The sequence below is a fragment of the Rhipicephalus sanguineus genome, chromosome 7, assembly GCF_013339695.2.
Source record: "Rhipicephalus sanguineus isolate Rsan-2018 chromosome 7, BIME_Rsan_1.4, whole genome shotgun sequence".
Classification (NCBI taxonomy): domain Eukaryota; kingdom Metazoa; phylum Arthropoda; class Arachnida; order Ixodida; family Ixodidae; genus Rhipicephalus; species Rhipicephalus sanguineus.
Window position 1 is genome coordinate 69,752,751 of NC_051182.1, and position 72,089 is coordinate 69,824,839.

Here is a 72,089-nt window from a genome sequence, read left to right on the forward strand (position 1 = left end):
CAACCAACCAATCATATCACAAACGACTGATCGCCTACAAGTCTACAATCTAGAGCATTCGTTAACATTTCGCTGCATTTTAAAAATTCTTACGCGCTCAATGTTAATCCCGAATCCGCCGCTACGCCCTATCTAATAAAACGCGTTGCACGTCTAGTTGGTGGACGTATAATTTCTAGCAAAGCGGAGCAACAAAGGACAAAGACGAGAGGTGAGGCAACAAGGAAAAGCGCACCTGCGCTCTTGTACTTGTTGCGTATCTGCTTCATAGTCGCGTCGACATTCTGTCATGTAAAAAAGTAATGCATCTTTCAAGATGGCAAAGATTTGCGCCTTAGGCATGCTTTATGACACTTAATTTTGGGGAAATCCAAATAAGGCAGAAGTTCAGGGAACAAGATAGCTTGAAACGACGAAAAATGTCTTGAACAGAGAATGTCGTTTGTTTAATAATTAATAATTAGGTTATTAATAATTATGTAATATGGTTAATAATTATTTTAACTCCTGCTACGCTCGGCCACGCTTTCTTGTGTAAGAAGCACCCCAACGATAGCGACGAGAGGATAGTCTTGACGAATGATCTATTTCTGGCCTAAGTCGGCTGGAGCGAGCTACAATACCGATACTTAAATACTCGATCAGCGCCACCCGTGGCTTTCCCTGTTCATACTCATTTTTCATATAATTTTTAGAGTAACTTTGAGTAACCGAAGAAAACAGGGCTTGCATGTACACGACCATTCTGACAGGACCGCGCGAACACAGGCCAGAAGAAAGAAGAGTGTGGAAATTCACCAGCAGTGACTCATCTGTAAATTCCTTTGTGCGAAACATGTCGTAGATATGGACACTTTAGCAACAGCCCTAATGATTTATTTCATTTCAAATCCGCCATGGTGGTCTAGCGGTCACGGTGCTCGACTGCAGACCCGAAGGTCGCGGGATCGAATCCCGGCCGCGGGGGCCGCATTTTCGATGGAGGCGAAAGTGCTTGAGACCCGTGTACTTAGATACAGGTTTACGTTAAAAAGCCCAAGTGGTCGAACTTTCCGTAGCCCTCCACTACGGCGTCCTTCATAATTGTGTCGTGATTTTGGGACGTTAAACCCCAACAATTATTATTGATCGTTTCATTTCAGAAAATCTGTTGAGTTTATGGATTTCGTCTTGCACAGCTTCCACAGAGCTGCGGAGTAACATTATGAAAGGCTTTTCTTTGCGCGATAGACCACACGAGTAGTACCATATCGCCTACGTGAGGTCACCGGAAACATTTGATATAATGAATTCCTGTCTACAATGCCCATTGTCATTCACACGTGTATCAATCAAGAGGAGCCGTTTCCGCTCGCAACAGTTCCAGAACAGATAGCGTCGAATTGAAAAGACAACATATTCATCTGCCGCGTGTGGAAGTGTTATCTCGTCAATGTGATGTGATACGAAGACGCTGACTATTTAAGGGCCGGTGAAGTCGCTCATTCTAGCCGACTCCGCCAGGAAGCCACTATGAAGGCCTTCTATGTCATCGCCATCGCTCTGGCGCTTGTCGCCCAGAGCAGCGTCGCCGAACGCGGTGAGTGTTTAATACCTCGCAGCTTACTGTCTACACTTAGCACGTGTATGATATAAACGATGGACAGTTAGCGAGGCCGAATCGGTACCAAATGTTGGGATACGCAGCTTAGGACGGCAGAAAGTTAGGTGGAATGATAAAATTAAGAAACTGGCAAGCATACAGCGAAACAAACTGGTGCAAGAGAGGGTAAATTAAAAATAATTAGGACAGAATTTCGTCCTCGGGTCGATATGAAGCAGAGAGACACAGAAAAGGAATATAGGAAAGGCAGAGAGCTTAACTAGACTACATCCAGTTTGCTACCCTACACATGGGGAGGAGAATAAGGGAGTATAAGAGAGATAAAGAGAAGAGAGCAGCAGAATGATCATGATAAATTGCATCTGGATAACGAAAAAGATATTGCCTTCGATACTCCATTACTATGTCAAAGCCTGGAGCGACAAAAATTTAACATCGAATTATTAGAAGTGTCGCGTGAAAATAGGTTAGAAAAACCTTTAAGAAGCCCGCCAAGCTCACCCACTTTCATGAGGTCACTAGCAAGCCCTTTATATGTTATAGTATATTCCGGGCGTATTATGATGCTCCTCCAGCACCTCCCCATTCGGTCATAAAAGCACCGCGACACCTTGTGAGCGCTGTCGCTGTGATAGCTATTGAATACACATCGTAATACAAACTGCAAATGTTTGATAAATCTGACGAAGCACTGTAAAATGTGTCGTAGAAGCTTCTTTAATAAGACAAATATATTTTAAACGTTTGTGATGGAGGGTAGTTTTCTAATACAAGTATAAAATTATTGAAATTGAATACTGTATGTGTGACCCAGTATATTTATTTGATGATTTGCACATTTCCAAACTCACTTTTCAGGCAAACTTTTCACTTATTCATAAATGAGGGGAACTGCGGGAATGAGACAGTTTTGCACGTGGTCCATCGAATGTACCTGTAGAACACACCTCTGAAAAAAGAAAACAAAAATGCAAACCGACGCAGTGCAAAAAAAAATATTTTACTTTTCAATGACGTCATATGCATACATTAAGAATATACTTCCGTGTACACTAAACCCCACGTTCCATTTTCATATAGAGCTGGGAAATTTCCATCTTTCGTGAAATTTCAATGTGCACATGTACACTCTCGCAGTTATAGAGCGGTCACGAATACAACATGTCAGGAGGAACTCCTTCGAGCAAATAAGTAATTTTATATCAATTTGGAAGTAAAGAGGGATTCGCTGAATGCAGCACCGCAACATGGTAAGATATTGATAGTACACTATTTTAACCCATGCACGGCAATGCATGCCGCGAAACTATTCTTGTTAGTAATGCACGAAAAAGGCATCAAATTTTAGAATGCAGGTTGAAGAATATGCTACATTGTGTTGAAATATCAACAACGTCGGCAAAAGTATTTTACAGAAATATGCATTGTATTCTGAAGAGACGGTTGAAGAGGCTGCGTCGGTAATCTACTTTCCACAGTTAGTGAAATCTTGAGTGATAATGTGGTGCAATCAAATGAAAGTTCTGGTATCTTGAAAGCGGACATGTTTTACTCTGAAATAATGCTTCTACGGTTCGATCCAAGGAGGAGGGTTATTATATTCCCGCTATTAAACGTTGGTTGCCTTGTAAGTGTAGAAATTTGTTGGTTTCGAAATTGCAGCAGACGAGCCTGTTGAAGAAACCAACCTACTTCATGCTTTTCCTCGGCCGTGGCCCAGGCCATGGCCCTCTCCCGGACCCTGGCCTCTGCCTGAGCCAATTGATTACTCACTACAAGGTACGTCCAACATCACGATGAGGCCTATTATATTCACGCTGTTAAACGTTGGTTGCCTTCTAAATTTAGAAATGTGTCGGTTCTCAAATCGCAGAACACGAGCCTGTTGAAAACACCAACCTACTTCGTGCAATTCCTCGGCCGTGGCCCCGGCCATGGCCTTCTCCCGGACCCTGGCCTCTGCCTGAGCCAATTGATTACTCACTACAAGGTACGTCCAACATCACGACGAGGCCTATAATATTCACGCTGTTAAACGGTAGTTGCCTCCTAAATGTAGGAATGTGTCTGTTCCCAAATCGTAGCAGACGAGCCTGTAGAAAACAGCAACCTACTTCGTGCAATTCCTCGGCCGTGGCCTCGGCCATGGCCTTCTCCCGGACCCTGGCCTCTGCCTGAGCCAATTGATTACTCACTACAAGGTACGTCCAACATCCCGACGAGGCCTATAATATTCACGCTGTTAAACTTTGGTTGCATTATTAGAGTAGACATACTTTGGTTCCCCATTCGCAGCACACGAGCATGTTGAAAACGCCAACGTACTCAATGTACTTCCCCCTAAACCAGAAATTCCTCAGCCATGGCCCTGTCCCGTACCCTGGCATCATCCCTCGCCACTTCCTTTGCTAATTTAATAATAAGATCACAGCATATCCACGGAGTGAATGATGATGAGTGGGCGAAGCTGCGGAGGTTCATCGGTAAACCGTGAATCTTCCGTGAATTCTGCCCAGTACATCATCACCGACGTGAGATCGGGCGCGTTTATACTAAAGGTTCGATGAGTTATGACGACTTGCAGCTCACTTTAATTTTACATGTACGCTGTGAATTTTGATTGTTTAGAAAACCATTGCTTTAGAAAACATCTGGCGTCTTTCGTTAAGCAGCTGGCGTCTTTTCGTTTTGCTTTAGAAACATGTGGCGTTCTTTCGTTTTGCTTTTAGAAAACATCTGGCGTCTTTCGTTGGTTTATTTCATGAATCAACGGCGTTTTGAACAAAATTTTTATTGTTTAATCACGCACAGGAGAAATCTCACCAGGCACTACCTTGGAGGTAAACAATGGCTGCTAATGGGAATGAGAGACAGAAGAAGTCGGCTTTTAGCTAACACTTACACTTCTACTTCTACTAACGTTTCCGACTGGAACATGCCAATGGCTGCTAATGGGGAATGAGAGACAGAAGAATTCGGCTTTTAGTTAACGCGCACGCTGCGAATTTTTTATTGTTCAACAACGCACAGGAAAAATTTCCCACCGGCACCACCTTGGAGGTCAAAGCGTAAGACTGGTTACACACTACGACTACTATGACTACGACTACGAGGGACGAACGGGTGCCGCCTTAAGGAGCTTCGCCCCTAATATGTGGGGTTTAACGTCCCAATACCACGATATGATTATGAGGGACGCCGTAGTGGAGGTCTCCGGAAATTTGGTTCACACGGGGTTCTTTACGTGCACTTAAATCTAAGTACACGGGCCTCAAACATTTTCGCCTCCGTTGCCTCTACCAATTGTTCAAGCACCACGAGGTTAGCAGGATTGCAAATGTGCAATGTAAAACACGTTTTTCTGATGCCGATATGTTTAATGATTGTTGCATTAAATTGAATGATTTTAATAATGATGATAGTATTATTACATTCTGAAACGAGTAACTTGTGCTTGTAACAAAACGCTTTTCATGTGAAGCATTAACTATTTTCTTGCTCGTTTGCATAAAATTGATGCTTTGCGGTGTGTTTAAACATAATTGTGTAGCGATTAGCCGTGATATTTTTTTCTGACCTGTCTGCACTAGTTTGTGTTATTAGTAGCGATTCCAATAAACTGATACTTCGGCACAAGTAGGTAAATGCTCCTTGACAAGGGCAATTATATCCTCTCTTTGCTTTGCCTTGAGGACAATCGTTTTATTCGCCTTTCTCAACAAAAAAGTGGATCTTATGCGTACAAGGTTCGGTGCACTGAATTGTTTGACAAGAAAGTCATCGAGCACCATATAGCCGAAATTAGCCCTTAAATTTTTAACAATAATTCTTGGCATTTTACGGCGCAAAGCCGCCATATGAATATGAGGGACGCCGTAGCGGAGAGCTCCGGAAACTTTGACCTCCTGGGTTTCTTCAACGTGCACCTAGATCTAAGTACATGGGCCTCAAGCACTTTCGCCTCCATCGAAAATGTGGCCGCTACGATCGGGATTCGGTCCCGCAACCTTCCTTAGACCTTTGAAAACCGGTCTGTCCATTTTATTCTACCGCTTTATCTGCTGGTGCGATGTCAGTAGGCTCCAAGCACCAATCGATATTTGCCAGTTTTTTTTTCATGCAACGACACACTTGCTGAAATATTCACCTTACGCATTTCCCATTTGCTCCTTTCTGTTAAACGCCTGTATAGCATATATGTTGCGTTTAGTTCTCATTTTTCGGGGACTAACCTCAGCAGATAGCTTAAATTCTTAGGCTATCTGCGACGAACTAACTCAGTTCAAGTAATGCGCAGTACAAGCTAGCCGCACTTCCTTTCGGTTGCAACGACCTTTTTATTCATTCATGTGCGCCAAAGATATTTCTAGATTCGAATGACCTAATCACCTCCGCTGCGGCTATATACAGAAAAAAGTTACTCTACTCCGCCCTATCTGACCACTTTGGGAAATACTGTTGCGGTTACAGCTAAAGTGAACTGCTCAACGCAGGTGTTAGGCACACCTATTTAGAACGAGAATATGATGATCGACCTTCTTTTTTGATCGCAGTACCCTTTTGTACAGCTGCAGTGAATATTTACTGTAGCTGTATAAAAGGGTACACACAAAAGCGCGCACACAAGTTTCCGTAGGCGCCAATTTTCTTAAAGTTGTTAAGAAATTATTTTCAAAAATTAGTGCAGCTTCCACTAACTCGTGCAAGGCAGAGCTGGTGGGCACCTAGTTGGCCCTGGCTTGGCTAGGCTTTTACCCTCTTACCTCTCTCTTCCCCACTCCTTGCTATACTATACAATACATTACTATGCTTGCTCTCTTTCCTTGCATTCTTTTAGTCTGTGTCTTTCTAGCTCTTTCTCTCTATGTCTTTGTTTTTCTGTCTTTCTCTCTTTTTCTCTCCTTCCTTCCTTCCTTTCTTTCTTTCTTTCTTTCTTTCTTCTTTCTACGTCTCTCTCTCTCTACTCCTTCTCTATCGTTCTATGTTTTTCACTCCTCGACCTTAGCAGCTCTCTTGTAAAGCTTCTACAGTGCGTATGTGCCACAGAAATTGGGCAAACTCCACAACTCCCCACACTGGTCCACTCAAAATAACAGGGGAACACGTGGGCTGTAAACACCGATTAGGGGCCGCACGTTTTAGCTGCTCTTGTTAACCATCTGTACAGTGTGCTTGGGCGATGACTGAGGGCTTGCCTGTTCATGATGATGATAATTTTTTTACTACGACACACGGCAAACATCTACCATAAAGCTCTGCTATAATAAAAAGAATATCGTGTCTTAAACGGTTCGTGTACGGTTCATGAGCACCTTATAGACTTCTAAGCCAATCAGTATAAGTCAACCTAAGTATAGAACATATGTTACGCTATGCACTAAACGACATCAAATGAAGTCTCTACGGGGTTGTCATACGCCTGCGCAGATCTGCCACAAACTGTGATCTCTGCAGAGGAGGAAACAAAGACAAGGCAACGCCGCGCTGCTTCTCCCTGGCCTGTCAGGCCCTGGCCTCACCCCTGGCCGCAGCCCTGGCCCCAACCGTGGCCACAACCTTGGCCTTATCCCCAGCCTCGACCATGGCCTCAACCCTGGCCTCTACCTGAGCCAATGGCTTATACACTGAAAGGTCAGTAGAAGGAATTGTTATGTTAACGTGCGTTATGTTAGGTGCCCAGAAACATTCGATCGAGACGATGAGTTGTCAATTATGGGAAAAGTGACTCGTTTATTTTATCCAACGTCTGCCTGGGCTAGAGTGACGATGGCGCTCGATTCATGGGCCTACTCAACATAATCGCATTTTACCAATTTTCTTTACCTTTATGAACCAGTTTTTACAGAAATTCACCGTATTGTCGTACTTTTGTTCTTTTTTGTTTAACGGCTATATAAAGGGTCACTTTTAATGAGATCTAAGAGACAATCAATCGAAGGAATGTATAGGTTACGTTACTTGTAGTAGTTAAGATAAAAATGTGAAGAAAATAAAGTGGACAAACAGACAACTTGCCGCCGGCATGAACCGAACATGCAATCTTCGAATAACGCGTTCGATGGTCTACCACAGATATACCGGATAAAGTGTACTGGAGGGCGACCGTCACCATAGCTCAACTGGTAGAGCATTGCCCGCGTTATTTTCAGGTTTCAGGTTCGGTCCTTGCCGGAGGCAAGTTGCCTTGTCATCCACTTAAATTTCTTCATATTTATATCATATTTACTTCAAGTAATATACCCTTTAATTTCCTAGGGTCGCTTGTCTGTTGACCCTCAATAAGATCGTGTCTAAAAAAGAAAAACGGGCACTCAAGTTCCACTCCTTTTATTCATATAAATTAGTAGTCCTTATTTTCTGCTGCAGCGAGACATTCATTCTTAAGAGTGGAGGGGTTCAGCCGGACCTTTCCACTTGAGAGAGAGAGAAGGAAAGGTAGGGAGGTTAACTAGACTATACGTCCAGTTTGCTACCCTACACATGGGGATGAGAATAAGGGAGTAAAAGAGAAAGAGAGGAGAGACATTTCACATCACACACACAGTGCCGAGTTTCACAGGCGGTCGCTCAATGAAGTTGCTTTCGATTACTGCAGAAGGGCTCGTGTGACTTTCTGGGCTGATGTGCTGCGCGATCAGGCTCCCAAGATCTTTCCTTCATTAAAGGGCCAGTCTACTCAAGGCACACTGGAGAGTCCGGCGATCTTGATCAAATTGGGGACAGTGGCACAAGAGATGTTCAATAGTCTCTACACGGTTGCAGCTTTCGCACATAGATGAATCTGCCATGCCAATGTAATGGCTGAATGAATTGGTAAACGCTACACCGATCCCCAACCGGTACAGCATTGTGGCGTCACGTCGAGAAATCTTGGATGGCAGTTGTAGCTGGAGTAACGATTCAAGGTTTTGTAGGCGACGATTGGAGTTAAGCGGATAATTAAAATGCGTAATCGTGGCATTATGCGCGATGTGACGAAGTTCTCTAGCAGCGTCTACTCTTGACAAAGGTATGAACAGTGTGGGCGCTCAATCGTCGAGCAGCGTCGTCGGCGAGGTGGTTACCAGTGATGCCGCAGTGACCCGGCAGCCATTGCAAAACAATGTCGTGTCCTTGATTAGCGGCGCGATGACAAATTTTCTTGATATGAGACACCAACTGGTGGCAGTTTGCACGCCGTAGACTTCGCACGCATTGAAGGGCTGCCTTAGAGGCATGAGGCGTTCGCAAGTACTCGGCGGGTATGCGAGATTGAAAATGAATATGTGCCAAGCAGCTCCAAGCATACAATAGTTATGCATAGTACAGTATAACAAGAGGTGGGAAAAGAGCGTAAGGGTGAGGAGGAGAGAAATGAGGAGCAGATAGGGTGAAGCGTGCTATAGCCATGTATAATAGAGTATAGCAACAGGTAGGAAGAGGAGATGAGGGAGATGAGGAGTGATGTGAAGGTGGGGAAGAGAGAAAGAAGGAGGGGAGAGGTTAAAGCATGGCCTAGTCTTGTATAGCATATAAGTATAGGATGCAAAAGGGAAGTGAGGAGAAGGAAACGGAGGAGGTGAACGCCACCAGCTCCGCTGTTTGCTGTCTTCGTACCACTAGGGCGTAGCTGCCCCAATTTTGTAGACATCCATTTTCAGGAAAGACAAGTGGAGAGTAGGGTATTCTTATCTAACTGTTTTCATAAATAGTGGGACGTTAATCTACTCGGCAGTCTATGAACACATTACAAAGTGCAATTTAAACGCAGAAACCTGGAGACATGGGCATATTCATAAAATTGATATTTTGTGATCAACCTGTGCCACAGACCACTATGTAATTGAGGGTATTTATGTCTTTTGTAATTAATTCGATTTTTAAAAGGGTTCTCGACTCGGCACCTGCGTAATATTCACCAATCCTCTAAGGGTATCTCGAATAATGCTTAATGGTCACTAGTCATCGAAGGGCGCAGAAACTATCGCACATCTTTCGCGTATCGTCCGTGTGACTTCATTTATTTACAAGCCATTCAGAATCAGTGCGACCCTTAAAGCTTTAACTATTTGTATTACACTTGTTCTTTACTATACCATGTGAAGTCTTCAAATGAAGGCCAATCTTCTTTATGCGCAGATATGCCAATGTCGAAAATTTCTGCCGAGCAGCAACCCAAACAAAGGCAGCGCCGTGCTTCTTCTATTATCAGACCTCGGCCTCAACCCTGGCCTCAACCTTTGCCTCAACCCTGGCCTCAACCCCAGCCCTGGCCTCGTCCGCTCCCAATTCCTTTGCCTCACCCCTGGCCCATTGATTACCCAAGAATGTTTCCCTGACCAGCGCCTCGGTAAACTAAAATAAAATGCCCACTACCACACTAAGTCTTCTTTGTGTCATATTTTGCCTTCTCTTGTTTTCTTTTTTTTTTTGCTCGGCAACACTTTCGAGCAGTCATAAAACAGAGATTACTAAAAGTAGAATTAACTGTTTTCGAATGTTTTCCATGAAACTCTTTGGGTGAACTGCGGAAAAGCGCCAATAAGCTTGTGAATAGTGGCAGATATTCAGAAAGAACCCTGCTGAAGCAAGATTTTCGTGCGCTTCCTTCGGTACTGGGCGCTTCGGCACTCACAGCTGGGCATAGACAACTTTTACTGCCCTCTGAGGGCCGTTGCACTATGACCCTTGTAGCGCTCTGGCGGCAGTAGTGCCTCCGGGTTCAAGGCAATGCTGACGGAAATGCCGTGAATAATGATTCCCACTGGCAACTCGAAGTCAGGTTAAACTAAAGGAAATAGGTCTCACGAACCCCACTCCCATTGCGGTGTTCTCGTACCTCTCTGGGCCTTCATATCACGAAACCAATGTCAGTAAGCCATAATGGAAATGGGACATATGCCACAACATACTTTCATGGCATTCAACTAAGAGCTCCTTCAACCGTGGTGGTGTGGAGAAACTCGCGGTGTCTTCAAGTCCATTCGGCAGAGTCATACAATTGTCTTCATGCAATTTTTCCTATATTTACTACGATCACTGGATTGTATATTTCACTGCCCGTCGCATGTCGTCGCAGGATTGTCTTATCGTTGTCTGTAACGAAAAGCAACTAATATAAAAATTGGAGGGATCTTAAGTCGTCATTCAGAGTGGCAGCTAGTAGTCCACAACATGCACTAAAACGAATAATGACGCTGCGACGTTTACCTAGAAAAAAAAAAAACTCAGCTATGCATAGCCTCTCCTCCGTGCTACAATATTTTGGGACGCCCTCCATACTCCATTTCACGTAAACTTTCTGATTTTCCCAGGAACCACGCATCTGTAGAAGCATCAACATAATGAGTTTCTGCGGCCTGAAGCCCGTGTTTTTTATGAAATGAAAACCTTCGTTGATTTCCCTAAAGCACCTAAATTAGTCCCTATTACCTCATTGCACGCATATACAGATTATTAAAAATGAAGTCAGGAGCACAAATACGCAAAAAAAAAAAATATTAACATCAGTTATTGTGAGAAACCAAACTAGGACGAGTTGACATATTCCTGGCGGAATAGTTCTCACTCAGACGTAAAAGCAGCGAAAACGCACGCAAGCGCTGCTCACGAACGCTGTGGTATTGAGCGACTTGGTTTGATGCATCTTGACGTCGTTAGTTCTTATACGTTTGTCGCAAAAAAGGTTGGGAATGCAAGCGTCCTTGAAGATACATTCTAAAGATATAACCAAAATTTGCCGACGAATTCAGAGGATTCAACCGCATCATTCGTAATAAACATGCACAACCTCGGCGGATTCCCACTTAAGCAGAAAGACACTTATTTTCTGCAAGAACTCTTCCGAACAAACTGTCACTAGCATTAACGTCCGTTAGATAATACAAGCAAAGGGGACATTCTGTTTGCAGTCTTACTTTTCCTCCATTGTTTATAAGGGCAAATTATCTCCCCTGTTTCTGGACAATGCGTTCGCATGTGTGTGTTGTACACTCCCGCCGTCTTATGGCCAGTGGTTTTTTAGACAACAGCTGTGCTATCGTATTAATCGAAAAGTGCGGCATGATAACACAACAAGCGCAGAAAGTAACCAATGTATCGAAATGGAAATAAAGAGTGAGTGAAGTATCGACAAAGTAGCTCATCCAGTGTTTTTCACAACTCTTCATTTTCGCGTAGTTTGTTAGTTCTAATACTCCCCGCTACTGTATTGAAACTTTGCTCTGAATTTCGTTCTTTGCCACAGCTGTTAATAAGCGAAGACATACATATGCGATTTTGTCACGGGCAGGTATGGCTTAAACACCGTAAATGAGATCTGAACATTCATGAAATGGTACTATACTACTGTTGCGCATTTTCAGTCATAATCATCATCATCAGCCTGTCTACGCCCATTGCAGGGCAAAGGCCTCTCCTATGTTCCGCCAATCAACCCGGTCCTGTGCTGTCCGCTGCCACGGTATACCTACAAACATGTTAATCTCATCTGCATTTTCAGTACGTAAAAGTAAACAACTACCATGACGTTCCGGTGCACTTTTTGAAGAACCTTAAGCTGCGGCAATGAAAGCATAATGAAAAGTTAAATGGATAGGGAACCATCTAACGCCTAGTAATGAAATTCTTTAATACAATTTGCCCGCAAACCTTCCCACTCTAAAGTAACCCATCAGCGCGTCTCGTACAACCCTATACACAGGAAATGGAAACGAGGGGTACGCTCACAGGATGGTGGAGCGTTCCGTTGATGAACGCCCGTCAAACAAGGTTGCACTTCGTCGAAACGTTGGCTCTAGCGAATTTGGTGTCTTCCTGACAGGTGGTGAATCAGTGTCCGGAAAGTAGGGTCGGGGTATACTGGCCACAAGGGGCTAGAGGTGTAACACTCGGTTGAATCGGCTGTAAAAGAAGTAAAAATAAAGTGTTTGTTCTATGCAAATTTCCTCACGTGATTAACGCAATTATTGTAGATGGGTTCTGCTAGACATATCACGTGCAAACGTAAATGCCCTAATTGTCAAATCACCGTCGTGGAGTGTGAAGATGGTGGTGATTATCTGGTGAACTTGCAATTTGTAGCGGGTGAACACATCGCGTGCATTCTGTTCTAGGCCAGGTACGGAAAAATGTACGAAAAGAAGGATGAGAAGCACAATGTAGGGTACACTTCTGGCAACAGTTCCACCACTATTTGAGTCTACCTTTTGTGTTTGCAACGGCTTTTGCATTCCTGTCCGCCAGGGCTGGCCCACGGGGTACGAGTTTCTGGTATCGCAGCACCAACTGCTCCACTGTCTCTTGGTCTGCTCTGCACCCTATCTATAACGTTGAGTGCATGCTCTAGTCGAAGCGGCTGCGATATGACAACGTGCGAAGCGCTCCCGCGCGCACGTCGAAGAGTAGCTCACTGCCGCCACTATTGTCGTACAAAGATTTGTACAGCTGAAGTGTATTCGTTCGTTGCGGCGCCATCTTCCATTGCACGTTCTTCAGTACGCGTACCTGGCTCTGAACTGCCGCGGTAAACTTACGCTCAGTGTTCGCGATTGTTGGGTGAGCAAATATTCCGTACTAACGCCGTAGGAAGCGAACCCAGTTTAACCATTGCGTTCTGAGTCCTACGAAGTGCAAGTAGCGGAACATGCGATGGGCCTCATCGACGATCATTCATGAAGCGTAGGCGTCGTTCATAAGTGTTCTTGATTCCGGTCTCTCTTGCCTCATGCCAACCTGCATCTCGCTGAATGGCTTGCAATGCAACCCTTCCATGGCATCACAATGCCAAGCGGCCCAACTCTCTTTGGCTATGCTGAAGCCACTCACGGGTCTGGCATGATAGGCATATAATGGCTTTCGCAAATGTCGGACATGGGACATGCACTGATTTCCCCAGATCTCGCACCAATAGATATCTGTTGAATCCCTACAGGCTTCGCCGGCGTAGAATACAATACAGCTCGCGCGCTGGGAGGTCTGTCTCAATCCATCCTCGTGCCTCAGGAATTTCCCTTTTCCCATGCTGATAGTCGCACTCAGATATCGGTATTATGTTGCAAAATGTAGTTGGTCTCCATTCGGAAGCTCCACTGGAGAGTTAATATCCACTTCCCCGGCATAGTGGACAACAGCCGAGTGCTGAGGGTTGAACCGAAGGCCAAGGCCTGCCAAATGGTGCGCCGATATTGTCGCCAACTTCTGGAGCTGGCGTTGGCCTTCTCCCAGGAGAACGATGTCGTCTGCACACACCAACCCCGGGAGTGTTCATTCTTTCGGCTGGCAGGAAGTGCATCTTGAACCGAATGTCTGACTTGATGAGGGCACTTTCTTAACCTGATGTATACAGTATGTATAACAGCGGCGAAAGTGGGCACCCATATTTGAGTTACTCAGAAGACGTGTCCGTTAAACCTGCTACTACTGGGCTATCGGCGTAGAGTCGACGAAAGAGGTCGGCCCATTCTTGGGGCATACCTATATCGGTAACGAACCACGGAATTAGGTCGTGTTGAACGTTGTCGAATGCCTCTGCAACACCCAGGAAGCAGGCTAGCAGACAGCGGGATTCTTTACGCGCCACCTCAATGCATTGGGTAATCAGGAAGAGATTATCTTCAAGGCGTCGGTGTGGGCGGAAGCCATCTTGAAGTTCAGTCAAGTGCCCGCTGCTTTCGGCCCATGTGCACATCCACGCTTGTGCAAATAACCTGCATATCACACTGGTCACGGTCACGCTAGCTGGTCACGCTACCTGCTCAGTGGATGGATGGATGGATGTTATGAGCGTCCCCTTTATAACGGGGCGGTGACAAGTCTGCGAACTGGCTCGACAAAAAAAAATATCTTTCCTGTTTTCATTTCTCTATGTTAGTCTGATGGCTCTACTTCGATAAAATCTATCTTACTACAGGAAAAAAAAAACGTAAATTCTCAGCCCACTTCTCTGCCCTTTAAGGGAGACTGTCCCTATTTTTTCCCAATGTTTATTTTTTTCCTTTCTCTCTAATTTTCTGCCACCAATACTCTAACCGTCTCTTACTTATTTCTATCGCGGGCGTGTTCAGCTTTCCATTGCTGTCCCTAAAGCCCAAGGCTTCATGTAGGCTCGTGCCCAAACGTGCACCTGGGTGGATATCTTCACATTCAATCAGAACATGCTCCGCCGTTTCCATATCTTCCCCGCAGCATGTGCATTGTTCTTCTTCTTTACTGAATCTCGATTTATCACTACGTGTTGTAAGGCAACCCGATCCCACTTCAGACGGTACAGCGCTTCCCCTTGAATTATCGTAAAATTCCTCCCTCATTATTTCATTTTTGCCCTTACGGTAGTTACTCAAAACCGGTTTTTTTCTCCGTAGCTGCCGTCCAGTAAATCTTCTCCGCCTCTCTGACTTTTTGCTTAACGCTCTTTGTTGACATATCGCTTACACTACCAGCCGTATATTTACTAGTGAGCCTACTAGTTCTTTTTCTCCACTGCGTGTCTACACTCTTCCTATAGAAATAACGGAGCACCTTCTCTGCCCATCTACACTCCTTCATATTTCTTAGCTTTTCTTCGAAACTTATTTTGCTCTGAGGTTCCCTCGCCTCAAAACCTGCCCATCCCACATCGCCCGTTACAGCCTCATTTGTCGTCTTCCCGTGAGCATCCAACGCCAGGCGTCCCACAGTCCTTTGATTTACTTCCATTCCCGATTGCACCTCTGCCCTCATGCACATTACTGAGTTCCCAAAAGTAAGCCCCAGAACCATTACACCTTTCCACAGACCTCGAAGCACCTCGTACCTATTGAATCCCAACAACGCTCTGTGCTTCATTATAGCAGCATTCCTCTTCCTTTTTGCTGCCGAGGCTTTGTCCTGTACCTCCATGTATCTACCGCTCTCATTTACCCATACTCCAAGGTACTTGTATTCGCTTACCCTCGGCATTTCTTGGCCTTGTATTGACACCGTCTGATCACAGGGATCATTGAATACCATCAACCTACACTTCATTACACTAAATCCTAGTCGAAGAGCTTCACCTTGCCTTCCGCATATATCCGCCAGCCGCTGTATATCATTTCGACTGTCGGCAAATAAGACGACATCGTCTGCATAAAATAAACCGGGAAGCTTCTGCTCAATCATCACACCGCCCTGTTTGTGTGACAGATTAAAACCAATGTTGCTACCTCCAAGCGCTTTTTCCATACTCACCATGTACCATGCACCATGCATGAATAACAGCGGGAACAAAGAACATCCCTGCCGCAGTCCCTTGCTAATCTCAACGTTCTCTTTGCTACTGATTCCTTCCCATTCTATGCAAGCTGTATTTTCTCGGTATATCTCCCTGAAAAGTTGTATACAGTCGTCCCCTATGCCCATTCCTTTCAATAGATCCCACAAAATATCCTGATTAATGTGCTCGTATGCCCAAGTGATGTCCAGAACAGCGATGTACAAGGGCCTATTTTCTATTTTAGATATTTCTATACACTGAGTGAGAACAAACAGGTTATCGCCTAACCGCCTGTCGACTCGAAATCCGTAGTGAAGTTCTCCCAAAATATAGTTATGTTATGCCCATGTTTCTATTTTCATTTGTACTGCTTGCATCGCCGACCTGTATAGTACCTATGTAATGGTTAGTGGTCTATACGAGCGAATCTTAACCTTTTCTCTCTTGCCTTTATAGATTAAGTTCATTCTACTTTTTCGCCAACTGTCCGGTATGTGTGCACTTTGGAATAGATAGCAGTGCACTTTGGAATTTTTCCTTCGGCCTTTTTCTAGTTTAAATTCTCAGGTACTAGCTCTTCCTCGGATGCTCTCTCCGCCACACTTTTACTCATCGGGGAAATCCCCTGGACGTTCTTTTTAAACGAATCGGCTGTTACCTCTCGGATGTAACCTGGCGCTTCCTACCCTTCCAACTGATTTCCTCCTTCATCTACAATACATTGTTGCATTGTGACAGACTTCCTACCTAGCGCCGTTATGTGGTTCCAAAATATCCAAGGCGCGGCCTCCTTTTTTTCGTGAATCTCTGTCCCCCAGCGTTCACTTTCACCTTTAATTTTTGCCTCGACCAATTTCTGTACAGCGGATGTTTTTCTCTAAATATATTTCCCATATTTTCTTGACTTTGTCCTGCGGCCGCTTCTCCTTTTTTACCTTTCTATGCTCCCGTGATGCTTCGCGTTGCTTTTCGATCGCTTCCAGGATTTCCTTGTTCCACCAACGTATTGGCTTCCTCTTTCCTTTCCAGCAAACAGCTTTCTTCTCTTTCCCTACCTCCTTCGTCATTAGATGTAACAGCTCGCAATACTCCCAGTCCTTGCCTGTTGTTTTGCCTAGTTCTTCCTCGACTCTTGTGGCTATATTTAGTATTTGTTTGTCATTTAAATACGACCTGCCAGAATTTGATTCCATGCTCCTATTTCCAGATTTGTATCCCATTTGTAATGTTATTCGTTTATGATCACTACCCAAGCTTTTAATGCCTTCCTCGTCTATTCTCATTTCTCTCAGTTTGTGGTAAATTTATTCAGTCATGAGACAATAATCAGTACTTGATTGCTTGTTTCCGACTTCCCACGTGATCTGGCCGTCACATTTAGGCCCCGATCTCCAGACTATGTTGCTCGCAGAGATCTAGTAATAACTTCCCATTGGTGTCTGAATATCCGTCAAGATCATGCATGTGGGCATTCATGTTCCCTAGAAGGATGATTTCGGCCCCATTACCAAATTCCTTAATATCCGCACTCATGCAATCAACTATCTCCTGATTCTTTTCTGTGCATTTATTCCCCGTCCACAAGTAGGCTACCCCTAGTCACGTTTCCTTTCCACCTACTGTGACCAAAACCAGAGGTGCTCTGAAAACGTCTGTTCCACTCTAACCCATTTGGCGTCGCGGTGAATTAGCATTCCTACACCCCCACGTTTCCTTTCTAATATGATCCTGTTACACCCTTCCCAAACATAATTTTCAATATGTGGTGGCTCTTCCATGTCTCTAAGGTGTGTTTCTGCAACCGCATAAACGCCTATCTGTTCTTTGTTTAACTCCTCCTCAATCTGTAATTATTTTGCGCTTTTTCTGCCACCCTGCATGTTTATGTAACTAATTGCAACACGTGACTTATCCCTTTTTTCTTTTACTTTTTTCTGGTTTTTCGCAATACTATCTGTCAAAGCGTCATCCTGGTTGTTTTCCCTGTTACTACTGGCTACCCCGGACTCCGAAGGGTCCGTGTGCCCCCCAAGAAAGCTACTGCGCGTCCTGCCAGTCGCCAGCCACCTCATGACCAAGCCTCTTATCGAAGTGAATTCTGTCATTGGAAACCACACCGCCTGTGCACCTCCCTGTTTATATCTACTACCTCGAAACTCTTCTCTCGACTAATTCGCCATATCTGTTTGTTTGTGTCGACAACCGCTCTGTGGAAGTTGCCGTTGCGCAATGGTACTTCCGGTACTGTGCATATTACAATTTGCACCTGGGGGGACACGGCGCGCATGTCCTCGGCCCCTTTCACCAAGGTCGTCGCTAGTCCTGACGATTATTTGTTTAAGACGTCATTGAGCCCTCCCGCAATTACCACGAGGTTACGTCTGTTAGCTTTACCTGCAAGTTTTTCACTCGCTTGCCTCGACTGACCGCAGCGTATGTCCTGGGAACGTCCCTATTGAAACTCTATTATCCCCTTTGACACTCTGCTTGATTGCCTCTGCGCATCGGACTAAATTTGAGTCACCCGCGATAATGACCTGCTCAGACATTTCTTCTGAAACCTGCACCTGACTGCCGACTAGGTGACTAGCGTAAGTCACGGCTGCTGCTTTGTCCCCTCCCTCCCTCAAAACTACTTCCCACTGGCTGGGCCCTGTGACCACTGTATCTGCCTTTGTCGTGCCTGTTGTTCCCTTCGCCTCTCCCCTACGGGGTTCGTCGCCATAATGCTTCCGCCGTCACCTGCGTCTTCTTTGCTCACATTGACGACTTTCGATAGGCCCTCCTCGGCTGAGCTGAGTTTTTCTCCCATGGCCGTCGTTTTCTCTCGCTCTGTCGCCAATGCATTCTCCAGCTCTGCGGTTTTCGCCATGAGCCCACTCTGGACCGCCATCATGTTTTCCATTGTCTCCTCGAACTCGCATTGTCTACACTTGGCGTCACCTTCTTCTGCTTTCTCATCCGCACAAACTTCCATCTTCCAACCTACCCCGCACCCTGAACACATTACGGTCTTTCTGACCAAGGCTAGATCGGCAAATGTGAGTAACCGCGCTCCGTCGTCGATTCGTTTGCCCGTCGCGTGAGGCATCGTGCATCCGTCGGTGCGGAAACCCTTCTCTTCTCTGTGCCGTTTATTGGCCCCTTTGGGTCTGGCGTGCATGGTGGAGAACAGGCGCACGACCCTCCAACGGCGGCGCCTGCCTCGGAGCCGCTGCACACAACTGCGGCACGGCTTCAGGCAAAACATTGCCTTCCATCTCGCGCTGGGAGATTCGCGCGCGCCGACAGCGCTTTGTGCATCTCCATCGTCTTTCGCTGCCCGTGATTCTCGGTCGCGTCTTTCTCGCGCGCACGGGTGTCGTGAATGACTTCCCAAGCGGTGGCTACGGGGTCGTCCCTTTCGGCGCCCTACAACCACTTGCAACCCTCGTAGTGGCTACCGCTGCCTTTTATGTTCGGGACGCCACTCGAGATTTCGCTCGCCGGAAGCTTGTCTGCTATGTCAATGGAGTGCCATTGGTGGAGGAAACGAACCCCATGGCGCTAGTCTGGCTTAAGCGCTTACGCGAGCCCTCGGGCCGCCTCGCGCGCTAGGCATTGACTTTGCAGCGGTACAACTTCGTTGTGCGCTACCGGAAAGGGAGTTCAAACGTCGTGGCTCACGCCTTGCCGCTTTCCCCCGTTTCGGTGTGACACTTGTGTTCGCCACTCCCGAGAGCAATCGCATCGAGTAGACTCCGGGGCCTCTGGCTCCAATGGGTCGAAAGGAGCGAACCCCGACGGCGAATTGACTTTTGAGTCGATCGCCTCGGGTGAGCACGTCGCTTCAGCCGGTATCCTGTTAAGCAGAGAAGAGACACCAAAGGCACAGCAGTGCGATCCGATTTGGGCTCCAAGAGCCGTGCTCCTCAGGAGCGGGCGCGTATTGACAGTCTGGTATTGCTGTCGGCGCCGTGTGCCGTTTACGCAGTCTGGTATTGCTGCGGGCACGTTGGATTCGCATCTGTTTGTCGCCGGCGGAGTTCTCCTGCGCTCCACATCCCACCGAAAGGAGCTCCCAAGGAGTATATCAAGGTGGGGGTACCCCGCAGTCTCGAGAAAGCCACCCTCGGCTATTTCCACGACTCGCGGTTGGCCGGACATGCGAGTGGCCGTAAGACTTTCTAAAAGTCGTGCCGCTCTGCTACCTGGCTAGGCATAAACTTGACGCTCTTCACTCCTCGTGTGACAATGCGTGCAGTCTCGTGCGGGCAAGCCCCCCGGGCTCATGCAGCCGCCCCCAAACCCTTTCTTTGCCCGCAGCAGCGACTAGGGAGAGGGGGAGGCGGTCACACAACCACAGGAAAACCGTAGAGCTGGCCCCAAGTCACACCACCGGTACAACCTGCGGAAACGCACCTAAGCAGCCTTTCTCCCACTGACAGGTAGCTGGACTTTATTCCATACCATGGTAGTAAATGGAGAATAACCGCTAAGGCGCCCAGACACACGCCCGGGAGTGGTAGAAGGCCCTCTTGGCCGAAAATACCCTCTGACGTGTTGTCCAAGCCATAACCTGGCAAGCGCCCCCTTTGTTGGGCAGCACTGTCAGGCAGGCACCCTTTGTGGCGAGCCGGCTATGCCGGGGGCATTTCTGTCCACTCCTGCATCGTCCAGTCGTCTCCCTTCGCCTGGCTCAACCGGGCCGCCAGCCTGTTGCTGAACCTGTGGCCTGCTGTTCTCTGGCCGTACCTGCGGGGGCCTGGTTCCTGCCTTCTGCCCTGCAGCCACCTCCACCCTGCCTTTCCCACCTAGCAGCTTCGGCAGCCACCCTCGGCGGTTGGTCCGCCCACTCAAGCTTTGGTCCAGGCCCGAGCGTGGTCGCTTCGGCTTCCGTTCCTGGCTGCCTGCTGTTCCGGCTTGCCATTCCTGCGTGGTCCCCGTCCCAGGGACTTTCGGCGGTTGGCTGCCGCACGCAACTGGCAGCCACGCCTCGTACGTTCCCGGCTGCCAACCTCTCCAGTCCGGCGAACTTCAAGCGGGCTGGCTGCCCGCCCTTGTGCAGTCTTCCCCGTTCCGCCTGGGCTGCGGACCTTCTTCCGGCAGTGGGCTCTCCCTGGTGGTGGAACTTTTGGTGGGACGTTTCGTGTGACCATGGCCGACTTATGGACTTGTACCTATGGGAAGACGACTCCACCCTTTTGGACATTGCCATGTTGGCCAGCCCCCTTGCGGCTGAGCTGACCTTGCCACTTGTCCTCGGACAGCCTCTTTCACAGGCTGGCCTCGGTCTTTAGGAGGGGGGAATGTGGGAATCGAGCGCGCCCTCCCCTTTGGCGCCTCGTTCCCCAGCTAGCGCGCGTGTTGGCCCCGCGCGGCTCGAGCGCCGGGGACCGCCGCTAATCGGCGGTATGGTGACCACGGCGCAGCGCCAGGCATCTTTGTCTGGTGCGAGCCATGGGTCGGCCTCCCGGCGCGCGGGCACGCGTCCGGGCATGCCTCGACATGCTCACATGCTCACGCCACCAAGCTAGCTTACGTCACAGCGCGACGCCTGCCCTCATTGGCCGCCAGTGACAACCCCCTTCCCCCTTGAGCTCGCTTCTGTCTGGCGCGGGCTTGCCCGCGTCAGATGCTCTCAGGCTAGCACGAGAGGTTGACGCACTGCTCTAGCAGGCGGCTTCTCGTTCGCGTGCTCGACCGCTGCCCTTTGTGTGGTAGTCTTAGCGCCGCTGGCAAGCGTACTCGATCGGTCTTGCGGAGTTCCCTTTACGGCCTGCAAGCCCGTGACTGTCGTACTGTGCTGCATCTTGGGTTAATAAACCCGTGTTGTTTGTTGACATCCTGCCTCGAGTGCCTGTTCTGCGCCGTGCCGGAGTCGACGAACCCGGCCGTAGCGTCCTTGTTCGCTGCGGCAGTGGAGAACGTCGCGTCCCTTCACGGTCGCCTCGTAGGGTAAGCTTTGTGCTAAACCTATCTCCACACATCTTATAGGCGGGACAGCGACGGGGCAGCAGTCAGTTCCCAAAACGGAGCCAGCACGAGCACCAACGACAACAACCGTCTTCTTCATCGTTTCTCTACGGGTAACCGTATTTATCACTACAAACGTAATAGGCCCAATCAAGCTTTACGCTAGCGCCTTATATACTCATAAAGGTACAGATAGAGGCAAGCCCGAATCATGCAAATACACTTATCTGTCGCTGCCATTCCGGAGCTCTCTAAAAACACGTCCTTCCTCACAGAGAGTACTTTGTCAACTGATTGAAAAACCTCGTCAATCAGTGTGTCTGTGCAGGTAGCGCCACCTTCAGCCACAGCAGAGAAGGAGCGACGACTCGTCGAGAATGGTGCTTGTGAGCTGAGAACCAGAGTTCTTCATCATAGCAGTGCGAAACCCTGTTCCGAGACACCCATGTGCCAACCGCCGAATTCGAGGAGCATAGCAAACAGAGGGGCCACCTGGGAGCATGGACAGAAAACAAACCGCCCTGTTACGATAGCTGCAGTTACGATAGCTGCTGTCATTGCGCGGTTTGCCGCGGCAAGAATTACAAGTAGAACGTTGAAGAATGTTTGGAGAAGACTATCGCCGCAGTATCATCTGCAAAATGTGAGCCGCAAGCGTAAAGACACTGCTTGCTTCGTCACTGGGGCATCGATGGCGGGCTTGAGCATAGGAACCACACAAAATGCCATTTATTAGCTTGTCTTTTCTCCTACAGGTGGCATGCGAATCAGCAGACCTCCGCGATTTTGGCATTGGAGTGTCTGGATTTTAACGCGAGAGCATTCAATGCTTTGTTTCGCAAATATTCCGGTGTCGGCGTCGGTGTCGTTCGTTGTGAGCAAACGTTCGGCGTGGTCCGTAAGCAGAAAATCGCAATGAATGCAAATAATAAAAATATAGCTCCGAGCCGGGATCGAACCCGGGCGCCCTGAATGGCAGGAATGTGTCCGACCACAGAGACGCTCCAGTGCGTAAAACCTTTTCGGGAAACAAACTATGCGTATTTCATGTAGTGCGAGCAGTCGCGTTAACACATGCAAAATTGCATGGCAGAATAACACCCATTACGAAGCGCTCAGGCATATTGAATCATCAGCATCAGCAATACCATCAACCAAGTGTGCAGACGAGTAAGAGCATGCAATGCCTAACGAAGACGTAATGGGTACTTAGCTTATTCGCAAAATTATGAATTATGTTGTAGTGGGAACTTCCATCAATACTTGCTGTAGTCGTTCTAGGATAGTTTAAAAGGCGAAAAGCTCCTTACCACACGACATGCTTGAGATGTACACCGAGAAGCGAAGCATATGGCTCGCGAATGAGAAGGCGATGCAAACGGGGCCTGATTACGCTATCGCTTACTCCTATCCAAGGCGAAGCACAAACGTCCTCCAAATTTCTTTAACGGCGGAGGTGTTTAAGCTTGAGTTTTGTCCGTGTGCCGTTCGCCTAAAACCACTCGGGCGGGTATGCGCCACAGGAATTGGGCAAGCTCCACTCCCGAATAAAGCAGGTGCGAGCGAAAGCGAAGACATTAAAGGGAGAGAGCGGAGCGAAGGAGAGCGGTGGGGAAGGAGGTTGGCGCATAGTGTGGGAGAGACTAACCGTAGTAGGGCGATGAGAGCTGAGGCAAGGAGGAGGAGGAAGGCGAGCGTCAAGCGAAAGCTGTGCTCAGCGTAGGGAAGAGGAAGCTGGAAAGGAGGACAGGAGATGGGAAGTGGAGAAGACGACGAGACGAAATAAATAAAACAAAACAAAATTTCTTGGTGAGGCGGGATTCTTGTCAGGATTCCTACCGCTCCCTTTATATTCCACTGAACTAGCTAGTGTTTCGAGTGTCACGTGGTCGTGATGTTGAAGAAGGTAGCAGTCCGCGGGTTTAAGACGAAACCTTTTGTGCTACACCTGTGCCCGAGAAACGGAAAGAGAAACCAGAAGCAATGCACACTGCACACTGAGAGTGGTCAACAGCACGACGGCCGTCGATAATCTGACCCATGGCAAGGCCCGTCGGCATTTATACATGCGGCATCGAACATTCGAGATTTACAGCTGGTGGCCGCGTAATTTCGAGAATAAACTCAGCTGTTCGCATTAGCGCTCTCCAGCCTAACAGAAGATCCTAAAATAATCTAGAATGTTCGCAGACAACCTCAGTCGGTTTGCGCAAAGCAGTATCTACACGTGCAATGGACCGGTAACATAAAACATAGAAAGAAAGGAGCGCGAGGGGCAATAGCATCAGAACGTGCATACATCACAGCTTAACACCGCCGGCTTCGCGACTGCTGTTAGAAGAAAAAGCAGTCTACGAGGCGAAACATGTGGTATCGTGCAACACGAAGGCAAACAATAGTCACATAACAATGGCCGCTCGACTAGTTATCCAAACGGCGGCAGTAGACAAGGACCGCACTCATCTAGGAACAGCAGTGAGAAACGGAGAAGTTACTGCAGCAAGTATAGTGCAAATCGATGTAAATACAGTTATAGAGACCTCAACTAAGTTTTCCAGTTATTTCGGTGGGAAAATATTGTCAATAACTCAAGAGGTGGGGCACCTTCTGACGAGAATACAAAGGGCTCCGTAGGAAACAAGGTTGGGATGGGGAAACTTGAATTTGAGAGCGAACCTAACTTTTGCGTCGATATGGATGTGACCAACATATCAGGAAGCTTGCGGGAGAAAGGCGTCATTAGCCAGCCAGCGTCTCAGTGAATACATTCTGCTACTCGCCGGACACCGCACCCCACGCTGAAGCAGAAATCTCCCTCTTTCACGTGCTGGCTGCACGCGCGTGTTGTAGCCGATGGCTGTTACCTTTTTTAAGTGTAACCATTCAAGCTGCATGCAGCTCCTTACCGCGCAGCCGCGTGTGAAATGTGACACCGGGCTCCTTTGCGTATGTCCTGCACCGATGGCGGCATCAAGTACTGGCCCACCATATAAGACGCCTTCAGAGACTGCGACAGCATATTGCGGTGCTTTCAATTGTTGTCAAGAGCACCGCCGAAGCGGAAAAACCTGCCCATTTTATTAGAACTACCAAGCAGGCGGCATTCTAAAATTTTGTTTTCAGCGCGCGTCATTGCTCGCGAAGCAGACGACGCATTGCTGATCCTGTCTACACTGATCCTGTAAACAAAAAACACGGTTGATCCCTCCGTCATAGGAATCGGAATAACACGAAAGTGAAGCGTGCCCTTGCAGAAGTAACTGAATGCTTACTGTACATTGATATAAGAGAGTTTGCACAATGTATATTGATGTCTGGCCGCTAATGGCGCCGTTTAACGTGTATGCACCCACTTTGATGATTGGTGGTACATCTCCATCCCGACGACTAACGCCCATGTTAAATGATTAAACAAACCCTTGTGGTAGCTGTAGTAGTTAACGGTGAAAGCGTATTCAGAGAACGAGGTGTGATAGTCAGAAGAGCGTCGCATATTAGACGCAGAACTTGGTCGCCATCCCGCGGCATGTTAAAATGCGATTGAACACCACGGCCGGAGTAGAGGGAAACGCAAAGCGCGTCATGCCGCCCCGGTAGCCCGGCCGCGATTTTTCTCGGGGCGAGCGCGCGAGCATGGAACGCGGTGTTACAGCCAGGTGAGGGAGGCGCCCCGCAGAGCTATTTTTGGTTTGTATTAGCGTGATGCTTAGCGAGGTGGGCGTTTTTACGACGCTTGGGCAAAGGTCGCCACCTCGCGGTGTGTTAAGGCATTGACAAAATTCAACTTCTATTGAAAACGCGCCGAATGGGACAGACGCGTAAACGCGTTGGAGGTGCTAGTCGCGGAGGCCACAGCAATGACGAATTACTTTACCTTACCACTCCCAGAGGTCACCACCACCCAGCCGACCGGGAGAGTGGTAGATATAAAAGGCGTGTTCGTAAAACCTCCAGAGTCTGTGACCGCGGCGCAGTGGATAGCGTGCCCGGCATCTGTTGTTGTGGACCGAGCGGTCGTGGGTTCGATGCCCGTTGACGGTACCTTTTTCTCTTTGCCATCGGATTGTGTATATTTTTTCGACGTCATTTCCGTGACGGAAATAGGTCACTGAAGTCTTGGTGGAGCCCGGCATAAAACTCTTTCGTGTTAAAATATGAGGTCTTCGGGGATGATGCTCCCGCTTAACTCCGGTGACCTCCCCACAACTCGAACACATCGGAATGTACCGGAGTATATACATTCATTCAGCGCTACTCTACTATGGAGGAAAAGGGCGCGCTTTCCCTGAATATACTCCGGTGCTCGTGCCGCAAATACTCCAGCACTTCGCTCAGCGGCTCTCAGTGGCTGGTGGAGGAGTGACGTAGGCAGCCTTGCCGGGAGGCCGGTCGCAAGAAACCAATATGGCTCAGGCCAAGCCACCCGAATTGAAGTGCAGCGAGGATTATGGCCACCCTGTATACGAAGTGCCTCTCGACGGGGAGGATACCAGAATCTTGGAAGAATGCCAACATCATCTTGATCCATAAGAAAGGGGACGTCAAGGACCTGTAAAATTACAGGCCCATAAGCTTACTGTCCGTTGTCTACAAGCTATTTACAAAAGTAATTGCTAACAGAATTAATACGACATTAGAGTTCAATCAACCAAGCGACCAGGCAGGATTTCGTACAGGATTCTCAACAATAGATCATATTCATACTATCAATCAGGTGATAGAGAAATGCGCGGAATACAACCAACCCCTATACGTAGCCTTCATAGATTACGAGAAGGCATTTGATTCGGTGGAGACATCAGCAGTCATGCAGGCACTGCGTAATCAAGGCATCGACGAAGCCTATATAAACATAATGGAAGAAATCTACAGCGGATCCACAGCCACTATAGTCCTCCATAAAGAAAGCGACAGAATCCCAATAAAGAAGGGCGTACGGCAGGGAGACACTATCTCTCCAATGTTGTTCACCGCATGTTTACAGGAGGTTTTCAGGGCCCTAGATTAGGAAGTTAGGAATAAGAGTTAATGGAGAGTATCTCAGTAACCTACAATTCGCTGATGACATTGCATTGATGAGTAACGCGGGAGACGAATTACAGCTCATGATTACTGAACTGGATAGGGAAAGTAGAAGAGTAGGTCTGAAAATTAATATGCGTAAAACTAAAGTAATGTGGAACGATCTTGGCAGAGAACAGCGCTTTGCGATAGGTGGCGAGACACTGGAAGTTGCAAAGGAGTACGTCTACTTAGGACAGGCAGTAACCGCGGAGCCGAACCATGAGAGTGAAATAACTAGAAGAATAAGGGTGGGTTGGGGCTCATTCGGCAAGCATTATCAAATCATGAATGGTAATCTACTACTATCCCTCAAGAGGAAGGTATATAACAGCTGCATCTTACCGGTACTTACCTATGGAGCAGAAACCTGGAGACTTACAAAGAGGGTTCAACTTAAATTGAGGACGACGCAGCGAGCGATGGAAAGGAAAATGATAGGTGTAACCTTAAGAGACAGGAAGAGAGCAGAGTGGGTCAGGGAACAAACGGGGGTTAAGGACATCATAGTTGAAATCAAGAAGAAGAAATGGATATGGGCCGGGCACGTAGCACGTCGGCAGGATAACCGGTGGTCGTTAAGGGTAACTGACTGGATTCCAAGAGATGGCAGACGCGTGAGGGGGAGACAAAAATTTAGGTGGGTAGATGAGATTAAGAAGTTTGCAGGTATAACGTGGCAGCAGAAAGCACAGGACCGGGTTGATTGGCGGAACATTGGAGAGGCCTTTGCCCTGCAGTGGGCGTAGACAGGCTGATGATGATGATGATGAGGATTATGCGAAGCCTTCAGCCGTGTTTTGAAAAAGGAAATCGTTCCGTGCACTTTGTGGACATTACAACTGACGACAGGAGTCAACGAAGGTTGTCATCGGCAGCTGCAAATTGCCGGAACCCTAATCGTGTGATGGTGAAGTACCGCGAACGACACATTGTGACCTGGCGAATTGTGAACGAGCCGGAGGTCGCGGGTGCACCGACAGAACTAGTGAGTGAACTCTCTTTGTATTATGTCTGTCAGTTGGGTCGAAAAATACTTAAGTATGGTACCACTACGTAGATAATCAAACAGCTTATCAATACAAGACTAGCATTACTAGATAGCAATAAAAAATGAGGGCGGAAATTGCAGAAATGCACTCTTTGGACCACGTGTTTCTGAAAAATATGTATTACTTCTGTAATTTTAAACACACCGCTGTAATATTTGGAGTGCGAATTGACCCTCTAGAGATATACATATCCAAAAAAACGTCACGGCTCTGAGATCAATTAATAAAAAGTTATGAACTGTTATTTTTAAACCTAATTGACGAAAAGCACTTGTTTGGTCTGGTAAATATAAATAAAGGGTAATGTTTGTCCGCTTTTAATACTCGCCACGTCGAGGTCTAACGTTCGGTTAAAATATTTTGATTTATCATGTGAACTGCAAGTAATAAAACTTGGCAGATTGCAAGCAGCTATTAATTTTTATAAATTCAGTGCGTTTAGCTAGAGAGTTGTCTTTGGTACAGCCTTTTAGAGCGGATATATGTACTCATTTCAGTGCAAAATTTATTTCGGTAGGATCATGCGCATTTGAGATATTCTCGAAATATAATTAACACTTCGGGGGTCGTGATGTCTCTATTGCAAGAAAGGGAGAGAGGGGCTGACGAGACCAGTTTTTGGATGGGGGGGAATGCTAAAGGAAGGGAGGGGTCGCTTGACGTTTCTGTGGAAGGGGGGTTAATGAAGTAGTAGTGGGTTGAGAATTAAGAAGGAAAGGCATGGCTCAGAGTGTTTGGAAGAAGGGGAGAGGGTAGCGAAAGAATGTGAAGGAAAGGAGAGGGCACCTTCTTGAGAAATTAGCAGTCTTTTTTGGTGTTGCTGAGAGGGGAGGGCACCATTACGCTGCGGCATTTTTTTTCTATTTTCTGCTCTGTTGCCAAGGCGATGTATGCATTTTGTAGGCGGTTGGCTTGGAGGTAGCATTAAATCTCAGCTTATCACCCCGACCAGACAAGTAAAACTGGCAAATTGTTCACCTTCAGGTCCCGCAATAATTGCAGAGAGTACTGTCTCTCTGTAAATAAAACGCTTCTCCCTATGCCTCTCTGACGAACAGTGCTCGAAGACGGGACATAGTTTTCACCTGGACAACGCGAAAACGCCGGCCCAAGAAAAAAAGAGGGGAAAAGGAAATTCCCAGAATCTTGGTTCACACATCATGATGCCTCGGCGTGCAACGCCATCCGTGGCCTCCTGCCGGACGTTTGCAAGGACATGTGTGTTGAGTAGACTGGTCGACTTTCCCTAATTAATGCCAGTGTATACTGAAGATGTAATTGGCATTGGTGGCGTAATGCTTGTACATTTTATTGTTAATTTGTTTTTCTAAGTAGGAGTAAACGTTTTTTTGCGCCAGGGAATGTTCGTCTGGAAACTACACATGCTCCCGCAATAACTATCTTGAAAAATGTCCATTACGAAAAGTGTCACGACAGAGCCGGCGCTGGAAATTAAAAAAATAGATATATACAGCGCCAACCACCCCTGTTTAGCCTGTTTTGCCTGTTTTGCCAAAGAGAATGGAGGTACGCTTTCCCTATGGAGTTGCCGTAAGCAAACAAAATGTAAGCGCCTAATATGCGGGAAGTAGGACGATAAGCGCAGGCTAAAAAGACTCTCATAATCAGTAATATTATTTTTTAAATTTAGCAATTCATTCGGGAAAAGTATTCTTGATATTGCCTTTCGTGAAAAAATGGCTTTGAAAGGTTCAGCAGAAGTCAAGGCATTGATTCAAAAAGATACGGTAAAGTTTCGCGCGTTTCGAACTTTGTTCGCGGAGCGGCGGTGTGTTTTTATCATGGAGTGGCTGGCTGACACCACAGAACATGGGATATGCTTCTTGATATTGACATCTTTGTGCGGTACTTTTAATTAGCGCCGCTCTGTTACTTTGTCGTTAATTTTAGTATTGACTATGCTGTAAGAACCTGGGGGTTCTCATGGACTGGCACCCTGTATGGTATTTGATGTGTATCTGTGGCTCCAGTGCGCTCAATTTTCGTGCCTTTGGCATGATTTACAGTCTCAGGTGTTACGTTTTTTTTTGCTAAATTTTACAGGAAATAATCAGCTGAACCCTTGCGTCGTTGTCACTGAACCCGTTAATGGGGATAGCAATAGCCGGGCGGATTCCAAGGGCTGGCGTCACGGTCCTCCAAAAACGCACCACGAAAGCGAGGACAATTTAGAGTTGGTCCTTTTGGTGCGCCAGCGAACGCCGGTTGTGGTCCAAAGACCGAGTCAGAGCCGAGAGTCGATAACACAAATGAAAACGAAATATATTCTCAGTTAAGGCAATATAAATATCACAAACACATCCTCACTCGGCTGGTGCCAGCTACAACTTCACAATATAACTCAGATGGTGTGTACACAACGGGAACCAAACAAACAGATTATACGCTACAAATGCAATCGCATGCATTACAACTATTCAAGGACAGTTAAAGTCCTGAATATACAATGGTGTATCCAGTCCACAATTCTTGGACGATACTTGAATGCTTCTCTTCAAGGAAACACTCACGCCAACTCCAGCGGTGTCTGTGGTTGCTCAACCGTCGTCGTAACTTGTCACGGCTCACACGGCGTCGTCATCCGATTCCTCCAGATCGACGATCGACTGGCCGCACACCATCATAAACACGTCTTCTTTGGCTGACGGGGCCACACTCAGCATAACTTCACCATCTCAGGGCCGACTGACTGACTCACACCTCCTGCTCCTTCACTCCTGACAGACTGTTCGTCGTCGCACGCTTTTATCTCCTCTCCCCAGGGTTCTAAAAGTGTCAGGAGCGTTCTTCGGCGTGTAGCACAGCCAAAGCTAGGGAAAGCGCGAGAGCTTTCTCGTAGGTTCCAATCGCCGCGGCGTCGCTCGGCGATGCGTCACCCCTTCCCTCTAGAAACATCCAGGCTTCGCCGGGCGTTTGATCTGAGACTGCCAGTGGGCGAGGAGGAGGCGGCGCGTCGGCGTCTTTTGATGCTTGTTTTTTCGTCGTTCGCGCTTCTGGGGCGAGCGGCTCGCGCCGTTCTCTTGCGCTGCCGTTTGAAAGTGGCCGCGCGCGCGCTTTAAAGCGCTCGTTCGTGACACTGCCCCCACTTCAACAATATTATCACATAATATTCAACAACACAAATGAGCGCGCACATACACACAACCAAAAATATCCCACATACAGAGTCCATAACTCAGTCCACACAATGCGCGTCGTATTCACAATAGAACTCTCAATACAATTCACAGGGCATTTCAATGTCACGACATACTAGAGATAAACACAAGTACTTAAATACAACATACCAACGTACATTTCATATAAACAATGCGAACACACAAAACAAAGCTCTTCATTTACAACGCTTATACAGTTATATCAATAGCACTGACACATAATGTTACGCAAATGACACTTGGGCTCACTAGTCGTATACACTTGACAAGGGATGTAATAATACAACACTTTCAAGCTCAAAAAATGCCAGGCCTGCGCTGAAACCGCAGCACAGTCACAGCGATAGCTAGAAGAGCGCCGTTTCTAGAGCCCGTTGTAAGCTCTCTTGGGGTACTAATACAAGTACACTAGCAAGGTACCCACTACGCCATAAATCACAATTTTTGTGAAGTTGGGAAGCACCTACTAAGCCATTATTCATCATTCTGCGGAGAAGGGAGGCACCAGCTACATGTCTCTAAAGCATTATGTGCACTGTGTTGAAGTGACGACTGATGACGATGAAGAATTATGGCTCAGCCCTTTGTAATGGGTTGGAAGCTTTAAACGGCCCACCAGTTTTGGGTGACGCCCGCCATGCTGTATAACGTACGTTGACGTGGGAGAGAGAGGGGGGGGCGAAGAATTTTATTGAGACCCCGAGGAAATGGATCATGCCCTTATGGGCTTCCTTGGCAACCAATACAAGTGCACTTGCGAGGAACCCACTACGCTATAAATCATTGTAATTTTTGAAAGGTAGGGAAGCAGGCACTATGCCATTTTTCGTCATTCTACGGAGAGCCGTGGTACCTGCTAAACGCATGTAAGGCATTACGCGCACTTTGTCGATGATGTGCCTGATGACGCTGAAGAATTATGGCAGAGCCCGTTGTAATCGGTTGGAAGCATTCAACAACCTACTCGTTGCGCAATTCGCATTGTGTGACGCCTGGTTAGAGAATTCGCGTTGTGCGACGCTTGGTGCTTATTTTACTCTCCTACCACGCTACATTGCATATGTTAATGTGGATCCTTCCCGACACGAAGCCTGTATAGGACCTTTTTGCAAAGCAGTTTCAAGCACCGGCATGGCTCAGGGGTTGAATACTGGGCTCCCAGGCAGAGGACCCAGGTTCGAACCTCACTCCATCCTGGAATTTTTTCTTATTTCGTTTTTTTTCATATTTCGAGCTATAGTGGTTACAGTCACCGGCGGCGGCGGCAGACAACTACGGCGCCAAAAACGACGGCTGAAATGATCTCCATAACCGCTTTCGCTGTAAAACACTTCAAATTGAATTCCAACAGCCTATCCTGTCATCATCGTGTCGCGCTTGCGCCCCTTCTTTCGGTGCTCGCTCGCTCTCTTTTTGTTTCTCTTCCTCTTCTTGGGAGCCGATCCATTTGACGGTGCCGGAGGGGGCACCGTCAGTATGAGCTCGGGCGACGTCTCTGCTGCCGTCGTCACATTCGACACCAGCAAGGTGTCGTCGCGTTCTATAGAACGTTCTCGGTGTTTCGTCAATTTCTGCGCGTCGTGGTGTTTTGCCTGGACGACCACCTTCGTCAACGTTTGAGCCGCAGATGATGGTAACCGCTCAGTTGCAGTGTCACCTGCTCGGCGCGTCTTCACATGCGGTACAGTGACCGTTGGTGTCTCACTGTTGACATTCTCTGACTACTCGGCTTCAGTATGAGCTCGGGCGACATCTTTCCTGGGATTTTTTTCAGAGGTTCCTTTCTGCCGCGGTTCCCGAACTGACGAGGGCTCCATCTTCGGGCCTTCTCCCAAACGTTCTGGATCGTATGGCCCTCGAGCTCCATCGATGTTTCCCACGATTAGGTCGAACAGGGGGTTATCCATGCACAGGGCAGTAACTCTCCCGCTGAAGTAAGGCGTCTCAGCCTCAATCTTGGCTGCAGGAAGCATTCGAATCGAACTATCAAGCAGGCAAATCGCTTGGGTATTGCCTGTGAACTCACTCTCTCGGACCAATTTCTTTCCTACGATAAGAGTAGTGCATCCACTATCTCTTAGTACCGTGACTTCCTTTCCACCAACCTTCCCCTTAAGTGTCGGCATTCCTTTCATTGTGCCTGTTGGCCGTGTTGTCATCGCAGAACCAATGAAATGCATCTTCTTACCGCTTTTCAGCTCGGCCGATTCATCATTGATCGCTTCCGCTTACTCTTTTGGCGGGGCATATGCACAAGCTGCTTGGTGGGCTTTACTCGCATCGCTTCGACATGCGCCTGCATTGTGCCCCGTTTGTCCACATTTAAAACACTTCAGCACACTGGGGCGAGGGAAGTTGGTCCGACAACTGTTAGCGCGATGGCCTACTCGGTTACACAGAAAGCATCGCGGAACACTCTCCGGTGCATGCTTGTTTTCTTCAGGTGCCGATTTCTTCGACACCTCGTGAACCTCCTTTTTTACTTTGGCCAGATTCGTGCCACCTTGCGCTTCTAAGAATTGATCGGCCAATTCAAGCATGTCCTCAAGCGATTTGGCTCTCCTCTCTTTCAGATACAGCGAGAGGCTCGGGTGGCAACTGGTGAGAAATTGCTCTCTGATAAGAAGCTCTCAAGCTCACCGTACTCCTGTGCCGTGTCTGAAAGTTCGATCCACCTGTCAAAGTAATGGCTGAGCCGCGCGGAATACTGCGTTGCCGTCTCGCCAACGGCTGGCTTTCCCGTACTGAACCGATCTCGGAAGCCTTCCACGGTGAATCTAAATCGCTTCAGCAAAGCAGCTTTCACTTTTGTGTAATTAGTTGCATCGGTAGGTGTCAGCCTACCGTACACACTGAGCGCTTCGCCACTCAAACAAGTGCTCAAAGCAGTTGCCCATTGCTGCTCCAGCCAATTTTGGCTTCTAGCTATCGTCTCAAACCTGTGCAGGTATGAATGAAGGTCATCCTTCCTCTCATCAAACGCCACAAGCAGTTTGCTTGGGTTCAAACAGAAGCTATGATCTTCCCTTTCGCTGCTCTCGACTCTAGCCTGGACGGGAGCTTCTGTGCGCTGCTGCAAACGGAGCCGTCCGAGTTCCATTTCATGCTGCCGTTGCCTTTCTCTCTCAGCCATCTCAGCCTGCATCTGTCTTTCTTGCGCCTCTATTTCTTCTTTGTCCCTCTCAGCTGGTAGCCTCTCTCTTTCAACTTCTGCTTCTCTCTCTTCCTTCATCTGTCGCTCTCTCGCCTTTCTTTCTTCCTTGGCCCTTTCAGCTGTCAACCTCTCTCTTCCAACCGCCTCCTTTTCGTTTTGGCTCATTTCGTAGTTCGTCCCCAGACAAACCCATCTTTTCACCAAGGGCAACTAATTTCTCAAGATCCATGATGCCCGTCAAACAAAACCTAGCCGCGTGCACAAAATCTCTGCCTAACTTCGAATCCCAAAACACTCTCTGCACACAGGCTAACGAGAACGCGGTGCAACACTCAAAAATCGTTCGCAAGCACTATCGACGTCTCAAGGCTCTTTCTCCCTACTTTCGACACACTTTGCACCAAAAAGGCCCTGTCGCGGACGCCAGTATAATTGTCACCGATCCCGTTGATGGGGACGGCAATCGGCGGGCGCATTCCAAGGGCTGGCGTCACGGCCCTCTGAAAACGCACCACGAAAGCGCGGACAATTTAGAGTTGGTCCTTTTGGTGAGACCAGCGAACGCCGGTTATGGTCCAAAGACCGAGTCAGAGCCGAGAGTCGATAACACAAACGAAAACGAAATATATTCTCAGTTAAGGCGATACAAATATCACAAACACACGCACACTCGGCTGGTACCAGTTACAACTTCACAATGTAACTCAGATGGTGCTTACAGAACGGGAACCAAACAGACAGATCACGCTACAAATGCAATCGCATGCATTACAACTATTCAAGAACAGTTAAAGCCCTGAATATACAATGGCGTATCCAGTCCACAATTCTTGAACGGTACATGAATGCTTCCCTTCAAGGAAACACCCACGCCAACTCCAGCAGGGTCTGTCGTTGCTGAACCGTCGTCGTAACTTGTCACGGCTCACACGGCGTCGTCATCCGATTCTTCCAGATCGACGATCGACAGGCCGCACACCATCATAAACACTTCTTCGTTGGCTGACGGGGCCACAATCAGCATAACTTCACCATCTCCGGCCGACTGACTCCTGCTCCTCCTGCTCCTTCACTCCTGACACTTTTCGTCGTCGCGCGCTTTTATCTCCTCTCTCCAGAGTTCTGGAAGCGTCGGGAGCGTTCTCCGACGTGTAGCACAGCCAAAGTTAGGGAATGGGCGAGTGCTTTCTCGTAGGTTTGAATCGCGGCGGCGTCGCTCGGCGATGCGTCACCTCTTCCCTCTAGAAACATCCAGGCTTTGCCGGGCGTTTGATCTGAGACTGCCAGTGGGCGAGGAGGATGTGGCGCGTCGGCGTCTTTTGATGCTTCTTTTTCGTTGTTCGCGCTTCTTGGGCGAGCTGCTCGCGCCGTTCTCTTGCGCTGGCGTTTGGAAGTGGCCGCGCGCGCGCTTCATCAAGCGCTCGTTTGTGACAGGCGTCAATAAATCTCATCGATGGTCCTTCTTGGATAATGAACAGGTGTTCCCTGCGACTACTTTTACTTCGTTTGTTGTTCATCCTTTGCATCATTCTGGGCTTCATTTCGACACGCTGCGCTTAAAACTTGAGAGCTGTTGAGTTCGCGTGATCTGTCTTCTTCTCTTTTGTTTTCTATGGCTTTTTCTATCTTTGTTTCTTCTTGTATTGCTTCCTCAACTTCTGGGTCATCAACCGAGAACTGGAGCTTATTGTGAACACAAATTGGCAGAACGCCATTCACTTCGGCAGTTCATTTTATAAATAAAAACAATATTCTTCACAGCTGTGACTATCATGAATATATCAACGAGTGTCCTTCTTTCCCTGTCGTAGTCGTATAAGCGTTGTTTTTCCCTTTCGTTATACAATACCAATTGACGCAACGTCGCTCACTTCTGCAGCTCATTTTTTTATAAAACACAAAAAAATTCTTCGCATCTGCGACTATCAAGAATATCGCATCGTGTGTCGTTCTTTCCCAAGTTCTCGTCGTATAGGAGTTGCTTTTCCCTTTAGTTATACTACACCAACTGGCACAACACCATTCACTTCTGCAGTTAATTTTTTAAATAAAAATGCCCATATAATTGCTATCGTAATAAAATAAAAATTCTTCACAGCTGCGACTGTCATGACTATCGCATCGTGTGCTGTTCTTTCCCTGTACTCGTCGTATAAGCGTCGTTGTTTCCTTTCTTCATACAACACCAACTGCCACTACGTCGTCCACTTCATTATTTCATTTAAAAAAATAAATAAAACTTGCTGCTGGGCGAGTTGGTTCATACTTGCAAGGAAAGAATATTGATGCGCACACACATAAAAACACGGACCCAGGAGACTCGGACGAGCGCAAACTTTCAACTAACTTTATTTTTCGTCGTCAGCAATTTATGCCATCAGTCACGTGGTCACAGAAGGGACTGCTGCCATATGATTCAGCGCAGTCGAACTAGTTAAGCGGGCGATAGTGAAGCTTTGTCTGGGGTCTGCGCTTGGAAAATCGTGCCCACATGCTAGGCAGGACAGCTTTAGAAATCAAGTACGGCGAGTGTTCGAAGCCGGATACCCTTGCACGCTCGTTACCGCAGTCCCAGAGGCTCTCCTGCGAGAGTCAAAAGTACCCCGTCCCGGTAAGACACGAGGGCCGCAAGCCAGGAGCCGCCCTGTAGTGTTGCCCTACATTCACCGCACTTCTCACAATCTGAAGAAGGTTGCGGGCAGGCACGATGTGCCGATGGTTTTTTTCGGCCCCGCGCAAGCTGGCAAAGCTCTGCCCGAAAATTCCTTCGGCTAAGAAGAATCCTGGAGCGTGTGGCATGAAGCACGAAATGCCTTATGTAGCCTGCGCGGTTGGTGCCGTCTAAGAGGTTTCGCTTTCATGTGGAAAGTCTTATGTCGGGCATACCGGAAGGTGCATCAACGGTCGTGCAAGGGAGCGTGAATTGACCATAGTTAATAAAAGAGAACGCGCATTTACCAGCGCATGTCAGGCATTGCATGCGCGTACGGAATTTCCGAGCGATCCGAGTTTTGGGCCGAAGCCAAGATAGCACCGCACGGGAACTTTTGGAAGCCTATATTATCTCAACTAGAGGAAACGCGTGTGTTAGCCAGCCTTCTGTTTCCTTATTGCATGGTGAAAAGAAATTCTTGCGTGGCTTGTCGTGATCTGACAGTGAAAAGCGATTAGCGTTGTGACCACGTGACTGATGGCATGTATTGTTGACGACGAAAAATAAAGTTAGTTGAAAGTTTCCGCTCGTCCGAGTCTCCTGAGTCCGTGTTTTTGTGTGTGCGCATCAATATTCTTTCCTTGTAAAAAAATAAAAAAAATCTTCACTTCTCTGACTATAATGGATATCGCACCATGTGTTGTTCTGTCCATGTCCTCGTCGTATAAGCGTGGTTTTTCCCTTTAGTTATACAACAACAATTGACACAACGTCTTTCACTTCTGCGGTTGATTTTTTTTTATAAAAGAGAAGACAAAATTCTTCACATCTGTGACTGCCATGATATCGCATCGTATGTCGTTCTTTCCTAAGTCCTCGTCGTATAAGCGTTGTTTGTCCCTTTAGTTATATAACACCAACTGGCACTACGTCGTTAACTTCTGCAGTTCATTTAAAAAAAAATAAAAGAACAATAAAAATTCTTCACTGTTGTTACTATCATGAATATCGCACCGTGTGTCGATCTGTCCCTGTCCTCGTCGTATAAGCGTTGTTTTTACCTTTAATTATAGGACACCAACTGGCCGAACGCCATTCACTTCTGCACTTCATTTTTAATAAAAGAAAAAAATGCTTCACAGCTGTGACTATGATGAATATAACACCGCGTGTCGTTCTTTCCCTGTCCTCGTCGTATCAGTGTTGTTTTTCCCTTTATTTATAGAACACCAAAGGGCACAACGACATTCACTGCTGCAGCTCATTTTTAAAATAAGAACTATAAAAATTCTTCACAGATGTGACTATCATGAATATCGCATCGTGTGTCGTTCTTTCCATGTCCTCGTCGTATAAGCATTGTTTTTCTCTTTCGTTATACAAAACCAATTTGGCACAACGTCGTTCACTTCGGCGGTTGATTTTCTTTATAAAACACAAAACATTTCTCACTGCTGTGACTGTCATGAATATCGCATCGCTTGTCGTTCTTTCCCTGTGCTGGTCGTATAAGCGCGCTTTTTCCTTTCGTGATGCACGAGTGATCGAGCAAGCCCCTCCCCCCCACCGGCCCCCCCTTTCCTCAAGCCATTTTTTGTCAAGCTGTTCTCCGCCACACAATCTTGCAGCAGTGGTTCCTAAACCCAAGTTGTGAGAGTATTTAGATGTTCACGATTTCTTTGTACTTTTACCGTTTGGTGCTTCGGGGTTGCATTCTGAGTTCTAACAAATAGTCGCAACTTCTCAATAACGATTTTCCCCTCTTGTCGTAGCACATGAAATTCTCCAGGATTCCCTCCGGTTCACTAAAAGCAGTGAATGCAAGCGTATTCAACAAAGCATTTCGTTGGAAGCACAGGTGTGCATTCTACCATGGAGCGCATATAAGAAAGCGACTCGACACGTCCTTTCAGTGCCGGAGCCTAAACACACACAATTGATTTTTTTTTCTGAGCCCTTCGCGCCAGCCTTGCTGCCGCGCCGCTTAAGGTCTCACCTGACATCTTCTTCCTTCACTGTGCAATATCGTCGATATCGCTGGCGCTACATAGCTGCTCCCCCTACAGAGCAGCATGATCTTCGAACGAGATTCAGGGCTACCATGAAACTCGGCGGATTGAAGTAGCGTCCGCACCGACGGGAACGGAGACGTGTGGGACTGGATTGAGTTATAAGACTGTGGGAGTCGTCTCGCCGTAGGCTGGCGTCAGCCGCTCCAGGGCGATGGTGTCAGGTTTACCGTGAACATCCACGATATGTGTCGACTCGCGTTACTCCAGTACCGGAAAGGGCCCGAGGTGCTGTGGGTGGAGAGCAGGCCAAATAGGTTCAAAGCTCACGAAAACGTGGGTTGCGTGGGTCAAGTCAGTTGTAATGTAAGGTGTGCGTGCTGGAAGAAGACTTATCAGACAGGGTTTCAAATTCCGGAACAGGTCCCGAAGAAGGTGCACGTACTCGTGAGTCGGAGTTGTCGAGGGTGGTTGTGATAAGATGTCGCTTGGCAGACGGAGCAGAGTCCCGTCTTCGAGCTCCGCACTCGAGCACCCGATGTCCGATTTCAAGGCGCAACGGATACTCAGGCGGAAGGGCATCCCGTGCACGACGTAGCATGCGCATCTGTAAAAGCTTTCTCTCACCAGGTGACCATCAATAACCAAATCACCTTGCCGTCACCCCATTACCTACCTATGGACGCTATTTTTGTTACCTCGGAAGGTATTCGTGCGGTCATAAAAAAACTTAAAAACTCATCATCATGTGGAGTTGATGGTATCAATACTAAATTCTTGAAAAACACTGTTGAATACTCCTCTATTATCCTGTCATGCATTTTTCACAGTCTCTGCAGCATTCTAGCCTTCCGGAATACTGGCTGGTCGGTAAGATAGTTCCAGTTCACAAGTCGGGGGTAACACACAATCCATCAAACTTCCGTCCGATTTCACTCACATCTGTCCCGTGCAAAATACTTGAGCATATCATTTTCACTCACCTTGTTAACGTTCTCGAGTGTAACCAGTTTTTCACACTCTCACAACATGGTTTCCGCAAGAATTTTTCTTGCGAAACGCAGCTCTTAGTTTTTACTAACGACTTGCATGTCCTACTCGATTGTGGATACACCATCGGCTGTATTTTTTTAGATTATTCTAAGGCATTCGATAAGGTCAGTCATCAGGTACTACTTCTTAAGATGAAACGTTTAGATCTAGATCCTAACGTGTTTAACTGGATTCGAGCCTTTTTTCTAACCGAACACAGTTTGTTTCTGCTAACAATGTTGATTCCCCCGTCCAGCCGATGCTCTCGGGTGTTCCTCAAGGCTCTGTGTTGGGACCCTTACTGTTCTTAATTTTCATGAACGACCTGCCAACTAACGTCTCATGAAAGGTATGCCTATTCGCAGATGACTGTGTAATTTATAGAAAAATAACTAACCAAGACGATGTTACCTCGCTCCAGACGGATTTAAATAACATATTTACTTGGTGTCAATCATGGAACATGGAACTAAACATTTCAAAATGCAAAGGAATGCGTGTGTGCCGCACCTCACTCGTATGCCCAGAATATCATCTTAACGATACCCATCTCGAGTCTGTTTCATCTTACAAATATCTAGGTGTTCATATTTCCAGTAACCTCTCATGGAACGATCATGTGGAGTACATCATCGCCAAGGCTAACTGTTCACTCGGGTATTTTCGCAGGAACTTCTACATGGCACCCTCATCCCTTAAGACGCTTCTTTTCACTACATATATCTATCCATCACGTGAATACGCGTCATCCATCTGGGATCCTGGTGGCACTACACTAACACATGAATCGGAAGCAGTCCAGAATCGTTCCGTTCGCTTCATTTTATCCAATTATAACCGCACGGCCAGTGTTACCCTAATGAAGTCCCAGCTCAACCTTCCAGAACTCGCCGTTCGGCGTAAAATAGCCCGGCTCAGTCTCTTTCATAAACTTTATTATCATAACAATAGCCTTCGCGAACAGTTTGTTAAACCCCCCTCATTCATATCACCCAGAATTGACCACCTACAAAAAGTTCATGTTCCTCGCTGCAGAACCGTAACCTATTCGCATGCCTTCATTCCAAGAACCACATCCCAATTGAATCTACTACCACAATAAGCTACCACTATTACCGATACATCACGTTTTAAGGTTTTTTTGCAAAACATGTTTGGCGCTGTTTGATTCTGCTTCGAGTTATCTATCTCATGTTTTCTTCTTCCTTTTTTTGTGCTTTGGCTTCTTCTTGTTGTTGTTCTTCGCTTTGGTTCTTGAATATGTACTACCTGTATTATCGCTACCGCTACATTCTATTTTTTTACACATTTCATATGTAATCTATTTTGTATAATTCTGTGAATTGTTGAAGTTTCGCTCCTTTATTTTTGTATCAAGTGTTGTTTTCCATTTTCGATATGTAACATGCCCCTCCCCTCTGTAATGTGCAAACCCTGAGGGTAAATAAATAAATAAATAAACAGTGGTAGACGTTGAACCCACTGCGATGGCGCGCCATGGGCAATAAGTGCTGCCTTGAGCTGTCGCTGAAAGTGTTCCGCGAGACCATTGGTCCGGGGATGGTTGGCGGCCGTACGCAGACGTGTCGTGCCAAGGGAGCACAGGAGCTTCTGAAAGAAAGCAGACCCGAATTGCTGTCCTCAGTCAGTGATAACCTTAATAGGGCATCCGAAGCGGGCAACCTATGTTGGGGAAAATGCTGCCACGATGGTTGCGTTGCAGCAGAGCTGTCTTGAAGTGATGTGGATTCTGACCAACGAGTAAACATAATAATCATATATGGTGTTTAACGTCCCAAAACCACGACATGATTATGAGAGACGCCGTAGTGGAGGGCTCCAGAAATTTCGACCACCTGGGGTTTTTTAACGTGCACTTAAATCTAAGTACACGGGCCTCAAACATATTTGCCGCCACCGAAATGCAGCCGCCGCGGCCGCGATTCGATACCGCGACCTTTGGGTCAGCGGTTGAGGGCCATAATCACTAGACCACCGTAGCGGGGCAACGAGTAAACCTGTCGACAGATTAACTAGCGAAATGCATCACACGGTGGTAGTGGTCCAACGATGCCGCTGTCAACAATGTTGGAACGATGGTCAGGCTGAATAAACTGGCGTGTTGAGTGAACAGGGTAATTGTGAACATTTGCACGTTGGCAGTGTGCACATGCACGTACCCAGTCGCGTACATCTGCGTTCATCCGGGGCCATACGTAGCGCGATGAAACAAGGCGTTGCGAGGCACGAAAGTTAGGGCGAGCGAGGTGGTGCAGTGTGTCGAAAAGCTGCTTGCGTAACGTGCTAGGGACAAATGCTCTGGTGTGTCTGTAGAAGTGTCGCAGACGAGGGTGGCCCCATCAAGCAACACAACGCCCAATCGCAATGCTGTATTAGATGTGCGCAGTTGTATGAGCTCGGGATCATTAGCTTGGTGTGCGGCGAGCGACTGCACATCGAGTGGCGCCGTCTTGCAGGTGATGTCACGACGTCCATCCGGCTGAGAGTGTCAGCAGGTATATTCTGGTCACCACTGACGTGTCGGATTTCGGTGGAGAATTCCGCTGTAAACAAGAGATGGCGGATTTCTCATGGCGTGTGCGGCGACGACTCTGTGCAAAGCGCATATGACAAGGGCTTGTGGTCCGTGAAAATGGTAAAGGGTCGACCTTCGACGATAAGGAAAAAATGAAAGATGGGGATGTAAATTCCAAGCAACTCTCGACCGAAGGGGCTCTAACGAGCTTGTGTTATGCTGAGCTTCTTGGAGAAGAAAGCGAGGAGTTGCCATGAGTTGTCAACACGCTGCTGGAGAACCGCTCCTACGGCTGTGCTAGAGGTGTCAGTCATGAGGGCTAGAGATGCTGTGGGGTTGGGGTGAGCAAGAAAGGCAGCATTTGCAAGTGCACCCTTGATCTGGATAAATGTGCCCTCAGAAATGGCATCCCAATGCAGCAAGGATATCTTGTGCTAACCAGCTGGTAAGCAGACAGTCCAGAGGCGCTACTCTATCAGCAGAATTCTTGACAAATCAGCGGCAAAAGCTAACCATGCCGAGGAACTGCCGCAGCTGAGTGATCGTTATGAGCCTAAGGCAGTTCTCGACTGCTTAGATTTTTGATGAAGGTGGGCGGATGCCATTGGTATCGAGGCGATGTCCAAGAAAGACCAAGTTAGAAAAACCGAACTCCCGTTTTCAGATGTTGATGACGATGCCGCGTTCAGATGGCTGTTGTAGCAGACATCGAAGGTTTTGTAAATGCTCTTCGGCATAATTACTGGCCACCAAGTAGTCCTGGACGTAGGCGAAAAGGGTAGGCCACGCGTGACCGTGTCAGTGAAACGTTAAAATGACTGAGCGGCGCTCCTGACACCAAACGGCATTCGCAAAAACTCGAAGTGTCCGAATGGTGTTCTAATTGATGTCTTCGGTATGTCTTGCTCAGTGACGGTATTTTGGTGGCAGGCGCGGACAAGGGCAATCTTCGAAAAGTTGTTGGCGCCATGCAGAGCGGCGGTGAAATCCTGGATTTTGGGTTAAGGGTACCGATCGGGAATTGTCTTCGTGTTCACAGATCGGTAGTCTCCGCAAGGCCTCCAGTCACCCGATTTCTCAGGCACCATGTGGAGTCTAGCTGCCCAGTTACTGGCGGATGGACGCATTATCCCCAATTTCAGCATGTGTTCAAATTCTGCACGTGCAACTTTCAGCTTCTTTCTCCGGGGCAAGTCGACGTGGCCGGAAGAAAGCAGGAGGTCTGGATGTAACGTTGTGGTGTCGCACGTCGTGGCATACTGTTTTTTCCCATTAGGTGGTGCGGTGATATCAGGGAATTCTCGTAGTAAAGTCGCAAAGGGTTCATTGGAAACCTTAGCACAAGAGAGAGCTAAATCTGCGGTTTACAACGCAGCAATGCCTTTCACAGAGAGGAAAATTGTCGTGTCTAGGACACATTGGCGCTTGACGTCGACAATTAGGCCATGGTCGGTGATGAAATCAGCACCGATAATGGCAGAAGGAACGTCACCAACCATAAGCACCCATCTAAACGGTCTTCGTAGTCCAAGGATGAGCGTGAGCGACCGTTGTCGAAATACCGGAATTCGCTTTCCTATCACAGCTTGCAAGTACAGCATGGGAGCAGCGGCGCGATCTCTTCCTGTAGCAGGTAAAATGCTAACCTGTGCGGCTGTGTCAGTTAGGAAGCAATGCCCAGTGACCTTGTCAATGACATAGAAGAGGCTACATGGGGTGGGCCCGTCTAGCGGTCGGCCAGACGGTTTCCCGACCAGGCGCAAGGGAGGAGGTAGGGACGTGCGCGGTCACCAAAATGGCGGTGATATCAGCAGATGATAGACTGCTGTGCTTCACCGTTGCGCTGGCTCTCGATAGATGGACAACGTCCACAAGATGGGGAACGGCGACGTTGACGTGAGGAGGAAAAACGCTTCTACGAGTGGTCGCAAGCAGAAGCTTCGCCAGTCTATCGCACAACTTAGCGACGGCAAATGGTATTGACGCTGGATCTGACCGGTTTGGCAGTGAAGGGCTGACAGCGTGCGATGCTGAAGCCGGAATGGCACCTGCGACCAAAGGAAGTGGATTGGCAACTTCCACAACCTATTGGGCCAGTGCAGTGAGATCTGAAAAATTCTGGATTGAAGAAGTGGTCAGCCCCGCCTGGACTTGGATAGGCTAGGGCTGAAGGAATAGCTTGCGTACGAAGGTGTTGTCCGTGTTAGAAGCGCGTGGACCGAGAAGATTAAAAAATCGATGCAGTAACTGGCTTCGTCGTTGATTGCCGAGTTGTTCAATTGAAAGTAGCTGGTGCAACCATGTGCGTTCAACAATGTGCGTTCCAACCATGTGCGATATAGCTGTGTGGTCCAGTATAGCGGCCTTGATTACGTCATAAGGCGACTGTGGTAGGTCGTGCGCGAACGAATGGAGAAGGTGGGAAATCTTCGCGAATATGGTCGCTGGAAGCGCGTCGACCACAAGGCGACGGGCGGAAACGGTGACGAACGGTTCCGGAACAGTCAAGAAATGTCAACGGGTGGATCCGGAGTACTCACTGAGCTTGCCACTCTGAATATGCTGAAATCGCTGTCCCTGAGCCAGAATGTAAGAAAGTATGGCGGTTGCTATGGCGACGGCTCGGCGGCGGTTTGGCTATTTTTAGCAACGGTGCAGCAAGGTGTTTTGTTAGCGGACGTCTTCCTGCCATGTTTAACAGCTTCGTTGTTAAAAAGTAATGCATCTTTTAAGCTGGCTAAGATTTTCGCATAAGGAATGCTTTATGACACCTAATCTAAACAAGGCAAAAGTTCATGGGAATGTGAAGGCTTGAAGTGATGAGAAAATTCTTAAACAGAGAATGTCGTTTGTTTATAACTTTATAAATTTGGTATTAAACCGTTACTACGCTCGGCCACGTTGCACTTATAAGAAGCACTAGAGCGATAGCGATGAGAGAGAAAGCCTTCATGGTGCTCAGTTTCTCGCATGAGTCGGCTGGAGTGATCGACCTTACTGATCCTTAAATACTCGATCAGCGCTTCCAGCGACCGTCCGCGTACATTTTTTTCATGTAATTTTGGAAGGCCGCTTCTAGTAACCGAATATTATTGGGCTTGTGCAGTCTTTAGCGCGTTTGGCGTGCACAACGGAACGCATGCCGCATTTTGCTATCGCTGACGCCTACCTCCACAATCGGAAGACTCGGCACATGTGCACAGTGCGTCCGAGGCCTGGGTATTTTACTACAGCGTTCACACCGTCATCAGCGAGCGCCTCTAACGAAAGTGCGCTGAGAGGACGTGGTGTGCGCGCTTGCCAAATACTCTCGCCGAACACTGCGCATGTGTCGAGCCTTGCGTTGATGTACTAGGCCCCGCTGACAGCACAGTGTGGAGCGCACTTCCGTGTTCACGCTAAGTGTGCTCGCGACTGAACGTTCACGTCTACTCTCCACAAGACCGCACTAATACAAACGAGAAGAAAGCGATACCCACTGGCGCAGACTTAACTGCACGTCCTTGGGTGCGAAGCATTGCGTCGTAGATGTGGACATGCCGCGAACATGTAATAACAGTTGCTGGGGTTTAACGTCCCAAAACCAGCGTATGAGTACGAGGGACGCCGTAGTGGAGGGCTCAGGAAATGTCGACCACCTTGGCTTCATTAAAGTGCACCTAAATCTGAGTACATGGGCCTCAAGCATTTTCGCATCGATCGGACATGCTGACAGCAATCCTACCCACTTCATCGCAAAAAATTACGCAGTTAATAGACTGATCTTGCGCAACTTCCACAAAGTGGCGGAATAAAATTACGAAAGGTGCTTCGCGAATAACCACACGTGTAATAAACATATCGCATACGTGGGGTCTTCGGGATTGTCTGGTATAACGTATTCCTGTCGACAATGCCCATTGTCGTTCGCAAGCCTGTCAATCAAGAGGAGCCGTTTCCACTCGCAACGTTAGTAGGACGTGTATTGTCGAACTCCAAAGCCTTAATATTTTCACCTGCCGCGTGAGGAAGTGTCATCCCGTCAAGGCGATCTCATAGAAAGGCGCTGAATATTTAAACCTCGGTGATGCGTCTCATTCCAGCCGGCTCCGGCAAGAAGCCACCATGAAGGCCTTCGCCATCATCGCCATCGCTCTGGCGCTTGTCGCCCAGAGCAGCTTCGCCCAACGCGGTGAGTATTTATCTTATATCTCACAATTTTCTGTACAAGATTAACACGCGCATCATATAACCGACGGACATTTAGAGCGAACGGAATCGGTATCCAGAGGTGGGAAGCGCTGCCAGCTACGGCAGAAAGTTAGGTGGAATAATTTAATGATGAAATTTGCTCGCATGCAATAAAATGAGCGGGCGAAAGCGAAGGTCAGTTGGAGGTCATTGGGCGTGGCTTCAGTCCTGCACTGGATATGAAATACAATGATGATGATGAATTGCAATCTGGAAAACGAAAAAGAGATTGCCTCCGATGCTCCATTTCAATGTCGAAGCCTCGAGCGACAAAAACTTGACGTCGAATTTTTAATTAGGTGTGTGCAAATAAGCAAGCAAGACATTGAAGAAGCGTGCCAAGCTTACCCACTTTTGAAAGGCCCCTAGCAAGCCCCATGATAAACAATTGAAACCTGATATCACGAAGCGTCGACCACACTTGAATTTCGTCGCTAAATCGGGAAAACAGCAGGAAGGGAAAGATGGAAGCTTGCGATGAAAAAATCCGTACACAGGAGGTGGGTGTTCCAGCCGACGTTTCGACAAGTGGAATTTTCTTCTTCAAGACTGGAACTCACTTTGAAAACAGTTTACGGATTTTTTCATCGCTAAATCGGGAAGCTTGTAGTGTTGAGAAAGAGAATTTTGTCGTTCCTTCAATATTTTAAATTACATCCGAGCGACACCCAGAACCTACTACTTCAATCGAAGAGAGGGTTGAAGAAGCTGCACCTGTTGCCTAATTGCCAAAATTAACCTTGAACGATGATATGTTGCAATCCAATGAAAGCGCTCGTATATTATAAGTGGACATGTTTTACTCTGCAGAGGTCTTTCCTGGGCTGTGGTGGCGGCCTCGGCCATGGCCATTTCCCCCCTGGCCGCGGACCCGGTCGTTGCCCCCCCAGCCGTGGCCCACTCCCAGACACGGGGTGGATCCATCCGATTTCCAACGACCAGGTGGGTAGAACTTTAACTGCGCCATGAATCTTGTTTGAAACTATTTTTCGTTAATAGTGACGTTTTCCATATTACCTTCTCAAATGCATAAGTTATGTTAGCATGGCAATCCTTTTGCAGATATGCAATAAATATTTTGTTCTCCTGTTGCAAACCAATAATACTTGACGTTGTTTTGAAATGTTTTTCTGTTGTGGCTGCTCTTGATATTTTTCTCTTATTAGTTTCACTATTTTGTGTTATTAGTTGCGATACCGGTACACCGCTACACCAGCAGAAGTAAATGCTTCTTTGTGAGGAGGATAACGTTCTCACTTTACCTTGCCTTGAGGGCAAAGGTTTTGTTATCCTTGCCCAATAAAAAAAAAAAAAAAAAACGCCAGGCCTGCGCGGAAAGTGCAGCACAGTCACAGCGAAAGCTTGAATAGCGGCATTTCCTGAGCCCGTTAAAACTCTCTCGTTGGTATCAATACAAGCACGCTAGCAACGTACCCACTACGCCACAAAACATAATTTTTGCCAAGTTGGGAAGCAGCCACCACGACATTACTCGCCATTCTGCGGAGAAGCGAGGTACCATCTGGGACGCATTATGTGCAGTTTCTTGATGCGACGGCTGATGACGATGAAGAATTATGACTGAGCTTTTTGTAATGGGTTGGATGCTTTAAGGGACCCACTAGTTTTGCATTTCGCATCGTGTCACGCCCGGTCGTTATTTCACTCTCCCACCACGCTCTATAACATACGCTAACGTGAGAAAGAGATAGAGAGGGAATTAACTTTATTGAGACCCTAAGGAAATGGATCATGGCAGCCTTATGGGCTTCCTTGGTAACCAATAGAAGTGCACTTGGGAGGAACCCACTATGCTATAAATCATTATAATGTTTGTGAAGTAGGGAAGCAGGCACTGTGCCATTTTTCGTCATTCTACGGAGAGCCGTGGTACCTGCTAAACACCTGTAAGGCATTATGTGCACTTTGTTGATGCTGTGGCTGATGACGATGAAGAATTATCACAGAGGCCTTTGTAATGGGTTGGAAGCATTCAAGAACCCACACGTCGCACAATTCGCATTCTGTGACGCCTGGTTAGAGAACTCGCGTTGTTTGACGCTCGGTTCTTATTTTACTCTTCCACCACGCTACATTACATATGTTAATGTGGTTTCTTCCCGACATGACGCCTGTGTACGGTCTTTTGCAAAGCCGTTCCACGCACCGGCATAGGTCTGAGGTAGAATACTTGGCTCCCACGCAGAGGGCCCAGGTTCAAACCTCGTTCCATCTTGGAATTTTTTCTTATTTCGTTTTTCTTTATTTCGCGCGATAGTAGTTACGGACACCGCGGCGGCGGCGGCGGACAACTAAGGCGCCACAAACGGCCATTGTTTTGATCTCATAACAGCTGTCCCTGTAAACAATAGGGCCAGCTACGCACTACAGGTGCGAAAACTGAGGAAACAGCTCCTTCAGATCTCTAATAATAATAGTTGGACTTTTACGTCCCAGCAGCGCGATGTGCTTATGGGGACAGAATGTGAGAAGGGCCTGGGGGGCCCACCTGCACCACTAATGTATCGCAGGTAAGGAAGGGGATGGGATAGAGATAGGATGAGGATAAAGGGGAATTGGAGAGCTGCGGCAATTTCGACCTCCTGGGGTTCTTTAACGTGCACTTAAATTTAAGTAAATAAGCCTCTACAAGTTCGCCTCCGTGGAAATGCGGCCGCCGCGGCTGGGATTCGATCCGGTAGCCTTCCCTGAAGCTTTGAAAGCCGGTTTGTATATTTTACCCAACCACTTGATCTCATAGTGCGATGTTGGCTTGCTCGAAGCACTAATCAAATTTTGGCAGTTTCTTCAACCAATGAAACACTTTCACAGAAATTCACCTTACTGTCTTTGTAATACTTCGTTTCTATTAAACACCTGTACTGCATCCATCTTGGGCTTCGCCCCCGTTTAAGCGACGTCATTTCCGGTGTTATCTGTCACCATCTGGTTGGGATCAAGTAAATCCCTGTAAAAGCTAGCTGACATTCCTGTTGGCTGCAGGGAGCGTTTTATTCATTCGTTTGTGCAAAAGACAATTCTAGATTAGAATCAACTAGCCATAAATGGCAAGCGCTATTCCCCTTAGGATTGTATGACCGCTTTGTAAAATATTGTTCCGGCTATGGCGAAGGCGCGCTGCTCAACTCAAGGGTTAGATCAACCTTTTAACAGCGAAGTTGTTCTTGGTCGAGTCTTTCATGACCGGGATTCGTGGTAACGTTCGTGGGCATCACAAACGGATATGCGCCAATGACGTTGGGTAAATCCCACTACTCACAACTGGCCCACTAAAAATGAAGGCAACAGTTTGCCCAACCAAGGGGTATGCGCCACAGAAATCTGTGCTGCTTATCAGAAAACTATCATCCTCATAAACACGTATGTGCCACAGAAATTGGTTAAATCCCACTACACACAATTTCTAGCGAAAAGGAAGAAGGCAACAGTTAGCTTACGTGCGCGCACGCGGTCTTCATTCGGCCCAGAGCACTGCTAGTCTGCAATAGCTGCATTATAACGCAGCAAAGATGCAATCCAAGAGCTCTGCGCGTGCGCGGAAGCGGAGGCGGCAGTGTTGTGGCCGTGGATGCCCACAGTTGCGATAAGAGCAGTGGCGCCGCTCGACGTTGCTTTGGAAGCGTATTGAGTAGGGCGCAATGATGTTTTAACGCGATATCGTTATAGCGCACGCTTGAAAAAAAATTGTCTATGCCGAAATTAGAAGATATTCGCCGCCTTTTTCCTTAGCTAATTGAGGAAAAAGTTAGTTAAATCCGTTGTGGTGGCCAAGTTAGTTCGTTAATTCAGGATACTGACGATACTGACCCACGATTCATTGCCGGGTAATGAAGTTTTGCCAGATCCTCGCTGTCAAGTGACGTCACTATGTCATCGTTACAGCCCAAAAATGTACCGCGACACCTAGTGAGCGGTGTCGCTGTGATCGCCAGGGACGACTCATCGCAAGACAAATAGAAATTTCTGATAAATCTTATGAAGCATTGTAAATTTTGACATACAAACTTACATTTTAGAGCAGATATGTTTTAAATGTTCGTGAAGCAGGGCAGTTTCCTAGTACAAATATTCAATTGTTGAAAATGAATGTATTGCCGCGTGAGGTTAGATGAGTGACAGTATTTGTATATTCGTTCATTTGCACATATTGCTAACTGACTGTTCCGGCCAACTTTACAGTTTACGCCTAATTAACGGGCAACGCGGAAATAAAATAGTTTTGGACGTGTTCTTGTCGAATCTTGCTGCAGAACGCACCTCTCGAAACAAAAACAAAGTTGTGTGCAAAATAATATCTGGCATTTTCATGGCGTTAAACTGAGTTGAATTTGTTCATTTACCACACACATTTACACAGTAAGTGGTTGGTAGATGGAAAAATAGCTGCATTAAGAAGCTTGGCAAATAACCTAAGTCTCCAGGTTCACTGTGGTAGCAATACAAATGCTATACACATGCTATACGAGTAATACACATGCTATACAACGAAAAAAAAGTTGGGAATTATTATTACGGATTATTTAACAAAGCATATTGAAAACAGTAGTATTAGAGAGTGTGCGCACATTTTCACAGGTAATTTTGGAATTATTTAGTGTATTTGGCAACCAATAACCCAATGTCACAAAACCATAGTTAGGAAGCGGCCGCGGCATATGTCAATGCCTAGAGGGTCGCTTTAGGTGCAAATAAGGGTTTAATTGTAGGTTAGCTAAACTGCGTATATAACCGCCGCTTTTAGCAGTGAATCTGTTTAAGCCGGCCGTACAGAATTTGGTGTGTATACAAAAAACCCCTCGGAGCGCCTCGCGTTGCCTAGCAACTGTTAATGTGACAGCTGCGCCGCAACTGCTCCGCGAGACCGGCACGCGCTTTCTTCGTCCTGTTCTTCATCGTCGTCTTCTTCATCCTCTGCTTCGCCGTCAAAATACTTGTACGGATTGCTCCTGCACAGGGTGCAATAACGCTGATAGGTTGGACAACGAGTACAGAGAGTGAGATAGAAAGAAAGAGAGAAATTCTAGGGGAAAAAATTCTTCGCGAGGGGAGATTTGAACCCGCGTACCCACAATCCGAAGGCGAGCGTATTAACCACTGGGCTATCGAGGCCCGCTATAGCAAAGAATAGCATAGCCTTGTGTAGTATAGTATAGCAAGGCGCTGGGAAAGGGAAGTGGTGGTGAGGAGGACAGATGCGAGGGTGAGGAGGAGGGGAGATAGTAAATCCTAGCATAGAAAGAAAGACAAAGAGAGAAACAGAGAATGAAAGACAGAACGAAGAAGACGGAGTGAAAAGGACCGAATCAAGTAAATACAGAGAAGGAAATAACCAGAAACATTCTACTGCATCTTTGTACTTACAGTCTTGTTTTTAATGCTTTTACCTCTTCCCTCTGCAATGTGTGCGGGCCTTGAGGGAATCATAACTAAATACATAGTGAGCAATAGTGAGAGATAAAATCAAGGAGAACCGACAAATACAGAGAGAGAAAGAAATAGAAATAAACACAGTAAACAAAAGACTTATACAAGAAACAGAGAGAAGATAGAAAAAGATAAAAAAGAAAAAAATAGACGACGAAAGAAAAAGAAAATTTGGAAACCTTAGCAAAACAAAACAACGAGGGCTACCTCGGTGTTTATCAGCGCCGCTGTCTCTTTAGCATTGCGCCTCCATTGTAAGCTAGGCTATTTTTCAGATGCGAAGCAGCTTATGGCGGAGTTAGTGCCCACGCGCAAACCCTCTCCCTTAGTGCGCACTTAGTGCGCATGCGCAATACCCTCTCCGCACACCTCCTCTTCCCTCCCACTACCCCTCCCCTCTGCCCCCCCCCCCCCGCTGCCTTCGCCTGCACCATCTACGAGGCGATGGCTCTGTCTGCCATCCACTACGCACTGCCGATCTGCAAACTCCAGGCGCCACAGTGGCGACTGATCGACCAGGACCACCGCCGAGTCATCCGCATGTGTCACGGAATGCCTCGTGGCTCTCGTGTGGCCGAGACCCTCGCGGAGGCTCGTGCGTGGCCTGCGTCGCTCACGGCGGACCTGCGCGCATTGTGCCTTGCAGCGTCTCCACCGAGGGCCTGATGCAGGTCCCCTCCTCTCGCGGTTACGTGCTGTGCCAAACTCACGCGTCGGCCAACTTATCGACGTGTACGACGGTGTTGTGGCTGACTATCCCGCACGCCTCTCGCGTTGGCCACCCCCTCACCGTCGAGCGCCCCTTCGAGTGAACTTGCACCTGCCGGGCATTCGATCCAAACGCCACACCCCCCTCAGTGCCATTGCTCAGGAGGCCGCGGCGCGGATGTATGAGGACCTGGCCGGGAGGACGCAAGTGTTCAGCGATGGGTCCGTCCTGCAGGATCGCTCAGCCGCGGCCGCCTGCATAGCCCCTCAGCTCAGCTCGGAATGGCAGTGCCGCTTGCGATGCTGTGCATCCTCAACAACAGCTGAGCTAGTCGGGCTCCAGCTGGCTGCAGACCTCCTGCGCAATTCGCCGGCCGTCTCTAGCGCAGCAATCTTCTGCGACTCGAAACCTGCCCTGCGCCAGCTCGCGAGGGAGGAACGAGGCCCCCTTCTTGCTCAGCGCGCCGCTCTCAGCCTGCTGGCCCTCCAGGAACGAGGCTGTGACGTGGTCCTTCAGTGGCTCCCTTCACACGTCGGCATCGCGGGCAACGAGGCTGCAGACGAGCTCGCAAAACGAGCACACTCCGCCGAGACTTCGCTGACAGATTACGCCAGCTCGTTCGACTCGGCACGCAACAACCTTCGCCGGGAGCTGGTGCGCGAGCATCCGGACGCACGGGTCGCCGCCGGACACCCCCCTCCTCCCATCCCAGCCACTGGTTTCACTCGCCGTGAGCGCGCGCTTCTTCTTGCCCTGAGGACCGGTTCAGTGCGGCCCGCGGAACGCAGGCATCGTCTTCGCGGCGCCGCTGCACCGAACTGCACCGATTGCGGCGCGATCGAAACCCTGTGCCACATATTGCTTGACTGCCCTTCTCATAACACTGCGCGGAAGCGGCTCGTCATGAAGTACCGACTCGTCGGACTGCCGTGTGCGACCCTACAGGACTTGCTCCATCCCACCGGCCACGTGCACCATCGCCGATCAGCCCTTGCGGCCCTACTCGCTTTTCTCGAGGATGCCGGCCTAGTCGAACGAATTTTCTAGCCGCTCACCACGGTGACTCGGACGCCCGTTCCCCTGCCCCCCCCCCCCTCACCTTTTTTTTTCCTTTTTTTTCCTTTTTTTTCACTCATACCTTTCTTTTTCTTCTTTTACCATCTCTTTTCACTCTCACTGTCCCTTCAATCCCCAGTCCCCCGTGAGTGTATCGGTTGAGGTGTCCTCACTTGAGAGACAGCTATCGTGCACTCTACACCCAATTTTCATTTTCATTTCCTTCTTCCTTTTAAGAATCACCCCCCCCCCCCCATGTTTTAGATAAAAGGCTCGCGTTAGGTCGTACACAAGCTCAGTCACAGCGCCGGCTGCGCCGGTGTCATGAGTTCTAACGTCAACGTCGCCGCCAGTTGCAGTAATACCTTAAGAATACTTCTTTGCAGACTAGTTGGTTCATACTTGTAAACTCGACTTGCTGCGCAACCAGCAGAAAAGGAGAGAGACAGGAAAGAGCTCTTACCTGTCTCCCTCCTTTTCTGCTGGTTGCGCCGCAAATCGAGTTTACGAATACCTTGACACCTGCCGAGATCGCGGCGCCGCGGGTGGAGCAGCGGAAGGCTCGACGCGCCGAAGCGCAGCGTAAACGTCGGCAAGCGGACCCAAAGCTCCGGGCTAGGGAAGCCCAGCGCAAACGGCAACGTCGGCGGGAAACTGCTACGGATGAATCGCGGGCTCGACATGCCGAAACGCACCTTCCCATCGCCTCATGGTCACCTTTAGCGGGAGGTGGCGCAATTTTTTTGTGGTATCAGAATTAAATGAGATTATTAAGGACCGTTCGTATTACAAGGTTAATTTGATTATTTTATGTTTCAATAATATTTGGGAAGTGTGGGCGTTAAATGGGAGCTTTGCAATGAAGCGCAGAACTTTTATTTTTGTAAAATAATGAGATTATTTATGGATTGCTTTTGCTCCATTACCGCAAATTAAGTTGCGATAACGCAGATGTGAGGGAAAGTGTGCATTAAATATCAAAAGCTTTTGATGATCTGGGAATACACACTGGTATTTTCTCGATACGGCGCATGCAACAGTGAAAATTTTTTCCGCGTGCACTGAAAATCGCATGTATTTTCATATAGAGTTGTGGAATTTAAAGATTTCGTCAAATTCCATTGTACATATATACACTCTCGCGGTAAGTACACACCCAAAAGTGTCATATAACGCCACGCATTTTAAGTCTTATCCGGCGTGTATTAGCTGCACGAATCTTCCGTCATACCGTTAGAGGCCTTGAACAGGGCAGTTTCAGTTATGCTCCAACTTCGGCTGTTTTCTTACCCTGGTTAGGGTTATGATTAAACTTAATGATGTCTTCGGTCGCTTATCCTTGAAAGAAAAACATTCGAATTACTGAATACATATCGATATGCAGGATGAGAATATTTAAAGAGCATTCGCGATTTTGCATTTGCGACTGGTCTTTAAATATTTTATCAGGACGAACTCCTATCAGCCAATAAATAATTGTATCCAAGTAGCAGAAAAGTGCGATTTACTCAATGTATTGCCGCATTCTTGTGTGACATTGTAACGGTATTTATATGGAAGCACTACCATGTACAACGATGTATGTCTCAAACCTAAGTTAGTCAGTAAGGCAGGAAAATGCAGAAAGCCGAGGAATGAGCTCTAATGTGTCGAACTCTCGAAATTACCGGCATTTTATAGCAAAAGGCATTGAATTCCGAAGAGACAGTTGAAGAAGCTGCAGCTGTTGACTAATGGCCATAATTAACCTTGAGTGATGATATGTTGCAATCAAATGAAAGCGCTGGTATTTTATAGGTGGAGATGTTTTACGCTGCAGAGATCTTTCCACAGCTCAATATAACGACGACGCGTACTGTATTGACTTTGTTAAGCTTTGGTTGCGTTCTAAATACAAAAAAGTCTTGGTTCCCACGTCGCAGCAGACGAGCCTGTTGAAAACCCCGACCCACATTTTGGTATTCCTCCGCTGTGGTTGCGGTTGTGGCGTCAGCCTCGGCCATGGCCATTTCCCCCCCGGTCGCGGACCCGGTCGTTGCCCCCCCAGCCGTGGCCCACTCCTAGACACTCTCCGGATCCATCCGATTTCAATCTACCAGGTGGGTAGAACTTTAACTGTGCAATGTATCTTGTTTGAAGCTATTTGTTTTTAATAGTGAGGTTTTCCATATTACCTCCTGAAAGGCGTAAGCTATGGTAGCATGATAATTCTTTTGCAAATATGCAATAATTATTTTGTTCTTCTTTGCAAAAAACCTATACTTGGCAGTCTATTGAAATGTAATTCTGTTGTGGCTGCTCTTGATATTTTTCTTTTACTAGTTTTACTATTTTGTGTTATTAGTTGCGCTGCCGGTACACTGCTACACCAGCAGAAGTAAATGCTTCCTTGTGAGGAGGATAACATTCTCACTTTACCTTGCCTTGAGGGCAAATATTTTGTTCGCCTTGCCCAATGAAAAAAAAATAGGGGGCAGCTACACACTAGTGCTGCGAAGACTGAGGAAGCAGCGGTGCTGGTGGCCTCCTCCATTCCCCCCTCCTCCTCATCACCTCCTTTTCCCACCCCGTAGTATACACGGCTTTGGTGTGCTCTACCCTCTCCCTTCCTCCTCTTCCTTCTCCACCTCACCCTCCTCGCTTTCCTTCCTCCAACGTGTTGCCAGGCAACGCGAGATTCTACGGCCGTTCATGATGATATATAGTTTTGTTAAACGCTATGCGTTGCAACGAAAAACTTAAACAGCTCGGCAGTTAAAACCCTCAATTTTGGCTTGTTTAGAAAAAAAAATGAATGCAGTGAAACGGCTTTTTGAATTTGTGGTTTCGGTTTCTACGCCGCCGACGACGAAAAGTGGCCGCGTGTCGCCGCCGATGATATACCCGCCGTCACGCCTATGACGCCACCGCCGCCGACTCTGAACGACCACCACGTCGCCGCCGGTGGACACCGGTACGGCGCACACCTCCAGCGGCCGCACGGTGAACTAGAAGTTTCTAGTTCACCGTAGCTGGCCCAGGTTCCGAACATCCGCCGCTATGTCAGAGTTTCGTCATAGCTAATGCTCCGCACCAACACCCGTTGTGCTAGGCGCGCGCTTCGCGGTGCGCCCCTGCCCCCTCCTCCTTCTCTTCGCCCTCTCCAGCTTCGCCAAGTTTTCTGAAACGACGACCGGCGCAACCTGGAGCTTAAACAGCTACTATGTTAAAAACTCTTGTTATGCGCACGAGGTTAGGTGCACTGAATCGTTGGACAAAAATAGTCAATGAGCACTATACAGTCAAAATGAACCCTCAAAGGATCACTGACACAAAAATTTTGCATCTTGTATTTTTCCTGCTGCAATAAGTAGCTAACGACCCACTCATCACGGCTGGAAAGCTCGTTTGCTCGAGTGTGTGATGGTTCATTGCTTGGAGACGGTTTTAGAGCGCGCAGTCGCAGTTTAGCTTTCAAAGAGCGCCGAGTGATGCGGCGCCCAGAGTGATTTTCATGCGAACATACCTGACTACGTCAGCACACAGAACCGCGTGCGCATGAGCACCGCGTTGACAACTCTGTTCAACGGAGGCTTGCTGGGTGCTGCTATAATCCCCTCTGAGAAGTTGTAAATATGCGTGACCCCCAGAAATGCACTGCACTAATCGCATTTTGCCAGTTTTTTCAACCAATGAAACACCTCCACAAAAATTCACCTACTGTGTTCGTATTTCTTCGTTTTTATGAAACGCCTGTATTGCATCCATGTTGGGCTTCGCCCCCGTTTTAGCGACGTCATTTCCTGTGCTATCTGTCACCATCTGGTTGGGATCAAGTAATTCCTTGAACAAGCTAGCTGACATTCCTTTTGGCGGCAGGGAGCGTTTTATTCATTCGTTTGTACAAAAGTTATTTCTAGATTAGTATCAACTAGCCATAAATAGCCAACGCTGTTCCCCTTAGCCTTGTATGAATGCTTTGTAAAATATTATTCCGTTTATGGCGAATGCGGTCTGCTCCACTCAAGGTTAGATCAACCTTTTAACAGCGAAGCTCTTCTTGGTCGAGTCTTTCATGTCCGGGATCCGTGGTAACGCTTGTGGTCATCACAAACGGGTATGCGCCACAGACATTGGGTAAATCCCACTACTCACCACTGGTCCGTTAAAAATGAAGGCAACAGTTAGACCAACCAACGCGTATGTGCCACAGAAATCTGTGTGGCCTATCAGCAAACTATCATCATCATCATAAAACTCTTACGTATCGCATAAATTGGGTAAATCCTACTACACACAACTTCCAGCGAAAGGGAAGAAGGCAACAGTTAGCCAACATGCGCTCCTCATTCGGCCCTGAGCACTGCTAGTCTTGCAATAGTAACACTGCGAGGCACCACAGGTGCAATCTGAGAGCTCTGCGCGGGCGCGGAAGCGGAGGTGGCATTGTTGTGGCCGTGAATACCCCCAGTTGCGATAAGAGCAGTGGCGCCGCTCGACGTTGCTTTGGAAGCCTATTGAGTAGGGCGCCTAGGTGTTTTAACGCGATATCTTTATAGCGCGCGCTTGAAGAAAAATTGTCTATGTCGAAATTAAGACATTCGCCGCCTTCTTCCTTAGTTAATTGAATAATGAGTTCGTTAAATGCGTTGTGGTGGCCAAGTTAGTTCATTAATTCGGGTTGATGACAACACTGACCTATGATTAACTTCCGGGGAATTGAAATTTCATCGTTAGATCGGGAACTTTGTAAAATCGGGTTTCATTAGATCGAGTTTTAAACGCAGTATGTTTTCGGCATATTATGATGCGTTTCCAGCACCTCGCCGTCCGGTAACGTTACTTTTTCAGCGTTACAGCCCAAAAATTCAGCGCGACACCTTGTGAGCGGTGTCGCTGTGATCGCCAGGGACGACTCATCGCAAGACAAATAGAAATTTCTGATAAATATTTTGAAGCATTGTAAATTTTGGTATAAAACTTACATTTTACGGCAGATATGTTTTAAATGTGCATGAAGCAGTGCAGTTTTCTAGTAGGGTCATTCCACGCCAAATGTCACAGTCGGGGCGCTCGACAAAAATCAGTTTCTCTGAAAAAATCTGAGAAAATTACGCACATACAGACATAGTTCTACAGTATTTCCCCAAAATATTTTGACTGACAAAAATTTTTCGGGCACGTGAGCGCCACTTGAACTTCTCGATATGGTGGGAAAGCAGATACGAAAGAAAAATTCGCTATAAATGGACCGTTTCACGCATTCATTCGAAACTTGCTTTTTTGTGTTTTTAAAACATGGCGGTTTTATTATAGGAGAGTTGCTTAGAGTAGCTTTGGATTTTTCACTTCTTAGCGCGTAGGTAAAATTGAGTTAATTGCAGCGTTTTCGGGAATTTTTTCGGAAAAGACGATTGTAGACCAAATTCATCAATTATTTTATAGAACTCTCCATAAAGCGTACTACCTCCTAAAGTTTTTGTTTTGCCTGTGTGCGGCGCACAGGCTCTAAAACAAAATCCCGAAATTCGAAAAAACGCTACCTTGGCCTATGTTCAGACGTCTCTAGCGCGCTAAGGTGCTCCGAGAAAAAATAAACAGAAAAGCGCACACGATTGACAATTATAACAACTTCGTCCACAGAAAGTTTAATCGAAGTTGATTTTGTTTTAGTCAAGAAAACATTTTTTGAATTTTGGTCCCACCATTGCTTTATTTTGCTATGGGGGCAATACAAACCGACTGAATTTACTGCATAAAAAAAGAGGTAGTGTATTCGTAGCACATGGTTTTCAGTTCCTTGTGTGAGTACTTTATAATGTGTATTACATATCAAGAAGATGATAAACAGAGGTAAAAATATGACAATACCATTGGGTTAGAACCGAAATTCCCCAATAATGAACCGCTGTACTTAGTGCATTGTTTACGCGCACCGGAGGTGGTGGCGGCGGCGCCGGACAACTAAGTCACAAAACTAGGCTGTAATAACAGCTTTAAAACAGTGCATGTTACCAGACGGACAAATTCTACTTTAACCAAAATCTGCTACCTGCAACCATCCAAATAAGGATGTGAGAAATAGCTTGGCATATCCCATCTGTAGTGTCGCGGACGACGGACGGAATGCGTGAATACGCGGCGCGTCGTCACATCGTGCGCCGTTCGCTGCGGAATACTTAGATGAACTCCGTTTGGATCCGCTATAAATGGCCACGCTCACGCGTCCTTTCTCCGGTTTACATGAACTTTGAGACTTAACTTATTTTGTCGCCAATTCATTCTCAGAGCCGCATGCATGAAGTGACGCGATTCATTATTGGGGAATTTCGGCATGTAAGCCAATGGTATTGTTTTATTTTTACCTTTCTTTATCATATCCTTGATATGCAATATACATTATAAAGTACTACCAAAAGGAACTGAATACCATGCGCTACGAATACACTGCCTCTTTTTTTATGCAGTAACTTCAGTCGGCTTGTATTGCCTCCAGAGCAAAATAATGCAATGGTGGGATAAAAGTTCAAAATTGTTTTTTCTTGACAAAAACAAAAACTACTTCAATTAAACTTTCTCTGGACGAAGTTGTTATATCTGTCAATCGTATGCGTTTTTCTGCTTATTTTTTCTTGGACCAACTTAGGGTGCTAGAGACGTCTGAACATAGGCTGTAGCGTTTTTTCTAAGTTCAGGATTTTATTTCAGAGCCTGTGCGCAGCACACAGGCAAAACAAAAGCTTTAGGAGATAGTACGCTTTATCGAGAGTTCTATTAAAATAATTGTTGTATTTGTCCTACAATTGTCTTTTGTAAAACAATTCTCGAAAACACTGCAATTTACTTAATTTTACCTACGCGCTAAGGAGGGAAAAATATCAAGCTACTCTAAGCAACTGTCCTATAAAAAAAGGGCGTTGCTCTAAAAACACGAAAAAAGAATCTTTGTAATGAATACGTGAAACGGTCCATTCTATAGCGAATTTTTCTTTCGTACCTGGTTTTCCACCATATCGAGAAGTTCAAATGGCGCTCACGTGCCCGAAAAATTTTTGCCGCTCAAAATATTTCAGGAAAATACTGTAGAACTAATGTCTATATGTGCGTAATTTTCTCAGATTTTTTCAGAGAAATTGATTTTTGTCGAGCGCCCCGGCTGGGACAGTTGGCGTGGAATGACCCAGTAAGCAGATTAAATTATTGAAACTGAATGTATAGCCGCGTGAGTTTAGCTGAGTGACAGTATTTATATATTCGTTCATTTGCACATATTGTTAACTGATTTTTCTGGCCAAGTTTTCAGTTATCCCTAATTAACGGGCACCGCGGAAAGAAAAGAGTTTCGGACGTGTTCTTGTCGAATCTACCTGCAGAACTCACCTCTGGAAATAAAAACAAAGGCTGAGTGCAAAATGATATCTCGCATTTTCATGACATTAAGATGTGTTGAATTTGTTCATTTATCACATGCAGTTACACAGTAAGTGGTTGGTACTGTGAAAAAAAGCTGCATTAGGAAGCTTCGAAAATAACCTAAGTCTCGAGCTTCACTGTGGTAGCAAGACGGCAAATTGCAAGACAATGTAAGCGAGCATTACACATGCTATACATCGAAAAAAAAGTTATACAAACAAGGAATTATTCTTACAGATATTCTTAACAACGCGTATTCAAAACATGAGTATGAGAGAGCGTGCGCACATTTTCATAGTTAATTTTGAAAGAATTTAATGTATTTGGCAACCAATAACACAATGTCACAAAACCATACTCAGGAAGGGGCCATGGAATATGCCAATGCTTAGAGCGTCGGTTTAGGTGCAAAGAATGATTTAATTGTAGGTTAGCTAAACTGCGTATATAACCGCCGCTTTTAGCAGCGAAGCTGTTTAAGCCGGCCGTACAAAATTTCGTTTCTATACAAAAATAGCCTCGGAGCACCTCGCGTTTCCTAGCAACTGCTAATGCGATAGCTGCGCCGCAACTGGTCCGCGAGACCGGCATGCACTCTCTTCGTCCTCTTCCTCATCGTCGTCTTCTTCATCCTCTGCTTCGCCGTCAAAATACGTGTACGGATTGCTCCTGCGCAGGATGCAATAACGCTGATGGGTTGGACAACGAGTACACAGAGTGAGATAAAAAGAAATAGAAATAAATATAGAGAAAGAAACAAATTCTAGGGGAAAAAATTCTTCGCAAGGAGAGATTTGAACCCGCGTGCCCACAATTCAAAGACGAGCGTCTTAACCATTCGGCTATCCAGGCCCGCTATAGCACAACATAGCGTAGTCTTGTGTAGTATAGTATAGCAAGGGCAGGGGCGTAGCCAAAAATTTTTTTCGGGGGGGGGGGGGGTCACCTACTTGACCTGAAGTGGGGGTCGGGCAGGCAGATGCGATCGAGTGTCTTTTTGAGCTCTCTATGCAATGGCAAAAAAAATTTTCGGGGGGGCAGGGGGCGGGCACGGCCCGGTGTGCCCCCCTGGCTACGCCCCTGAGCAAGGGAGCGGGAAAGGGAAGTGACGGTGAGGAGGACAGATGCAAGGGAGAGGAGTAGGGGAGATAGTAAATCATAGCATAGAAAGAAAGGCAAATAGATAATTAGAGAAAATGAGAGACAGAAAATGAAGGAGTGAAAAAGACAGAATCAAGGAAAGACAGAGAAAGAAATAACCAGAAACACTGTACTGCCTCTTTGTACTCAAATCCTGTTTTTAATGCTTTTACCACTTCCCTATGTAATGTATGTGGACCTTGATGGAATTATAACTAAATAAATAGCGTGCAATAGTGGGAGATGAAATGAAAGAGAAGTGACAAATACAGAGAGAGAAAGAAATAGAAATAAACACGCGCAAAAAAAAGATTTATCCAAGAAACAGAGAGAAGATAGAAAAAGAAAGAAGTATAGGACGAAAGAAAGAGAAAATTTGCAAAACTCAGCAAAACAAAACAGCCAGCTACCTAGGTATCCATCGTTTAGGAACAGAACTTCAGCGCAAATGCAGACGAACCACAAAGACTACAAAGACAAGCACTGGCGCTTACTAACATCTGCTTTATTCTTCTTTCAGCATCGCATATATATGCCACAACCACAATCATTGCATGCGCACGCGTAGCTTCGTATTACATACGTAAGAACACAGATATTTAACCAAGACATGCCATACCCACAATCTTTGCATGCGCACGCGCAGCGTCGTGTTGCGCACGTAAAAACACAGATGTCTAACCAAAATGCGCACGCATAAATTCATATTCTGAGGCGTAGAAAGAAACAGAAGTGTCACTGATACAATCAGCTCCCCTTTTCTTGATGTGGTATTGTTCCAAAGCAAGCCGCGCATGTTCATTATTACTTCTGCCGGGAATCAACGTCTCGCGAAATCGCGGAGCACAGTTGTGGCAGGAGTTCTGATGAGCAACGAGATGCGCTCCTTTGCAAACATTGTTAGTCACTTTTTGTGCATGTTCCCTAAGTCGCTCGTTTATGCAGCGCCCAGTTTGCCCGACGTAGGCCTTGCCACAAACCAGAGGAATGGCATATAGGACACAGGTGTTGCAAGGGAGATAGCAGACACCGTGTTTGATTTGGCACCCTTGTTTGCTACCACCGCATGTGCGGGAGCATAGCTGAGAAAGCTTGTTGGGCGCATTGAGAACCATGGGGACATCGTGCCTGTTAGCAACTTTCTTGAGTTGATGTGAGACCTTATGGAGATAATATTAATGAGAACTAACAGACAATGCCACGGAATGCATAGGGAATGCTATTTGTAGTAATCAGGATATAAATGTGAAGAAAGTAAAGTGGACGAAAAGATAACTTGCCGCAAGCAGGGACCCAACCTGGGACCTTCGAATAACGCGTCCGATGCTCTACCACTGAGCTACGGCGGCGGTCATCTTCCCGTCCACTTTTATGGGGTATATATGTGAATTTAAACCTAGGAGTGCTAGTCAGCGCCGATCGTAGCCACGGAGGCGAGTGTGGAACACTCTTTTCTTCTGCTATTGGTCAGCGGCCAGCTCGTAAAAAGATCACGTGCTATGTGACGCCAACAGGCAGAAGAAAAGAGTGTTCCACATTCGCCGCCATGGCTGCGATCGGCGCTGACTAACACTCCCAGGTTTAAATTCACATATATACCCCATGACCGCCGCCGTTGCTCAGCGTTAGAGCATCGGACGCGTTATTCGAATGTCGCAGGTTCGGTCCCTGCCTGCGGCAAGTTATCTTTTCGTCCACTTTACTTTCTTCCCATTTATATCCTAATTACTACAAATAGCTTCCCCTATACGTTCCGTGGCATTATTGTCTGTTAGTTCTCATTAATATGGTGTCTAACAAATAAAAACGAGCCCTTAAAAGTCGTCTTCTTTCCTTATGGAGATAAGGCACCACAACAGGCCTGAACGGTATACGTTCACAGGTCGCCCTCTTACTGGCTTTTGTTTCCTGAAACAGGGCTTGGGCAACAGCTGTGAGCAGCGACATAGGGTAACCTGCAGCCAAAAGTCGGCACACCGACTGATTATCAAATCGCTCCTGCATTCTATGCTCACACGACTTTTTGAGAGCCGATTCCATACATGCGGACACTATTCCTCTTTTAACAACTTTTGAATGGGCTGACCTAAAAGAAACCAGCTCCTTTGCGCGCGGGGACTGTAAGCCCAACACATGTGACGGTCACATACCTCGAGACTAAGGTCCAGGGCTTGTAAAACATTGTTTTGGGGCAGCTCATGAGTGAAAGTAAGCCCTTGTTTATGTTGCATAAAAACATTTAAAATATCAATCACACTCTCCCGGTAGTCAGAGGCAACCTTTAAAAACACAATAAAATCATCAATATATCTAAAGACTCTTAAAACCTTCAAGTCATTAAAAACTTTGTCTGAAGACCTGTCAACATGAGCTAAAAAAATGTCGACAAGTACAGGAGCAACACAAGACCACAGAGGCTGTGAACGTGAACCGTTAAGGCCTGTTGTGGTGCCTTATCTCCATAAGGTCACACATCAACTCAAGAAAGTTGCTAACAGGCACGATGTCCCCATGGTTTTCTCTGCGCCCAACAAGCTCTTTAAGCTGTGCTCCCGCACATGCGGTGGTAGCAAACACGGGTATCAAATCAAACACGGTGTCTGCTATCTCCCTTGCAGCACCTGTGTGGTATATGCCATACCTCTGGTTTGTGGCATGACCTACGTCGGGCAAACTGGGCGCTGCATAAACGAGCGGCTTAGGGAACATGCACAAAAAGTAACTATCAATGCTGACAAAGGAGCACATCTCGTTGCTCATCTTAACTCCTGCCCCAACTGTAGTCCGCAATTTCGCGAGACGTTGAATCTTGGCAGAAGTAATAATGAACATGCGCGGCTTGCTTTGGAAGCATACCACATCAGGAAAAGGGGAGCTGATTGTATCAGTGACCCCTCTATTCCTTTGTACTTCTCAGAATATGAATTTATGCTTGCGCATTTTCGTTAGACATCTGTGTTTTTACGTGTGCAACACGACGCTGCGCGTGCGCATGCAAACATTGTAGGTGTGGCATATCTTGGTTAAATATCTATGTTTTTACGTACGTAATACGAAGCTACGCGTGCGCCATGCAACGATTGTGGTTCTGGAATTTTTATGCGATGCTGAGAGAAAATTAAAGCAGTTGTTAGTAAGCGCCAGTGCTTGTCTTTCTAGTCTTTGTGGTTCGTCGTCTTTTGCGCTGAAGTTCTGTTCCTAAATGCTATGTACCAACTAGGCCCAACAAAAGTTTTACTGTAGGTATCCATCAGCTCCACTGTCTTTTTAGCATTGCGCCTCCATTGTAAGCTAGGCTACTTTTTTTGCGGTATCAGATCTAAATGAGATTAATAAGGAGCGTTCGTATTAATTTGATTTTTTTATATTTAAGTAATATTTGGGAAGTGTGGGCGTTCAATGGCAGGTTTTCAACAAAACGCAGAACTGTTTTTGTGTAAGATAATGAGATTATTTATAGACTGCGTTGTCCATTACTGCAAATTAAGTTGCGATAACCAGATGTGAGGCAAAGTGTGCATTAAATATCAAAATTTTTGATGAACTGGGAATACACGCTGCTATTTTCTCGATACGCCGCATGCAAACAGTGAAAATTTTGTTCAGCGTCCACTGAAAACCACATGTATTTTCATATAGAGTTGTGGAATTTAAAGATTTCGTGAAATTCCATTGTACATATATACACTCTCGCGGTAAGTACACGCCCAAAAGTGTCATATAACGCCACGCATTTTAAGTCTTATCCGGCGTGTATTAGTTGCACGAATCTTCAGTCATACCGTTAGAGGCCTTGAACAGGGCAGTTTGAGTAATGCTCCAACTTCGACTTTTTCTTGTCCTGGTTAGGGTTGTGATTAAAATTAATTATGCCTTTGTCCGCTTATCCTTGAAAGAAAAACATTGGAATTACTGAATACATATGGATATGCAGGATCTGAATATTGAAAGAGCAGTCACGAATTTGTATTTGCGACTGGTCTTTAATTATTTTATCAGGAGGAACTCCAATGAGCAAGTAAATAATTGTATCTAATTAGAAGAAAAGTGCGATTTACTCAATGTATTGCTGCATTCTTGTGTGACATTGTAACGGCATTTATATGGAAGCACTACCATGCCCAACGATGCATGTCTCAAACCTAGGTTAGTCAGAAAGGCCGGAAAACGCAGAAAGCTGACTGAGGAATGAGCGTTAACGAATGTGCTCTAATGTGTCGAAACCTCGAAAGTAAGAGTTATAGTATTTTATAGAAAAATGCATTAAATTCCGAAGAGACGGTTGAAGAAGCTGCACCTGTTGACTAATGGACATAAATAACCTTGAGCGATTATATGTTGCAATCAAATGAAAGCTCTGGTATAATATAGGTGGAGATGTTTTACGGTGCAGGGATCTTTCAACGGCTCAATATAACGACGAGGCACACTGTATTGACATTGTTAAGCTTTGGTGGCATTCTAAATAGAGAAATGTCTTGGTTCCCACGTCGCAGTACACAAGCCTGTTGAAAACGCCAACACACCTCATGTTATTCCTTGGCCGTGGTTGCGGTTGTGGCCTCGGCCATTTCCCCCCCGGTCGCGGACCCGGCCGTTGCCCCCCCAGCCGTGGCCCTCTACCAGGCACCCGCGGGATCCTTCCAATTTCAATCTACCAGGTGGGTAGAACTTTAACTGTGCAATGAATCTTGTTTTAAACTATTTGTTGGACGTTTTCAATATTACCTTCTGAAATGCGTAAGTTATGCTAGCATGACAATTCTTTTGAATATATGCAATATTATTTTCTTCTGCTTTTGCAAACCAATAATACATGGTAGTGCATTGAAATGTGATTCTGTTTTGGCTGATCTTGATATTTTTGTTTTATTAGTTTTACTATTTTGTGTTATTAGTTGCGATACCCGTACACTGCTACACTAGCAAAGGTAAATAGTTCTTGGTCAGGAGATAACATTCTAACTTTACCTTGCCTGAGGACAAACGTTTTGTTTGCCTTGCCCAATAAAAGAAAATTGGAGCAGCTATAACGCACTAGTGGTGCTAAGACTTAGGAAATAGCGGAGCTGGTGGTCTTCTCCTCCTCCATTCCCTCCTCCTCACCCTCACCTCCCTTTCCCACCCTCTCGCTCTACTGTAGTACACACGGTTTTGGTGGGTTTTACCCTCTCCCCTCCCCCTTCTCCTCCTCACCCTCCTCGCTTCCCTTCCTCCAACGTGTTGCTAGGCAACGCGAAATTCCAAGGTCGTTCCTGATTATGATAGTTTTCTTAAATGCTCTGCGGCGCAACGTAAAAAATCACAGCATATCCACGTGGCGAATGATGATGAGTGGGGCGAAGCGAACTCGCGCTGCAGCACGGCGATGGCATTGGCGCGAGCGTGGTCCTTCTTGATGGAAGATATTGTGACTAGATTGTTTGAGAACCACAATCTGTTGCACACACCGCAACTATGGCCGAAACTGTTATAAAGGAAGTCCCGCTGGAAGCGCGCGTCGGCGCCTTCGGGCAGAGCCCGCCTTATGCGTTTTGCAGCCACTTCACGTGCTCGCACAGCCTCGGGCTCTGCCTGCCGGTACGCGCGCACGGCGGGGTCTTCTTGCCGAAACCCTGCAGCTTGTCGAGCAGCTTCGGCTTCGCGGGCTCGAACGGCGGAATCTGCTTCGCGGCGTCGACGTGCAGCTTCGGCCTCGCGGGCTCGCACTTCAGGATTCTGTCTGCGAGCGCGCGCTGCCGCCGCCTTCCGTGCCCTCCGTTCCGCAGCCTTGTCTTCCATCTGGAGACTCCGAGCTAAAGAGAAAGCGTGCCAAGAGGGAGCCTCATGGCGCGTTACTTCTGAAACGTCGTCTTCTTCTTCTACTGCATACCAGAACGCGCGCAGTAAAGAAGAAAGAATGCCACTCAGGCGCACACGCACGAGAGTCTCACTCGTCAACGTCGTCGTCTTCTTCTACTGCAAACCAGAACGCGCGTTTCTCACGAGCTAGAGGTGGCTACTACAACGCTACAAACGCAGGATGGACAGACCCACGGCATAAAGAGCTTCGCCCCTAAAACAAACGGCTCCGCAGTTAACACCGTGAATTTTGGCTTCTTTGGAAAAAAAAAGGATGCAGTGAAACAGCTTGTTGAATTTGTGGTTGCGGTTTTCACGCCGCCTCCGACGAAAAGTGGCCCCGCGTTGCCGCCGACGATATACCCGGCGTCTCACCGACGACGCCACCGCCGCTGACTCTGAACGACCACCACGTCGTCGCCGGTGTACACCGGTACGGCGCACGCCTCCAGCTGCCCCACAGTGAAATAGATATTTCTGGTTCACTGTAGCTCGCCTAGATTGCGCTCTGAACATCCGCCGCTACGTCAAGAGTTACGTCATAGCTTCAGCTCCCCACCAACACTCGTTGTGCTAAGTGCGCGCTTGGCGGTGCGCCTCTGCCTCTCCTCCGTGGCTTCGCCCTCTCCAGCTTCGCCAGGTGTTCTGAAACGACGACCGGCGCAACCTGGAGCTTAAACAGCTACTATGTTAACAAGCTCTTGTTATGCGCACCAGGTTAGGTGCACTGAATCGGTGGACAAGGATGGTCAGTGAGCACTATACAGTCAAACGGAACCCTTAAAGGATCACTGACACAAACATTTTGGGTCTTGTTTTTTTTCTGTTGCAATAAGTAGCTAACGACCCACTAATCACGGCTGGAAAGCTCGTTTGCTCGAGCGCGCGACGGTTAATTGCTCGGAGACGGTTTTATAGCGCCCAGTCGCAGATTCACTTTAAAGAGCGTCGTGTGATGCGGCGCCCGTGGTGGTTTTCATGTGAACATAACTGGCTACGTGAGCACACAGAACCGTGTGCACATGAGCACCGCGTTGACAACTCTTTTCAACAAAGGCTTCCTGGGTGCTGTTATATTCCCCTCTGAGACGTTGTCTATATGCGTGAGCCCCAGAAATCAACTGTCGAGGCAAGCACAGCAGCCTTTGTACTCCCGTGCAAGTCTGCGCCCCTCTAACCGTTTCTTTTGGCCCCCAACACAAACTCGTGATGCAGGTGACGGTTGTTCGTTTACACGAAACTCGGAGGCGCGTTTCTCGTGCAGTGGCGCGACACGCACCTTAAACTTGATTTTAAATATGTTGTAAGCTATAAAATGCATTGCTATTTCGTAGATGATGCATGTGTGTCCACACAAATCTATCCCACAAGTTATCTCGCTTTGAACATTTTGCGTCAGTACTCCTTTAAATCTTGTGGTGTCGTCGTCACGGGGTTATGTTTTTGCTTATGTTATTCGTTGCCTTACCGAACACCACCGCGGGTTCGAGCACTGGGAGCTTCATGCAGGCTGCCGCGTCCTCGTTCGTCCCGCGCCAGTGTACCGTTCGAACTGCTGCGCGCGAGAACTCGGCCCGTCACCGCGAGGGGACGGCGAGCCATCGCGCGCAGCGAGGGATACCCTAGGCGACACTCTCCAAGTTAGTGGTTTATTACAGGGATTTTAGTACAAGAGATCATAATTCGATGCAGCCAATCGTAAGTAACATAATTACACATGACACCAATTAGCTAATACAAGTTACCGAATGTGGCCGCGAATGGCACACGTATAAAGCAAAACAAAGAAAGAACCAGGTTTGGAGAGCCGACCTACCCATCGGCCAGCGCTCCCGCGATCTCGCACCCCAGAGCAGAAAAAACAGAACAGACAAAGCAACACTTGAAAGAAACGTATACAGTGCACGATCGCGAGGCGCTGCCTCGGGACTTCGAGACCGCGGAGGGTAGCGCGCGCCCGCTGAGGCCGGAGCCCCCACAAAACGACGTAACCGCTGGCCGGCGACGAAGAACAAAGAACAAATGATCGCCGCCGGCCGGAGCGGCCAAAACGCGTACGGACCCTTCGAGGTCCCCAAGTGGTCTCTCCCGAACCTCGTCGCGCGCCCCGGCTCCTAGGCGAGCGCACACAAGGTCCGAATCCCACCAAAATTGGGCCATTCGGACACAGTGTTTAACCTTCGAGGGCGGGGTGGCAGCAAAGTGACGGCGATTTATGACCAGCTGCCACCCGTCCGGTCGAGAGGAGAGAGACACGAGAATTCTCCAAGGGAAGATGGCGTCGAGCAACTGGTCGCGGACGCCTGAATTCCCACATCCTCTAATAATAATAACTGGAGTTTTATGTACGAAAAGGGAGATGTGATTATGGGGACACCGTATTGGAGAGCTGCGGCAATTTCGACCTCCTGGAGTTCTTTAATGTGCACTTAAATTTAAGTACAAAAGCCTCTACAGTTTCGCCTCCATGGAAATGCGGCCGCCGCGGCTGGGATCCGATCCAATGGCCTTACCAAAAGCTTTGAGTTGAGTTGAGTTGAGTTGAGTTTGGGTTTATTGGTGACATAAGGGTTAGTTACATAATACGTGTATACAGATGAGGGTCCCAGAGTGTAAATACTGAAAACGGGACCCTCAGTTAAAACATACAACAAAAGTGGATTTTAAAAATTTGCAGGTGGTAAACAAGCGAAAACAGTTAAAATAGGAGATGAAATAACAGGAAACCAATAACATAGAATGCAAAATCCTAAATACCGGTTTGTATATTTTATAGAGCCACTTGAGTCCGATGTTGATTTGCTCGAAACACTAATCACATTTTGCCAGTTTTTTTAACCAATGAAATCCTTTCATAGAAATTCACCTTACTGTCTTTGTATTACTTCGTTTCAATTGAACTCCTCTATTGCATACATGTTGGGTTTTGCCCCCGTTTTAGCGACGTCATTTCCGATGCTATCTGTCACCATCTGGTTGGGATCATGTAATTCCCTGCACAAGCTAGCTGACATTCTTATTGGCTGCAGGGAGCGTTTTATTCATTCGCTTGTGCAAAATGCAATTCTATACTAGAATCAACTAGCCATTAATGGCAAGCGCTATTCCCTTAGCGTTGTACAACCGCTTTGCAAAATATTGCTACGTACTAGTGGCATCGCGGTGGGTCACACCAGTAGCTTGCCCCAATGGACTGCCGCTGAGATCGAAAACGTCGATGTAGGGCAGCAGAACCCGCTGGAGGTCGTCAGTCTGCTGCGGTGTTAAATTAGAAGCAATAATCGATTTAATCGCGCTGTCGGGGCAAACATTGGATTGGTGCTGGACATAGGGTTCGGAAGGAGCGGCTGCCGTGAAAGCATTGACTGCGTTTTCTTCTAAGATGGACAGCAATTCCAAAGAGACGCCTTGCGGCAGTACTTGAGGTGTAAAACTAAAATTGACAACTGTAAGGCACATGCAGTTCTCCGCGACGGACAGAACGGTGTGTGGTAATGTAATGCCGTGGCTGATGAGGACATCGGTGTTAGTATATAGTCGCCGTCGGGAACTTATGGTGTTGATACGAGCTCGACGTAGGTCAGTGTTTGGGGCGCAAGGTGAGCATATCGGGCAGTGCCGAGGCGACTCGGCCGTGGTGCCGGAACAATATTGTTCCGGCTATGGTGAAGGCAGCCTGCACAACTCAAGGGTTAGATGAACCTTTTAATATTGAAGCTGTTCTTGGTCAAGCCTTTCACGACCGGCATCCGTGGTAACGCTTGTGGGCATCAAAAACGAGTATGTGCCAAAGACATTGCGTAAATCCCACTACTCACCACTGGCCCACT

The 72,089-nt window shown here is 47.3% G+C and overlaps 1 protein-coding gene across 3 annotated transcripts; it reads left to right on the forward strand.

Annotated features, from left to right (window-relative positions):
* The first annotated feature begins 1,455 nt into the window (after nucleotides 1-1,455).
* On the forward strand, nucleotides 1,456-9,951 carry LOC119399518 (protein TsetseEP-like). Of its 3 annotated transcripts, XM_037666322.1 has the most exons (6): nucleotides 1,456-1,579; nucleotides 3,266-3,382; nucleotides 3,477-3,593; nucleotides 3,688-3,804; nucleotides 7,031-7,234; nucleotides 9,722-9,951. In XM_037666322.1, exons 1-6 carry the CDS (start codon nucleotides 1,513-1,515, stop codon nucleotides 9,919-9,921), a joined length of 822 nt encoding a protein of 273 aa, XP_037522250.1. In that variant the 5' UTR covers nucleotides 1,456-1,512; the 3' UTR covers nucleotides 9,922-9,951. The 3 variants fall into 3 exon arrangements, with proteins under 3 accessions (XP_037522250.1, XP_037522252.1, XP_037522253.1); XM_037666324.1 differs by lacking the exon at nucleotides 3,688-3,804; XM_037666325.1 differs by lacking the exon at nucleotides 3,477-3,593.
* Nucleotides 9,952-72,089: the final 62,138 nt, after the last annotated feature.

Bases quoted from the DNA above. Each gene is read 5' to 3' on its own strand.
- LOC119399518 (XM_037666322.1), top strand. From the start codon at position 1,513: ATGAAGGCCTTCTATGTCATCGCCATCGCTCTGGCGCTTGTCGCCCAG. The intron at 3,805-7,030 runs GTACGTCCAACA...ACGCCTGCGCAG, and splicing joins AATTGATTACTCACTACAAG to ATCTGCCACAAACTGTGATC. The intron at 7,235-9,721 runs GTCAGTAGAAGG...CTTTATGCGCAG, and splicing joins AATGGCTTATACACTGAAAG to ATATGCCAATGTCGAAAATT.